At 36.7% G+C, this 72,089-nt stretch overlaps 2 protein-coding genes and 2 long non-coding RNA genes across 6 annotated transcripts; 2 read left to right on the top strand and 2 right to left on the bottom strand.

Moving 5' to 3' along the window:
- The first annotated feature begins 14,401 nt into the window (after positions 1-14,401).
- Positions 14,402-16,169, top strand: RLP29 (receptor like protein 29). 2 transcript variants are annotated; one of them, XM_088948847.1, is made up of 2 exons: positions 14,408-15,537; positions 15,677-16,169. In XM_088948847.1, the coding sequence occupies exons 1-2, from the start codon at positions 14,550-14,552 to the stop codon at positions 15,718-15,720; spliced, it is 1,032 nt and encodes a 343-aa protein (XP_088804973.1). In that variant the 5' UTR covers positions 14,408-14,549; the 3' UTR covers positions 15,721-16,169. The 2 variants fall into 2 exon arrangements, with proteins under 2 accessions (XP_088804972.1, XP_088804973.1); XM_088948846.1 differs by having other exon boundaries at positions 14,402-16,169.
- A 13,310-nt stretch (positions 16,170-29,479) lies between these two features.
- LOC148847823 (uncharacterized) lies at positions 29,480-30,837 on the bottom strand. Its single transcript, XR_016101041.1, has 2 exons — positions 30,674-30,837; positions 29,480-30,589 (listed from the first exon to the last, which is right to left on the bottom strand). It is a non-coding gene; the product is annotated as an uncharacterized LOC148847823 (long non-coding RNA).
- LOC148847822 (uncharacterized) lies at positions 29,728-31,151 on the top strand. The gene is made up of 2 exons (XR_016101040.1): positions 29,728-29,957; positions 30,041-31,151. It is a non-coding gene; the product is annotated as an uncharacterized LOC148847822 (long non-coding RNA).
- A 50-nt stretch (positions 31,152-31,201) lies between these two features.
- LOC148847821 (MACPF domain-containing protein CAD1-like) lies at positions 31,202-65,487 on the bottom strand. Of its 2 annotated transcripts, XM_088951200.1 has the most exons (8): positions 65,003-65,291; positions 64,628-64,890; positions 61,107-61,345; positions 58,580-58,766; positions 58,378-58,455; positions 52,384-52,567; positions 35,291-35,454; positions 31,202-32,104 (listed from the first exon to the last, which is right to left on the bottom strand). In XM_088951200.1, exons 2-8 carry the CDS (start codon positions 64,658-64,660, stop codon positions 31,460-31,462), a joined length of 1,530 nt encoding a protein of 509 aa, XP_088807326.1. In that variant the 5' UTR covers positions 64,661-64,890; positions 65,003-65,291; the 3' UTR covers positions 31,202-31,459. The 2 variants fall into 2 exon arrangements, with proteins under 2 accessions (XP_088807326.1, XP_088807324.1); XM_088951198.1 differs by having other exon boundaries at positions 64,628-65,487.
- Between the last annotated feature and the right edge of the window lie 6,602 nt (positions 65,488-72,089).

The raw sequence follows: 72,089 nt of genomic DNA, 5'->3' as shown, positions 1-72,089 counted from the left end.
GAAATACCTTCCGATGATATATCCGAAAGAATGATATCATTATTGGCAGATGTTTTCAATACACGAGAGATGCGGTCCGGTCTCGTTCAAAAAAAAAGAACAAAAAAGTTTGTTTATGACAAAGCCAGGCCTTGGACTGTTGATTCTATCAATTTGTCTCCCCACCATTATTGAAAGAGTACCCTAGCTATTTCTAAAACCCAAAGTTATCCTTATATTATTCTATGTGACCCTTCTGTCCTTTTGGGTTAGGCTTTTTTGGATTAATTACAGCATCCTTGAACTCTCTTACAATTACTTAAACACCTACTTAAGTTATCCTGAAGTTTCGAAATTCGATTTCCATTTGGTATTATCATTAAATTAGACCGAAAGACTTTTTTACCCTTAATTATTCTCTTCCTCCTCCCTTCTTATTCTTCTCTTTTCTCTTGCTTTCTCTTCTTCCTCATTCTTTCCTCTTATTCTTCTTCTCCTTTAAATGGCATTTTCTTTACCAAAAAAATGTACAATCTAACCACCATGTCCTTGTTTAATGAAATAATATTTTGAAATTTTGAAGAATGGTTATAAGGCAGTGGTATTTGGCATCATTAGACAGTAGTTTCCTTGGTTTATTAAATCGCTCATAAGGCAACTAGGCAAGTTTTCGAGCTCAATTGCTCTCTTGGGAATTCTTATAGAAGCTCCTTACGGAGGAACTGAGTTGAGAGAAGTAAATTCTTCTCAGTTGGATTGGACCCAAATTCCATCATGTATACATGTATATTGTCACGAGCACACAAACCAAAAACAAGATTGAGAGAATGAAACCTTATTCTAAAATTCGATAAAATTTTAAGAGATCTCTCATGATTGGGGGTCAGGAGCACGCAAGATGGTGATGATGAAAAGCATGGTTTTTAAAACTGGACCGGACCGGACGGTCAGACTGGAAAAACTGGTAACCGATCAGTCCCTCGGGTTCGATTATATTATAAATCGGAAATTCCTTAAAAGCATTGAAAAAGTCAGAAAATCATTGATTTAGACGATCGAACCGCTAAATCGTTTGACCCAGGCAACGGTTCACGGGTTATATTTTTTATTTTTGTAGATTTAAATAAAATAGAAAAAACAAAAAATGAAATGACTTTCATATCCCCGCCCCAAATCTTACTAATGGCTAGGGTTAGAATGACCCCCATTTTCGTTCTAACCCTTCCCTCCTCTCAGTCTTCACACCCAACCAACCACCTGCGATGGCCACTACCTATGGCATCCAGTGGCGACACACAACGACCAGCAACGACGGTGATCTTCATCTACAGTGGCCAGCGTTGATTTTGCAACAGGTCTAGCCGTGCAACAGTAATAGTTGCGGCAGTAACAGGTCCGGTGATCGAACTGCAGCGGCGGGCGGGGGTTTCTAGCCATGGTTTGTAAAATCGAATCGACAACCAAATCGGTCAGGGGTCCAGTTACTGGTTCGAATAGTTAATCAGTCGGTTCTGTGGTTTGCTGACCAAAATCAACAGTTTGGGGGAAAAACGGAACCGGTTAGGTCTCAGTTTTTTCGGTCCGACTGTCCAGTTTGATCGGGTTTTAAAAACCATGTTTCTAGCGACAGTGACAATTGCAAGCTTGCAGCAACACCTGCAACGACAATCACCTGCGACCAAGCCCAAGCCCACCATCACACCACCACCGGGCCAGTCCACTGACGGCAAGACTGATTTTTTCTATATTTATTTGCAATTTATTGTTTTATTTTTCTATTTTTTCTGTATTTATTTGCAATTTTCTCTTTTATTTTTCCATATTTTTCCTGTTTTTATTTGCACTTTTCTGTTTTATTTCTGTATTTATTTTCACTTTTCTGTTTTGTTTTTCTTTTTTCTGTATTTATTTGCACTTTTTGTTTTATTTTTTTTTTGTTTTTGTTTCTGTATTTATTTTCACTTTTCTGTTTTATTTTTCTGTTTTTTTCTATATTTTTCTCTATTTATTTGCACTTTTCTATTTTATTTTTCTGTATTTGCCTCTATTTATTTGCAATTTTCTGTTTTTTTTTCTGTATTTTTTCAGTATTTTATGTATTTATTTGTAATTTCCTGTTTTATTTTTCTGTTATTTCTGTGTTTTTTTGTGTTTTTTCTGTATTTTTTAGAATTTTTCTGTATTTTATTTTTATATTTTCTATGTGTTTTGTACTATATTATTTTTGTATTTAGATCATTTTATTTTTCTGTTTTTTTTTGTGTTTTTTCTGTATTTTTTAGAATTTTTCTGTATTTTATTTTTATATTTTCTATGTGTTTTGTACTATATTATTTTTGTATTTAGATCATTTTATTTTCTGTATTTTTCTTATCTTATTTAATTTATGTTATTTTTTTATTACTTATAAATATTTTTTATTTTTAATTTATTTATGATGTCACGGGTCGAACAGTTCGACCTAGACGGCTAAACCGCTTAAAAGGGAAATTGATCCCCTGACCGGTTTTATTTCTGGTTCGTTTTTAAAAACCTTGATGAAAAGTGGGGAGGAAGAGAAGAGAAGAAGCGGAGGGAGAGGAGAAGAGCTTATGTTTTGTGGTAAATGGAGGATCAAAGTAGCGGAAGAAGATAGGTTAGAGGTGTTTGCTTTATTATTCACTTAACAGAAGGGTACATTTGACATTTTAACATTCTATTTATATATAATATGACGACAATTGTAAAAATAAAAAATTAGAATTACTTGAAGGGGATTTTCGAACAATAGGGTAAGTTTTAGTCCATTCCTAAAGCTTAGGGGTAGTTTGGTCTCTTCTCAGTAAACGGTAAGTTCAGTGGTAATAAGTGAGGGCAAAGTTGGGTTTTTGAAAAATTAAAATCGCCACGTGATGTGAATGTAAGCAGAATAAGATGGCCAACTAACGACAGGGTAGTGTGGGTAGTGTGTGTGTCATGTCATACTCCCAGGTTTTAAAACTTAAGAGGTAGTTTAACTAACTGTTGGTTCAAGAGTATTTTAAGTAATTAATCCTAGCTTTTTTTTTTCTCTCTCTCTAAATCTTAACTCTCACATGTTTCTTTGAACTCTCTTTTCAATAATTTTCAAGAATTCTTTGGGAATGATATGAACCTCAATGCCTTGAGAATTGTTTGTGACTTTGTGATTTAGAATGGATATTTTCATTATTTTGATATTTGTTGTTGTTGCTTGTTAGCCCATATAATCTTGAATAGGCAAAATAGGCAATTTACTTTCACCATCAATGCTATTAGTATGTTAGGGGGCAAAGTGTTAGAACCTGGAAGATAATGTATGGGGTGAGTGGTCATTGTCAAAAAAACATAGTTGAAAGTCGGAATGGCAATGGGATTCGTCCAGGGCAGGGCACTCCCTCCCATCCCCACCCCGTACCGTAGCCAAAATGTACTACCCTATCCCTACCCCATCCCCAGTGGCGGAGTGGGCCACCCTCTCCCGTTGGGCACAATCTCCAATTTTTTTTTATCCCAAGATAACTAGGCAATCACCTAAACATACATCAAGTTTCAGGAGTATTTTAGAAATAGGATTATGAAAATTTATGAATATTTTAGAAATGAGATAATGAGATTCTGGGATTTTAGGAATTGGGAGTAAATTCAAGGGTATTTTTTAAATCAACATTTAAACTAAGGGCATTTTAATAATTTTCCACTAAGTTTAGAGTGGGTTCAGAGAATTATATGCAAAACCTGTGTTTGTTTTGGGGCAAAAGTATTTTTGGAGAAGTATGGATTTGTCCAATGCAGATATCTGATTTACGTTGCAGAACTATAAACATTCAAAAGGACCACAACCCACACTCTATACACCAATGCCTGTCTGTGGATTGGCATCAATTTTTTGAGCCTACAAATTCTGACCCTGAACTAATTGGTCATTTTCCTAAATATTTTTCCTATCCCCATTTAAAATCAAGAACAACCCACCCCATCTGGGGCCTCAGTTTTATGAGAAAAATTGTCATCCCTAGCTCATAGGGCTAAGTGTTTCCGCCCCCGAGTACAACCCTATTACCCTATCTGAATGTCTCATAGTTTTCTTGGTGATTTTTGTTATATTTATGTCTAACTGCTCAACTTTCATGCAATATATAAGATAATTTTACTTAAAACAAAAACACTTGCTCAACATACCAACAATTTACTTGAATTGTTATTTAGGTTAAATTATCAAAAATGAAGTTCCAAGTTGTCTGATTGATAATTATATAGGAGAAGATACCAAACACTTTCTCCCTATGGGATGTTCAGGAGGAATCAGTGTTTCATAATCCATAGTGCCTGCATTTTCTCTCATTAATTCTTTCAAAATCCGGTCCCATTTGTTGGTCTATTAATTATCAAAAATGAACCTCCCTTCCCTTGAAAAAAGTTTAAGATATGGGCCATATGGCGAAATCTTGTCCATTTGTAGTTTGTTGGTACGTGGGGAAGAAAAGGAACAAGAGAATCCCTGAAATGGAAAAGGTGGGGAAGAAAAGAAACAAGGAAATCTTCCCCCCTTTGTAGTTTGTTGGTAAATGGGAAAGAAAAGAAACAAGGGAATCTCTGTAATGTGAAACTTCAACAGCTTAATTACTTTTGATATTTTTTAGTCACTTTTTCCATGTATACAACATCGAAGTTTTGGGTTAGATTCCCTATGAGTAGTTGTGAAGGGAATGCTCAACATACAAGTTACAACCAGCAAAGATATTGGCTGTAGAATTTGCCACATTTTTCTCATTTTCTTATTTATTGTTATTTGAGTTATATCAATTGATATCATTTATCCTATTCTATTTTCTATATTACAATACTTTGGTTTTGGAACCAGAAAGAGAAAATTATAAACAACATTTAGATCAACAAGGCTACTTATTACATTCAAAATTCCCCTTAGGTTATGTTTGGTTTGAATGAAAAGGTAGCAAAAGTTATATAAGGTTTGTAAAACTTTCCCTACCTTTTCCTTTCTCTCCCTACTTTTTTCTTCAAAACAAAGACAACCTTTAAAGTAAATTGCTAAATGGCCAAACTCAAAATTACTGTAAGACTCGAAGGCTCCAGTTCAAGATGTTCATCTTTGTGAGGAAGTTAATAAGTTAAAAAAAAAAATCCAAAAGCTTTCGGTGTATTACAATTAAGGGTGAACATTCGGTTTATTTGGTTAATTAAAACCTAGCTAAATAAATAAAAAATTTGGAAACCATACGTATAATTAGAAAAATTGAATTGAAACAAATTTAAGGTAAAACCAAGTTTTATTTTTATATATACATGAAACTTGGTTAATTCTTTTTTTTTTTTGGTTAACCAAAGTTTTAAATATGAAAAATGAAATGAAACCAAAACATGTCAAAGAACGAAATAACCAAACTGAAAAAAAAAAACAAAATTATGGGTTCAATTTTAACCAAATAATGCTCACCCCAAATTACAACAACAATCATGTGGCTATTCTCATCAAGAATATTTAATAAAGTAAAGTACATTGGTTGAAATATCCGTCTTATATTTGATAAAAGAATTAATTTCTTATGAAGAATCTTTATCATTCATAATGAGCTTCATAGTAATGAAAGCAATGTTTTTCTTGTTGAAAGTTCTAATTGCATATTTTCATTCATATTTATTAGGATCCATATTAACAGCTATTTTTACAAAATACAAAATGGTTATTGAATAAGGAATTTACTTATATGAAACACAAGAAACATGTTTCGATAATCAAAAGACCAAATGAGAAAATATCAATTGGCATTGGAGGTTTGCAACATTAATTTCCTAGTAATAAAAGGCTGGTAATAGAGAAGTGTAGTAAAAACATGGTAATAATGTGGGAGAAAAATCAAGGATATGGAACAAGAGTTTTAGGGCCCGTTCATTATTTGGATTTTAAGAGGGGGAAATGTGGGTAAATGGGATATTGGTTCCCATTGACTAAGATATCCATATTCTTTTTTCAGATTTATGTAGGGTTCATGAAAATTTTATTTTCTCCATCCCCATCCTTTCAAGGATCCTCATGCCCCGTGATTTTTTATAATGTCAGTCGTTTTATTTTTGTTTTTCATTTCATTTAAAAATTTAAAAACAAAATAGTTAAAAAAACTTACAGTCCTATTAAAAAAAGATAAAAACATGTTTAAACATAGTTAACCATATTTTTAAAATATTAATATACAAATATGCATACATATATAGATACATGCATACATAGTTACATATATATTAGTGGGGATCCCCATGGGGTAGGGATCGGGAGCCCTATGGGGCGGGGAGTGTTCTCCCCATCCCTATCCCTATGGGGATTGGGGAAATGAGAAAAATTGTCATCCCTATAAGTGTTAATAACTTTTCCACATGGGAGAAAAGTTGCCAACACTTGGATGGGACAAAATTGCCCCTTTCAATAATAGCCTTTTATGGTTAAAAAGGTCATTGTCTTATTCACCTGAGAAATAAAAGAAAATGGGTAAGTGTATTTACTCAAGTAAGTATTTCCTAGGAAACACTTACCCAGGTAAATACATTTACTTGGGTAAGTAACTACCCGAAAAGTGAACGGGGCCTTAGAGGTATTGTGGTTGACGATTCTTTTAGGAGGATCCAGAGTGAACGTTTGCGGGTCAATAAAGCTTTATGATGACAATGAAGATGCAATCAACATTTTACATAACCCTATTCATCGTGATATTACAAAATACATTGAAATGTATCAATGCTACATTAGAGAGGTCAGTTCTAGGAAAATTTGTCTTCCTTTTGTTAGATTAGGATTATAAGATACCAACCAGTTGATGTGTCCACAAAAGGTGTAGTCAAACCAAAACTTGTGAATACTTGAGACAAGCTGAACTTAAAAGAATTTATGCTTAGTTTGAGAGGTAGTATTTAAGTACTATAGTATTTATACATGAAAAGCTATTATTGTCTTTATGCCCATAAGTGTATCTTTCCCGTTTTATTGGTTATATGACTTATCAGTATAGTTACTGCTATACTTACGTTTTCTTCTCTTGTTCTTGTACTCTAATTTGACAAACATTTGCCTATGAGGTCACAACAAATTTTCAAACAATGAAAGTTACTAATTAGGACATCCAAATAGTATTTGTTTATGTGTATCTATGTATGAGAGAGAGAGAGAGAGAGAGAGCATGGATGCACCTGGAATGCTAACTCTGGTAACATTAGAAAAATGGCATCTAGATACCATGAATGATGTCATCTCATAGACAGTTGTGGTAGTATATTTTATGAAGATTAAAATGCTTTCTTTACAAAGCAAACTAAGTTTTCATGATGACACAGATAGATGCATCCCAAAATGTAATATGGATTGTGGCTTCTCAGATTGCAAGGTGCTTTGCTCCAAGACAAGGGATTTCAATGGGTGAGAAATTGTTCCATTGCAAAACTGCTCTCTTTCCCTTGTTTTCCTTTTCCTTACTTATTCTCCCTTTCACCTTTCCATTTTATTTGAAATTGACAATCATTTGTTTAGGCATCCTATGAAGAACCTTGTTCATAGACACCACCAAGGTCTTTTACCTGTCACTTCTCCCCCACTTTTTGCAGCTCAACAATGATGGTGTCACTGTTGGTGTCATTAACACATCACTGAGCAGCATTTTGGAAATCTTGACCAAAATGAATCATACTCCAGAATTGGCAATCTTGAGTCAACAAAGTTGCTAGAATAACTGATATATAATTCACCAATTTCTGTTTTTTTGGAAGTGTGAATATATGATTTCTTTGCCCACTGTTATTTACATTAACTGTTCATGATTTTTAATGTACTTATACATGCCACAAGTCACTGAAAAGAATGAATAACAATAAAAACTACTCTTCTCACATCTGCCTTCTTGTTATATTTGGGATAAGTTGGTTTCCAGTCAAGTGAGAGTATTCAGTAAACAGCATATTCAACTCCATATTGGCTCATCACCTTTATATCAAAGCTCTTGTTTACCTCACTCCCATAAGGGATAGGACTCACAATCTTGTAAGTCAGTAGGTAATTTCGAATAGATATATTTCACAGGGAAGGGTAAAGAAAGGCAGGCCAGGGAGGGAGCAACGTTTTCTCTCTGCACAGTTGGGCCATTAATTGATTACAGGTTCTGCCAATGTGTTAATTGGAATTGGATTCTCTGGCACATTTGTCTGGGTAAATCATAGTCAACAGGGAATCCTGTCTCCAAATTGAATAGAAAGTTCTACAAAAAAAAATGTCTACAACCATTTTGTTTCCACAGGTTGTTAAGCTGAAACATCCAATCTTGGCCTGCTTGCTCTCTCCATTCTTTACACTGAACTTGTTTCTCTTGCTGGGAGTTCAGTTATAAAATATAATTTAGTGGCTTAATCCTATATATATCAGAGTCAACCTGAATGAACAATCAAAACCATTAGATGGCCAAGATTACTTCAGGAACAATATAATGGAAAGGATTAAGAAGGAACATTCATTGGTGTCATGGAACTGCTGATGAACACATGGAACAATCATAACACTTTATTTGGGACATTTAAAAGTAGTGAAGATCACTAACAACCCTCCTGTTGTCAAGCTCGGGATTGGCAGTGCAAGACAAGCTAACATTGCAGGAATTATGAACATCAAGCAAATAGGGTATCAAAATTCTTTTAACTTATCAGGTGTTCATGATTGTCCAAATGGTAGACTCTTAGGCTATGTTTGGTTTGAAGGAAAAGACAGGGAAAGGAAGGGAAAGATAGGGAAACCTATACAAGGTTTGTAAAGGTTTCCCTACCTTTTCCTTCAAGCCAAACACAACCTTAAGGAATCATTCAGCCTAAAAGTTTAAGCTGTTAGGTGAGGTTTTTGAATAGGTTTTTACTCTCTAATACATCCCATCACACAAAAGCCCATTGGGGTTGAAGTGTGGATAAGCTCAGGTCCACCCATATCTTGTGTTTGAATTTAATTAATTACAATGGGGTAATGAGGATCGAACACCAAACCATTTGGTCAAAAAGGCTATGATACCATCTTAAAGAACCATTGGACATAAAAGTTTAAGCTGTTAGGTGAGATCACTGAATAGGTTTTGTTATCTAACAGATACATTCTCAGGTTGTCCATTCAAAAATTAATTTAATGTTGGGAAATATAAGAGTACTGGTTCCAATTACTAATGCTACATTTGGTGGTACATGGGTACACAGTGCATGTGCATGATGATAAATGCGGCATCTTTGTTCATAGAGATTATGTCCAGGTCCAGCATTTTGGTGTTAAGTGTGGGTCCCTCTATTCCTAGCATCCTGATTCTGGGGACCATTGTATGTCTTGCTGTAAATCAGCTTGTCTGGATCAGCAGATTGTGTTGTGCGGGTCAGGACTCAGGAGTCAGGAGTTTGAAGTCTCTCTTCCTACAGAACTAAAGCTACTGGTGTAGTGCTGTAGTATAGCTTTGGTCTGGGGTTGGAAATCTGAGCGCTGTGGGTGGCATATGTGTTCGCCAGTAGACCGTAAGGACGGTTCGTTATAAATTTTTGAGATATTTTTATAATTTTCTTTTTATGTTTGCCTAGCTTTTGATGCAACTCAAATATGAAGAAAATGGAAGAAATTTTGCTCAGAGAAATAGAAAAAAAAAAAGAAGAAATTGGATGGAACTTTGCTAATATTAAGTTAGATTACAAAGAGGACCCCCAATTACGGATACCCAAAACGGTCAACAACAAAGAGAGATCCGATTTCCTATCACAAAAATGATCCTCACACCCACCTCACATCTCTGTACTTGAATGTTTATATTCATGGAGAAATGGTCTGAATGCACGGCTACAATGGCTATGAGGTGGGTATGAGAACCAATTTTGTGAGGAATACCTCGAATAGGAGCACAGAGGGATTACTTTCAACCTTCAAGTGCCCATTTCGTATACACCTGGTGGATGGTCCTTGCCACTGACAGTTTACAGATAGCTCATAGAAGTTTGCTGGGCGTTTGGGAAACCCAGCTGCAAAAAGAAATTATTTCTTCTTTTTAATTTTCGAGACACATGCTAATAGAGCTAATGTGAGGCTCTATCAAATAAAAAACCGAAATAATTTTCTTTTTGTTTTCCCTGTTTTTTACGGTTAAACTAGATGTTTAACTTGATTAGGGGGATGCAAACGGATCGGGTTGGATTTGAAGCAGTGTATATTTGAATCCAATCCAATATATTATACATTTAATAGGATCTCATAAATACTAATTTGAATTAAGATCCAATCAAGATGTTGGATAACCGAATCTGATTTTATTCAAATTTATTTAAAAAATAATAATAAATTATTAAAAGGAAAAAGAAGATATAACAGTTTAAATAAAAAAAACAAAAAATACAAGTATTTTTAATTATTTTTATCATATATATACATGTTTTTTTATAAAAAACAAATGATATAAAAAATTTACAAAAATGCAATATAAATAACATATTTATATAGTGGTGATCTGAATCCCATTCAATTCTAGACCCAATTATCCAATCCAAAAATCTGAAATAGAGATATCTGAATCCGATCAAATAGGATCGGATCAGATCATGATTTGATCCATTTGCACTCCTATTGACGACCATTTTCTGGTAACACACCCCTATTGACTACCTAAACTTCATTGTGTGCCTGATGCCCCCTAATAATCATAAGTTAGCAAATAAATATAAAATACTTACCATAGCATTTTCTTAGGTTGTGTGTTTGGATCAAAGAAAATAAGAGGGAAATAGAAAGAGAGGAAAAAATTTCTTAAGGCTGTGTTTGGTTGCAATGCAAATTTATTTGCACTAATGCAAACTTATGGTAACACAAATGATTTGGGTGTAAATTCCAATTTATTTTTATATCAAAATTTACCTTATTTTGTTTGTAAAAATGAAGTAAAATAAGACCAGAAGCAAAATAGAGTAAAACCCAAAACAAAATTAAATCAAAATTTGCATTATTTTCGGTTTGGTTCATCGGTTCAGTTTGATTTTTTTGGTTTTTCATGATCACCCCTATTTTGTATTTCTAGACCTGTATTTGCATCATACGTATTATCATACTCTTCCCAAATTAAGACTAAGGTTGTATTTGGTTGCGAATTTTATGCTTTTTGTAAGAATTTATCCTAGACTTTATGTTTTTCTCTTATTTTCGATCAACTAAGAAATTGGATTGAAAAATATGCTATACAGCAAGGTTTTAAAAACTGACCCGGAAATGGAACCGTTCTGGGCACCATTTTCCGGTTTGGCGGTTCAACTGTCTGGGTTGAACGGTTTGACCCATGATGTCATAAATAAATAAAAAACAAAAAATATTTATATATAATAAAAAATACCATAAAAATTTAAATAAAATACAGGAAAAACAACATATGAAAAAAATAAAAATATCTAAATATAAAAATAATAAAATACAAAAAAAATCCAAAAAATACAGAAAATTTTCCATGGACATTACTAGATTTCAAATTTCAAGATTAAAGTTCAAACTATGGTATGCATATGATTCATAGTTAGAGATCTCCACCTGTTCTAAATTATCAAAACATTGATGTAACTCACATGTAAAGTAGGAAATTTCTCAACCCAAGAAACGAAAACTACAAAAAACACCAAACCCCTTGCATTCACCAAAATAAACAAAATATAGAGGTGAAACAAGAAAATGATCACGTATCAAAGATGTTGATTCCAAGTTGGGCATAGATTGGAGAGAAAAATCCATCCACAAAATGCAATTGCTATTGGAAATAGAATGACACTGGTAATGGTGGTGTGATAGTGGGTTTGCCACCAATGGGCTTGGGCAGTCGGGCTTGGTCGTAGGCAAGTTGCCGCTGCAAGCCTGCAAGTGCTGCTCCGACTTGCAGGCAGTGGGCTTGGTCACCAATGCCCAATGCCAAGTGTCGAGTGCTGCTCCAAACTTGCCAGACAGCCGTTACAAGCTCACCATCCTCTGTTGCAAGTGTCGGTGAGTCTTTTCGTCATCGAACGCCACTGCAAGTGTTGGTGAGGGTGAGTCTTTTTGCTATCAAATGCCACTGCAAGTGTTGATGAGTCTTTTCGCTGTTGCAAGCTCGCCGGTCATAGTCGATCGGTGTGTGTCGCCGTCCGACGTCGGAGGTGATTGTTGCCGCAAGTGGTAGGTCAGTAGGGTGTGATGGTTGAAAGGAGGGAACTCGGGAAGGGTTAGAAGTTAACCCTAAAGCTAAAGGAAGGGGATTTGAACTTGGTTGGGATATCAATTCCAAGGTCAATTTTGGCCTTGGTAGTTTCACGGGAGTTTGGCTTCGGTCAAGGCAAAACTTATTCGAGCAGCTTTTATAGCCTTGCATTGAGAATATCACCTTATGTGCTTTATTTAATAGGGAGATCTTCTCAATGCAAGGGTGTAAATCAGCTCCATGATTTTGGAATCAGAATTTAATTTGTCAATGTTACTAAAAATCCAAGAAAAGCATATCCAAATGACACTTAAAAGGAAAGTAAAACAGAGATAAAAAGAAGCAAATACAAAGAACACACAAATTTACATGGTTCACCTTATAGCCTACGTCCATAGGTGAAGGAGGTGCAAAAATCCACTATATAGTCAACAATGGAGAAGAAATATAGAGTTCTACTCTCACAACCTCACTCATAGAAAACCCTAAATCCCAAATACACCTCGATGTCTAACTCCTCTCTCCCAAAACAAACCACTATGAAATTTTGCCTTCTGATTTTTCTCAAATTATTTCAAAGTGGATTCATCAAACAGGTCGCCACCAAGAATTCAAGGCACAAATATAACAGTCAAGATCAATTCGAAGGTCAGTTTTGGTCTTGATAGTTTTACTAATAATTCCAAGGTCTAAACAATAATTGTATACAGTTTTTTTCCTATTAAAGCATTGACCTTGATTAACAATTTATCATAAACATTCCACACTCAAATCCATATATCTATTCAATTTCAAAATAATAATAATAATAATAATAATAATAATAATAATAATAATAATAATCATCATCATCATCATCATCTATAAACAACCTAAACAATATCATATAATCAGTAGGATCAGTTCCAAGAATTTAAAACTGGACCTTACCTAGGAACCCATTGAAATTGACCTTCAACATCAATTCCAAGTAGAATTGACCTATTTGTTCACCCCTATTACATGAAATTTAGCCTTTTTTATGTATCAGAAACTTAGGATCTGTTTGGTTCATAGTCGGAATCGGAATTAAAATCCTTCGAAATCAAAATCAGAATTGGAATGACTTATTCCCATAGTCTGTTTGGTTCAAAGAAGAATGGAAATGAGAATTAGAATCAACAGAAATGAGATTTCATTCCCAAGGGAGGGGTAGAGGATGACCATTCCCTCAAATAAAAGAATGGCATTCCAACAGAAATGGGAATGGGATTCCAATTCTACCCAATCCAAACAGTTGGAATTGGAATAACCCATTTCGATTCCGATTCCAGACCCCTATTCCTATAAACCAAATGGGGACTTATTCACCCCCCTATTCCTCCTACTCACATCACCTCCAAACACGCCTTTGAGCAATGAACCAACTTTTGAAAACTTGAGAGCATGGTTTTGGAATTGTTATTGACTTGATCAACGACCTGTTAACCGGTGATCAAATGCATTTAACTCAGGCAACAATAGTTTTGACTATTTTTTATTTTAATTATTTTTTATTTTATTTTTTAAATTGTAATAGGCCATCTATTCAGATGGGACGATCCAAATGTGACTTGGAAACCCGTGATGTGTTAACTAGTCCATTAATCAACCGTTAAGTGACATTTGAAAAGTCAAAAATGTCCTAAGAATGCCATCTAATTCTCTTTATCAACCATCCAAACATTGTCAATAAAATAATTAATTCCAAATTCTAGATTCTTCTAAACTGTCACCAACTTTTTTAAATAGATGAGGCTAGGATTTGTGACTGTTCAATTTTTTATCTATGTTTGGATGGTTGATAAAGAGAATTAGATGGCATTCGAAGGACATTTTTGACTTTTCAAATGTCACTTAACGGCTGTCACATTTTGAAAGTTCCGGTGCGTCACATTTTTTAAGTTCGGGTACTGAATTAGTACAGGATTCGGAAATTTTCCCTTACACTGTGTTTGGTTTGAAGGAAAAGGTAGGGAAAGGACACTGTGTTTGGTTTGAAGGAAAAGGTAGGGAAAGGAATCCCCCCTTCTCTCTCTGGTTTTTCAAATCTTCTTGACCCCTACCTGGACTTCGAAATCCCAATGTCATGACCCCACCGATCAGTTCGGTCACATCTGCAACTCTCTCTCTCTCTCTCCCCGGGCTTCGAATTACCACTCAATGTATGTCATGACCCGGACCCCACCGATCAGTTCAATCACATCTGTAACTCTCTCTCTCTCTCTCTGAGACTCCTCCCAAGCTCAAAGCCGACTCATTCGTCAAGTCCATACTCCATACTACCCAACCAGCAAACAGCAACTGAAACAGAAAAACGGGCCTCCAAACTTCTGCACAATGTGTAGCTCATTCCCAATCTCCACCGCACTGTTTTTTCTGTTTATCGCTTTCTCATTACCTGGTGTTCTTTCTCTTACCACCCATGAACAATGGAAGAAACAGCAGTCCGCCAACGATGTCCACCCCAACGACATGGACCCAGCTGAAGCAGAAACGTTGTTCAAGATCATGGAGACCATGTCGTCTGATAGAAACTGGAGGGTCTCCAACCCAAACCCATGTGAACCAGGCTCTTCATGGCCTGGAATAGAGTGCAAATTAGGCCAGGACAACCGTCTCTATGTCTCCAGGCTTGATTTTGGCACGCCTCCTAATCCGACCTGCAAGGCTACAGCTACCTTTCCTTCTGAAATTTTTCATCTTCTCTACCTTCAATCTGTGTTCTTCTTCCAATGCTTCACTCACACCAAAACAAACATCTCCATACCCCCACGTAGAATCTCCACTTCTCTGCAGCAGCTCAGTCTGAGATCGAACCCTGCACTGGTCGGGCCGATACCACCTCAAATATCTTCCTTGAACTCCCTGCAGATCCTCACATTGTCTCAAAACCACCTCACTGGGAAGATTCCAAAAGAGATCCTTTCTTTGACCTCACTGGTGCACCTTGATTTGAGCTACAATTTCCTTTCAGGAACTATTCCAGACCAGTTGGGAAGTCTCAAGAACCTTGAAGGTCTTGATTTAAGCTACAATTCATTTACGGGTCAGATTCCAGACACAATAGGGCAATTGGGTCTTCTTCAGAAGCTTGATTTGAGTTCGAATTTACTCACTGGTGGCATCCCTGACAGCATAGGAAACCTCAGTTTCTTGGCTTTTATGGCTCTGAGCAACAACAGATTGAAAGGAAAATTTCCTAAAGGCTTGGCAAAGTTGCAGAACCTACAGTACTTCATCATGGATGACAACCCAATGTTCGTTTCCCTGCCGGTTGAGCTTGGGAGTTTGGTAAAGCTGCAAGAGCTCAGGCTTTCAAATTCAGGTTATACAGGAGCCATTCCTCAGAGTTTCTCTCAGCTTCTGAACCTCAGCACTTTAGCTATGCAGAACAATAGATTAACAGGTGAAATTCCAGTTGGTTTAAGTGGTCTATCTCACATATATCATTTGAATCTGAGCAGAAACTTGTTGGCTGGCGTTGTTCCTTTCAACTCTCAATTCCTGAAGCGGTTGGGAAGAAATTTGGATCTCAGTGGGAATCCAGGGCTCTGCTTGGATAAGTCTGTAGTTTGCAATGGAGTAAAGATCGGAGTAAGTGTTTGTAGAAGCAACGGAAATGGTTCTCTTGTCCAACCATTGAGGGATGAAGCTCCATGCCAGCTCTCCAAATCAATCAGTCTGTTGGGTGTTTTATGTCTCTGGGCATTGTATGGGATATTATTTTAGTGTGGATTTTATTCCTTTTTCTTCATCATATCTTCTTTTCCCACTGATTCTTTTGATGGGTTTGATGGGTTTTCTGAAGGTTGAGGTCTGTCATTGAAGAGAGGACCAACTGATTTTTCTGCTAATTTCTGTAACCAGGGCTGTTTCTTTTCTTGGCTGCATTTGGGTACTGTATTTCAACATTGGTTTCTGCTAAATCCAGTAACTGTTTCTATCTTTGTTAGGTTGAAGGATTTAGAAACACCGTCTAAATTGAGTTCAAAGTCACAGCACTACATATTTTTATCCGGTTTGTCTCAAATTCTAAATTCATAAGCTGTTGGAGAGTCTTCTTGGATTCTATATGGAAGTAAGATTTGGGTGTCACCCATCAATCAAAGTTCAATTTATACTTTTATATGGAAAAACTAAAAGCTTGGTTGGAGGATGAGGACCCATGATCAGTTTGGACCCCATAACTTGCCATCTGTCCTAGGTTAGGATGATCTGGCTCTTTGTTCAATGGGGTCCCACCCTTATCTGGACAATGAATAGGAAGTTCAGTTTGAACTATTTGGATTATCGGTCATCACATGCTGGTTAAAGAGAAACAGGTTTCCCACTTATTCAGTTTAGGGAAGAAAACTAAAATGAGGTATTTTAGCTACCAATATAGAATTTGGTGAAGAAAATTGAATACCCAATTGACAAGTGGAAAAGGGTAATGGCTTGGAAGAAAAGGGAAACAATCAATTAAATAAACAAGAGGAGTAGTTGGGACTCGGGACTGGTCACACTGCAATCCGTGAACCCAGCAAGATCTGACTACCAGAACACTTATAAATGGAGGAGCTACAATATTAATAGTGTGAGTCTGTGGTACTGGTACACTTTTTTATTCCTAACCTATCCTTGTCAAGTAGGAGTACAACTTGGTTCGGGTCGAGTTATTGCTTTAATTTTCAATGAGTCCGAACCCTAACCCTAACCCGAGCCTAATTTAATTGAAATTCTTCAAATCAAGCAACTCAATTAGACCAACCTAGGGTGGCTCGTTGATATGTTAATTGATTCGCTCTAGCATTGACGTGCAACCACAGATTTAAGAAGGGGGAGAAGTTAAAAGCAACCCAATTTGCAGCTCTATTTCAATGGATTTTTAATTTGTTTTATTTATTTCAAAAGTTGTGCTTTAGTTTTAGGGAAAATTGCAGGCCACTACCCTGTATTGTGGAGGTAGTGACGCTGAACCCCATGAACTTTCATTTTGTGACAAAGACCTACCATGAATTTTTAAATTCAAGCACTTTTTCCCCTGCCATTAGTATTCTATAAATTAACTTTAAAATGTATTCCCATGTGACTGTCATGTACATGTTTAAACATTTCTAAAATCACAAACTGCCATTAAATCATCTTATGAGACTTTTTTTGTAGAAAATTGATGAAATACAAAAAAAAAACAAAAATTAATGAAAAGGGTAGGAAATTATAAAAAATGCAAGAATCACAAAAAAAATAAAGAAAAGGAGGAAAATAAGACAAAATACAGAAAAAAACAGAAAATATAACAAAGAAAAAGTGGAAAAAATGAAAATTGAAGAAAAAACAAAAAATAAAATATAGCAGAATGAAATTGAGAAAATACAAAAAAAAATGTTGACAAAAAAGAAGAGTAAAGTATAGAAAGACAGGGGAATATAAAAGAATGTAGAACATTGAATGGCATTTTCATAATTTTATCTGAATCTCAAACCCATTAAGAGGGTGGAGCAAAGTGCTGAAATCTGAAAATTCAAGGTGGTCTTTATCCCAAATGAAAGCTCATAGGGGGTTAAGTTTCACTATCCCCAAAATAAAGGGCAACAGTCTGCAATTTCAACTTTCAACTTTCACAGATAAGGCAACAGTCTGCCTTATCTGTGAGCCGGGATGATCAGCAAGGGCACTAAGCAATAGTCCACTTTTAAACGGTCCAAAGGTGGAGCGTCTGTTGGGTTTAAACCAGGGCTATTATGTCATTTAAGTGTCGAGCAGGTATTTCTATTTTCTAACCGGAGTAGGAACAGAACTTTTGTGAAAGAAACAGCACAGAAGAGCCAAGACCCAGAGAGAGAGAGAGAAGTCCTTCATGGGTCTCACTCGGTTACCAAAGAACCAGAAACGTTTCAGATCCTCACGTGGGCGTACCAGTACTTTGTGCAAGGACAAAGGTTACTTTCTTTTGTAAGACACCCACCTCGGGACCCATTTTCTCAGTTCTTACCAGAACTCTCCTTTCTCCCATGAATTTACTTATTTACCTAAACATAATGATCTCTCTATCAAGTTGCAGTTTCGAGTTTTCTGATTTTTACTTTGATAAGCATGGGTTGCTTAGCCTTGAGAGTACCTGTATCTGTCCTATGCGTGTGGTTTTTTTGACCACTTTGGAGATTCTCAGGAACAGATCCTCTGAAAATTTTGCTAGGATTTTACTTTGAATAGCTTCTAATGCCTGATTTTGGGGTGAGGTTTAGGTTGTGCTTGGTACCGTCAGAGAGAGAGAGATTTTTTCTACCTGAAGCTTTTTTGGGTTGATTAATACAAATTGTTGTTTCTATCGTTAAATGTCAATCATGTGTCCCATGGGAGCGGATACTTTGAACCAATGATAATATTTCACTGATCCAAAACATTTTAGGTAGAAATAACAATTCTAAAGCTTTGCTCAATTTGATCATGGCTGATACGTATCGTTCCAATAGAGTCCGATACGCGGAACATGCAGAAATCATTTATCTCGTTTCTTTCTGTATGTATCACACCGATATGGGCTTGAAATTTGATTTTTTTCGGGTTCCCTTCATTCATTAATCTCTTTAATTACTTTTATATTTAATTCTAACTTTTCTTTCATTAATTAGTTAATTACTCCTACTTTAAATTTAAATTTGAATTTTAAAGTTTAATTTGAATTCTCTTTTTAATTCCACTAATTAATGATACTCTCTCATTAATTCTGCTAATTAATGATCCTATCTCATTAATTTCGTTTTGTTAGTATAAAAAGCTACAAACTTTAAACAATGGCAAAATTCAAACCTTAGTCACTAGGTTTTAACAACCATAAGTCACCACTAGGCCACACCCATTTGTTTGTTATGGTCATATGCATTATTATTTTTAAGTAAATTTTCTATTTTTCAATGAATATTTATTAATAAATGCTAGAATTAATCATTAAAATTTATATACTAATAAATATTAATATAAATTGATGTACACACATAATATTTATATTGGTTATTTGATGTATACACATTCATATCAACAGTTATTAATTGTAATTTTTTACAATTAAATGATTATAAATATGGATTTTTGCATTTAAATAACTTATTTACAATCATTTAAAACTTATAATTATTGTTAGTAATATATTTTCTAGGATATATTTGAATTTTCTAACATATTTATACGTATCTTAATTTTTCAACTATATCTATGCATATCTAAAACATATTCTAATGTCTCTTAGAATTGTTTTTTAATACACTTTACATTTTCGATACTTTGAACATTGATCAATTTTGATGTAATGGTAAAATTTATAGCTGACAAGTATGGGAACATTAGTTTTTTTTTTTCTTTTTTATTTTTTTTCATGTGAGATCATAAGTTTGAGTCTATTAACATGTCAAAGGTTAATTGTTTTCTATTTTGGCCAGATGAATGCCAGGTCAGATGAGATGGGAACTCTATATCGTGTTCTCAGCGGTGTGTAGAGAATTTTTTGTGAATAATCTGTAAGGGCAGATTTGATGAGCCAGACATGTGATACAAATCTAACTCCGTCATACCAACCGGATCAAGTCATTAATAGGATTGAAGGAAGTAGGAGTGAAAAGGGAAGTCCTATTTCCACACAATAAGGATGTTTTTTTATTAATGACACACCCACATTAAAAAAAAAAAAAAAGATGTTTTACCCCGAAGCAGAGGAAAAACAGATAAACTGGAAAAAAGCCATTACTTTTGGATTCCATCAGGTATTTTGTGGCGGGTAAATCCAGAAATTAGCAGAAGTGTGATTCTTTTTCCACATTGAATTTCTTTTCTATTTAAATTCATTGTAAAACACCTAAAACAAAGAGGATATGTTTTACAATATCCATACTGATTGTACATTTTTTAAGCTGGATAAAACAATGCAGAACATGATTCAATTAGTTCTTAAAAATAAAATTGAAATAAAAAATAGAACTTATAAATTAAGCAAATAATTTTCACAACATTAACTGTTTCTTCTTTATCTCCTCTTCCTCCTTTTCTTCTTGGCTCGTTTTTCGGTAAGTTATTTAATTAGGTAAATGAATCTGGGTAAATTTTTCTTAGGAAATACTTACCTAGGTAAGTGCATTTAACCATGTTCTTTTATTTCTCATATAAATATAGCAATGCCCATTTTAGCCATAAGTCTAATATTAAAAGAGTCATTTTTGTTCCATTCAAGTATTGTCAACTTTTACACCCTCTGGTGGGTGGAAAAGTTATTTACCCATGTAGGAGATGGGTAATAAACTTTCCTTGGTCCTCACATAAACCTAAAAAAAGAACATGGGTAAATGCACAGATGCGTAATAAACTTTCCTTGGTCCTAATATACTTTTTAAAATAAAATTACTGTTCATCTCCTTCCTCTCCGATGTCAATGGGAATGGCACCTGGCAGAGCCAAAGAACGGGAATTGCTTTCTATGGACGGTGTCGCCCACAAATGACAAATCCACCCTATGCGGCCTGGCAGAGCCAGGTGCCAGGCCGTTCTTCTTCTTTGGCTCAGTTTAAAAATCCACCGTATGGTCCATGACTCAGTTTAAAATTAAATCCCCATTAATTCAATTTTGGGTAATCCAAAACTCGACCAAACCAAATTCAAAAGCCAAGCTCCGAGTCCCAAACCAGCACATTTCTAGAACGGGAATTGTCATTTGGCTCTGCCAGGTGCCAGGCCGTTCTTGTTCTTTGACAAATCTACCATTCGCCCACAAATAATCTTTGGCTCTACCAGGTCCTTCTTCTTCCTCTTCTTTCTTCTTATGTTTTTTCTTCTTCTCTGCATCTTAATTTGGAGCAGAGCTGCTATGAGTTCATCTATAAACCATCTGACCTCCATTCCTTGAAGAAAAGTCCATCCAATCGAAGGAATCTCGACAACCACGAGAACCAAATGCTCTTCACCACTCACCAGATATCGATGGCTAGGAATTCGGAATAGCACCGAGCGACTGCTGGTTACTCGAGCGAATTTGGAAGCTTCTCACAGACTTATGGATCCGGGCAATTTTCTCTGCCTGAAAAACCATCTTGAAATAACTAAATTGGAAAAGGTCGACCAATGAGTTGTTTCTTCTTCCGCAGTCTCCTTCATCACAACGATTCTTCCCCGTTCAAGAAGAACAGTTTTCGTAATCGTATCACGAAATAGATATACGAACTGCATAGGATCATTTGCTCGAATGGGATAATCTTCGAAAGTTCTAAAGGAAGGGTTCCGGCGATATTGGGCGTGGAGGTGGATCCAAAAGGAGGGCTAAGGGTTCAGAAGCGGCGATTAGGGGTGAATTCGAGCCGAGCCGAGTCGAATAGTATCAGGTTCGAGACTATTCTACAAGTTTCGAGCTCGGTTCGAGCCAAAACCTTGAGCTTGAGCTCGGGTCGAGTCAAGAATTCATAAGCTCGAGCTCGGCTCGGCTCGACTCTTTTATATTTTATAAAAATAAAAATTATATATAAATTTTTTATTTTATATTTAAAAATTTAATAATTATAATATTTTTATTATATATATTCGAGCCAGCTCGCAAGTTTAATTGGGCTTGAGCTCGGCTCGTTGCCACCCTTGGCAGCGATGAAGCTCTTTCATGGCCATCGAAAGGAGGAGGAAAGAGAAAGGTAGAGACACTAGGTGGGGAGATTTGTTCAGTGGTCTAAAGGATGAAGGAGATGAATAATGTTTCTACTCTTTTTTTATTTTTATTTTTTAAGTTATCATATTCTAGAAATTATGTTAAAAATATTATTTTTATTAATAATAAGACTCAAAAATTACCTTTATCAACTATAATCCTTTTATAAAAAAGACTAAAATTTTTCATATTAATAATATGCGTTATCCATGATGCTGAAAAGGTATGATAATGGATTCTGCCCATCTTTCAAAAGAAAGATGTCTTTTTCAAAGAAACAGATAAAACAGTTTCGAAATCCTCTGGAAATGATGTTGAGGCCACTATTAGGCACATGAAAGAATTTGACAATCTCTCTAATTCGTTAATTTTCTCTTTTTCAGAATTTTCCTAATTTTTATAAATAGTTAATAACGATGTTACGCATGAATGTATGTATATACGTATATTTGTATATAAATATCTTGTATGTTTCTCATATTAGATAAAAATTAGGGTTAAAAGACAAATCCCATTTAAAAGCCATTACTTGGCATAATGGTAAAATCTCGGGCTATTAAATGAGAATACAGGTAAAAAAGAAAAAAGGTAAATGAGATATTGAATTTGATTCATTCTATTTGATGACTATACCTTCAAAATGTTTCAATGGTAGTTACTATATATGTCACGGGCCAAAGGGCCAGGTTTGGCATAGACTGGCCTCACCTCAAAAGCCGATTAAATTAAAGATTAACCCGACCTGACCCGATAAAGGTAGGTCAAGGTAGGTTTATCATTTAACCCGATCCACTAACATATCCAATGAATTGTGGATTGATTTCCAACTATATCAAATTCTATTTCCCTGCTTTCATATTCTCTCCGCTAGTGGAAAAGAGATTCAATAATGTTAATAATATAATACAAAGTAGCATAAACTAAAGTTGTATGTGGTATAATTGCTATTTCTATTTGAAACGTTTTGTACTTGATCAATACAAGTCAGCATACAATGTTATTTAGGGCTATTTACAATTAAAACAAGAATAACTTAAAAATGCAGGTATGGGACTGGTCATTGATGCTTATAGTTGAAATGTCAGTTTGACTTTTCTTGCTTTATGAGGTGAACTGTAACTCTCGTATGTGATGTGATAATACATGCCTTGCTAATTTCTATTGATCAATTCGATAGGTTTTAAGTAGAAACAATAATGGAACCAATCACTACCTAAATCGTATCACATAAGGCTTCGTTTGGAAATGATATAAATAAGTGTGAATGTAAATATGTAGAGTGTAAAGCGGTTCGTATAAATTGTAGAGCTGGGTTAGTTTAGCACTGTTAAATTTACCATATTATTATCAAACAGACTTTTAGCTGTAATGGATGCAAAAAACTCATTTGAATGCAAATTTACTTCTTTTTTATTGATGTACTTTTACATCTTATTATCAATGTAAATATGCATGGAAAATGTGTTTTCTGTCATTTGTCAATGCATAAATGTAATGTTGTCAAATACAGGCAAAAGTAAACCAGGGTGCAAATTTTGTGTGTAAAAAATAATGTGCATGAAATGGTTTAGAATTGCAACCTCTCCTAGTGGAACTAGAAAGAATTTCAAACAACATGCTATATGGCTCAATGTATTTTGTTAAATTAAAAGAAGGCAACAAGGGAATGCCATTGGACTGGTTATCTCTAGGATCCATCAACCCTTTACAAAAATTGTTATGGAATAATAACATATTCAGGGACCTCAACAAACAGCATGAGATTTTAGGTTGAATGGTTGTTTGAGATGGTATTAGAGCTTGTTTCATCAAGTATTCAAGTTTTTAATCTTCATTGTCCCATTATAATTAATTAAAGTTTAGCACAATGTATGGGCGGGCCTATGCTTGTCCACTCCTTAAGCCTGATGATCTTTTTGCATGAGTGGGCATGTTAGAAAACAAAAACCTATTCAAGGACCTCACCTAATAGCTTAAACTTCTAAGTTGAACGGTTCTTTGAGAGAAATACTTTAAATCCATGATAAAGTCCTATACCATTAGTAAGATCAGTGTTAATAAGTAAGCATAACAAGTATTTTTTTTGGTTACTTGGAAAATAAATAAGAAAGGAAAAGGGTGTGGGAAGTACATAGAGAATTTCATAAAATGCTTTAGGCCACATTTGGTTCTAGGGGAGATTTTGGTAGGATGGAAAAGGATGGTCAGAGAAAGGAAAAATGGGTAAAAAATTTTGACATTCTATTGTTTAGTTAGAAAGGGGAAAATGGTGGGAAAACTAATAATAATAATAATAATAATAATAATAATAATAATTAGTACAATTTTTTTATTGTTTTATATTTAATTATTAATTATGAATTATGAATTAGTATGTTTACTTTATTAGTTTAATAATAATTTATAATTTAATAATTTATTTTTTATTAATAATTTTAATATTTTATTATTAATTGGAAAATTATATGTAATTGAATAATATTTTTTAGAAATTATTTATTTATCAATTTAATTACATTGTTTTATTAAATTATTAAATAATTAACTATTTACTAATGGGTATGGATCTAATATTAACTCTTACAGATACTGCAAAAAAGGTGTTTTTTCTATTGAACAAATTCCCCCTCCCTTCTCACTTGTTTCCCACCAAAATGGTGATTTGTCACATCTCAACAATTGAGATTTGAAAATCCCCACCTTCTTCCCATCCCATCTCATGAGTCATGACATCCCATAAACCAAACATGGGAAGGAAAGAATATTTTAAAAATATTCCATTTTTTTTCATTCCCATCCCATAAATCAAACGGAGCCTTAAGGACCTCCCAATAATTTAGTTTTCCTTTCTCACCATTTTTTGATAAAATTGTATGCAATGCAATATAATGGTACAAGAAATAAAATTTCTCAATTTGCAGGATTTCAGTGCATTCAAATAATTGTATGTCATTGAGGCACCATGTCACCCATCCATGTGATGTTTGGTCAGTTTTCTCATGATTATTTGTTCAAATAAAAACAAGATTCAAACCCAACTTCCGTTCCAGATGGGTCGCTAGATATATTTCGGAAACCAACACCCAAGAGACGACACAGCTATGGACAACAAACCAAATTTGGGTCGCTAGATAACCAAACCATAAGTGAGGCCCATCCCAAACAAGGATTCCATACAGTCCACCTCTGTTTTGGATCTCCAGAGCCCAAATAATGCAGGTTTATTTTTAGGCCCACCTTCTACTTTAAGGTCCCCATAGGTCAAGCGAGGCGTAAGACCAACCTTCATCAACTTACCAGAACACCAAGAGGAGCTGGTAGAATAACTTGTTTTCAACTAAAAATGAATGAAACGAAAGTTGAGCTGTCAATGGATCGGGTCTGGTTCGGGACACGGTGTACCAGTCCTGATGAATTATTAATAGGGATAATTGGGTCTGGCCCGTTTTGTTTTTAAGCTGATTTGGCTCAATTAAACCATAAAATTTATCCTTCTAGATATAAAATATAACAAAAGTTACAAGAAAACCAAGAAACCTTAACATATTATTAACTATATAATCAATTCAAAACAGTAACAACCAGTCCCAACTCAATTATTAATTTGGACAAAAACCACAGAACTAGAATCACATAAAAGGTTTGGTCGGTTCAATTCTCTTGGATAGACCGACCCATTGACAGCTCTATACAAAAGCAACAAAATAATAAATCAGGGTGCATAAACTTATCACTCACTAGCATTCCTCATTTTATCTTGGGTAATTACCCCCCTGAACTTTTATTTGCCGCATATAGACCCCTCTGAACTTTCAGATCTCACTAAGATTTCCTCTATTAGCATTTTGTCAGTTAATTTTAAAAAAGATTTTCATGGGATTATTTTTTAAATCCCCAAACAACCCTTTTCCAGCATTTTTTAGCATCTTTTTGTTGATTTTCATTTATTACTGTTTTAGTTGATATTAATTGCATATTGTGCTTATTGCAATATGATAGAGTGGGGCAAGTTTTACTTCATTGTTCATTGTTTTTCATGATAGGTTTAGCATCAGTTTCAATAACTGTGTTTGACAGGTTTAGAGAGAGAGGGCCATTCTTAAACCTTGCAAGAGAGCATTGGCTTCCGCTACCTGTGCTGGGCAATGGTCTAAAGGAACTGCTCTGGCGAATGGGCCACTGCGCCACCAACGTTAATTTTGACTGACTCGACCAGACGGCGTTTTTTTGCCATCTGCTCAAATCCCTTCCATGATTATGTGCGCCTTGGGGAGGTTGATGGGTTCTTTGGGTTTTGCAGTCCATTTCCTAGTTTTGGTGAGCATGATCAGCCATGGTGGATCGAGGGCCAAAGGACTTTGTGCTCAAAGATAAGTTCATTCCTTGCTTTTCAAATCTGCCCAAGAATTGTAAGAGCAAGGCTGTAGGACGGGTGGTGCCTAACTGCCCATTAACATCATTCAGCTTCCACCAAAATTCAATCCAATCCTTTAAGGATGGGTGAAAGTTTATTTTTCTGGGTATCATTTGCCTGAATAAATGATACCCATATTTTAGATGGATAAATTAATTTTTCCATTTAGGAGAAGTTGACAATATTTGGATGGGACAAAAATATCATTTTTAATAATAAAATTTTTATAACTAAAATGATCATTACCTTATTTACATGAATAAATGCACTTATCCGAAAAAATGCATTTACTCGAATAAATGACTCACCGAAAAACAAACGGGGCATTAAAGTAAAATGTGGGTGGACTCCACTATAAGAGATTGTGCAGAATCGAACCAAACAACTTGAGTACTGGGGCGTTCAAAGAACAGGTGGTGAATGGTTTCTTTGCATCCTGACAAAGAAGGCACGTAATGTTTATGTTTGGCAGGTTTGCATTGAATAGATTAGACAGCTTTCAAGAGTACTTTGTACAGTTCTACCTGCATGTGATAAGAGCTTCCCTTTATTCCTCACCTTCTCTGTAATTACCAGTCACCAATAAAGTTTTTCTTAGTAAATAATGGGTTGCCTAGATACTTATCATTCAGTTTCAGCTGGGTGACGCCAAAGATACTTGCAATCCGAAGCCTAGCCCTCCTGTGTACATTGGGGCTGAAAAAAATAGCTGATTTTTTATTGTTTGGATGTTGAGCAGACCAATTACAGAAATTCAAAGATTTCCTTGAGTTTAACAGCTTCATGGTGAGAGCTTCTTCCTAAGAGTAACAGGTCATCTGCAAACAACCGAATCTGAATCCATTGAGCTGTCTTGCTTCCACGCTATGAATGAGATTACGGGACAAGGCTTCTAGGCAGGTAATGAAGAGGTAAGGGCTTAGAGGGCAGCCCTGTTTAAGACCTCTTGTGGGAGAAAAGACTTGTCCAGTAACACCATTGACTTTGATTGCCATTTCTGGTGTGGAGAGACAATTGTAATTTGTAAATAAGACTTCTGAAATTATTTGATAGGAATGGTAAAAGGGCAGGTTCGGAATGGAATCATATTTCCCGTTTCTGATCCCGATTCTGAAATTAACCTTCATCTTTATCAGGGATAAAATGTGTCCTCCATTACTAATACCGATGGGAATTCCTATTAATCCTCATTCCCATCCCTGTTTTGCCAAAATAATCCCCATCCCCGATCTGATAAGATCGGAAAAGTTGGGTCCCTATCGAGAATGAAAAAATTGCCATCCCTACCATTTAAGAATCCCAAAGCATCTAACATATTCATTAAGAAGTTCCATTCGATCGGATCATAGGCTTTAGAGGTCCATCTTTAACATAAAGAAGCCACTCCTGCCCTTAACTTTCCTCATTGTGTGGATCACTTCGTGGATTACGATTGCATTATCGGTTATTGATTTACCAGGTGTGAAGGCACCTTGCATGGGGATGATTTTATGTAGAAGTGGTCGAAGTCGGTTGGTGATGATTTTGGAGCTGTACAATCATCATGATTTTACATATATCTCATCATGATTAACATAAATTCGGGAGCTATAAAATCCCTAATTAAGGATTAGAGTCATCATAACTAGTTATTGTAATCATCGAAATGATGCACATCCCATCTCTAATATGCAGAAAAGTTATAAAAATTTTAAATGGTAAGAAGGCATATTTTAAAGATGATTAAATTAACATAACATTCTCTCATTTGGTGAAAAATAATTACAGGCGTTATTCTTTTGGATTTTGAGAGGGAGAAAGTGTTATTTTTTTAGATTTATGTGGGGACAAAGAAAAGTTTATTTATTTTTGTATCACTTTTAATAATTTCCTAGATAATTTCCTAGATAAGGTACTAATTTCCTAGATAAGTAAATAACTTTCTAGCCTGGGGGAAAATTGTCAACACTTGAATGGGACAAAAATATCCCTTTTAATAATTGAATTTTATGGTTAAAATGGTCATTGCCTTATTTACTTAGAAAATAAAAGAACATGGGTAAATACATTTACCTGGATAAGTGTTCCAGTAAGTGTATTTACCCGAAAAAATAACTTACTGAAAAATGAATTGAGCCTAAAAGTGGTGTTTCAAAACATTTTGAAAAGAATTGAGTGTGCACTCTGACATGAAAAGAAACCACCCATAAAGTGAGAACTGAGAAATACCTATAACCATCAATGATCTGTTGACCAATGCTCCAAAAATCATCTATCGCGTACCAATGTTCTCTATATATAGACACTAGCTTGTTTTGTATCATTTCTCTTAGAATAAGGTACACTACCTTGTACTCACTCTTGTTGTCCTTTGAAAACATAATCGTCTAGCAAAGTTAAGATTCAAATATCTCGTCATTTCAAGTTTTTCTATCTTGTATGTGAGTATATAATTCTTGGTTGCTTATAGATATCACCTAACCATTTTTGTTGTTTGCCAATAATCTATGCTTGAACCACTCTAGTATCTACATAGGTATCTGTTTGTGTACAAACCTAGGCATCTTAGGCTGCATTTGGCATTTTTTATTTTAAGGATTTATCTCTTTTTTTTCTGTTAAAATGCCCCTATCAACACTGAGTTCTTAATGTAAAAGGGAAATAAGTCCTTAAAATAAGCAATGCCAAATACAATCTTAATCAAAAAAATTTCCAAAAATTAACACCTTATTCATCCTTCTTATACTAATATAGATATAGATTTAGATTTAAGATTGCAAAAGTTATATTTAGAAATTCTCCCATTGCTCAATACAATCTGTTCCCCAGTCTGCCAATTCAACTGCTCATTGTTTAGCAAACTTTAGCATAGGATGCAGACTTGGTCGTTATGCCCTTCTTTCTTACACCATTGTATCAATCAATGCTTTTAAAACTGACCCAGAGGCCAAAATGTTTTTGCCTTCGGGCCATGGATCATCGGTTCAATCATTTGGGTCAAATGAGTCAAACCGTGCCATGTCAGAAAATACATACATACATATAACTATAAACACATATTTTACCAATAATTAATGTACAATTACATTCTACATGTAATATACGCATTACTTTATATTTAATTTATATTTTAAAATTCAGTTTTTAATTTTTTTTATTTATAAAAATGTTAAAATTGCAATTTGAACCCAAAAAAAGATTTTTTTGACAAAAATAGCGAGGCAAAGTACCTATAGTCCCTTGGGATGCATAGATTTCAAAAAATAACCCAAAATAAAAAATCACCCAATTGGATATCCGAGTACAAAGTTATGGCCTCAACAAATTTGCACATACATAGAATGTGTAACTCATGACCTGATGACCAGGTCAAATGAGTCAATGTTTCAATTGCCAATGTCAGATACGGTTTTTGACTAAGTCCATGAATTTCGACCAAATCCCAGGTTTTAGCCAAACTGGACCTGACCTGAAATCATGGTTAGGGATGATGATTCAGATGGTTTGAAGGGCTGAAGAAGCTTCAGCCCCGTTAGTGTGCATCGCCGTCAGTTGAAGTTAAGCAAAACGAGCGTTCACAACCATCCGCCCTCCTCTCTTCTCCTGTCGCAGACGAGACATCTCTCCTTCTTCTCTCTCCCCATTCACCCGGTGGCGACTTCACAGCCATCACTGGTGGCGGGATCAACCTCAGGTATTGTTTTCTTTGCATCTTTTCTTCTTTGTTGCATCTCATCTTCTTCCATGAAAACCAACTTTAATTCCGATTTCCTCCAGAGCATGGCAACTGTCTAATCCAGCTAAAGTCAGAGGAGTCAGCAGCTGGCCAACGGGGATCCAAAGGGAGAGGTATTGCAGCCGAGACCAACATTTCTTCTTCTTGGGACTATCATTCATGAACCCATCACCGGTGTACCTGCATTTCTTCTTCTTGGCTCTATCATTCATGAACCCAGTAGCAGAGCAATTGGATGTGTTGGCTTCCTCCGCAGATTCATTGAGATCGAAAGCATGTCGAGGGGCGGGCTTATCGCTAGGAATCTCGGACTGCTGTAGGCTGTCGCATATACAATCTATGTGCAACCGCTGGACCCTGTCCCAAATTGGCACCAGAGCTCGCAGTGAGGATGCAGCATCGAGGATTTTGCAGCAGGAGATGTTCACATCAACCAGCGTTTTCCGGAGCATTCCAGCCAAGTTCCTCATTCCCATCTCTATGATGTTATTACAGCCTTGAACCTCGAATTTGGCCAATTTTGGGCAGCCACGGGAGATGGCCAGCAAACCAGAGTCGATGAGATCGCCAGTGTTCTTGGTGGACAAAGACTCCAGCCCACAAAAACGATTAGGGTTAGTTTTCATAGAAGAAGAGATGCAACAAAAAAGAAGAGATGCAAAAATAAACAATACCTGAGGTTGATCCCATGATGGTTGTTTGTCACCGGCGGTGAACAGTGATGGTTGTGAAGTCGCCGCCACGCAGAGAGAGAGAGAGAGAGAGAGAGAGAGAGAGAAAGAAGAGAGATATCTCGTCTGCGACAGGAGAGGAGAGGAGCTAAACGCTCGTTTTGCTTAACTTCAACTAATGGCAATGCGGGGCTGAAGCATGCATTCACACAATTCGAAGGACGCGTAGCACGTCCTCCAAATGCGCAAACGGTGCACTGACTATGGGTGCCTGGACTGAAACCGAACTCGCCCAGCTTATGCAAATGCTTGCTTACCCAGAATGAAGATCAAACGGTATCATATGTGGAATCATGGAACCAAGGAGTTATTTATGCCTACAACGGCTGCTTCCGGACATGTTTTTGTTCTGGGTGCATAATCAAAATATTGTCTCTTTCTGGGGTGGCAACAGGAATTATAATTACAACAAATGAGCCCATTATCTTATCTCTATTCGTTGCTTGCAGTCAAATTTAACCACACTGAGAATTTACAAGAAATTATTCCGAAATAACAATATTTATCAGAACAAATTAACAGTTCATCCATAGAACAAAAAATTAGCACCAACTCGAAAGAACAGAGCCTCGGATAATTTATAATCAGACACTAAGAAAACTGGAAGTATTTACAGAAGAACGAAAGAACAAGTGTGTTGACTGTGCAAAAAAAAAAATTTTAAAAAAAAAAAATTGACTGATAGTGCTGTCAGGGACTCGGGGAATACGGTACTACAACAACGTATCTTCAGTAGTTCAGTAGGGAGTACTTTACACGTAGCACAATCTTTCCCTTCTCCACCCCAAGCTTGGCACCCGTCACTAACCAGTGACCAGGCACGTCTTGTGGCCCTTTTGACATCTCTGTTAAGTCCACTATCTTTGCCAGCTTCCCAGTCTGACCTGAACTATCAGCCTTTTTATCATCTGAACTACTCTCACTAGAGGACGATGAAGATGGACTGTCGACCTTCTGTGCAAGAGTATTTGAAGGGCTATGATCCCATACTGATCTTCTTATTGTACAGCCTGGTACTTTGGAGAAGAGAAGTTTCAGGTATAGGACACTTTTGGCACCAAAATCCCAGACACCCAGCTGAGCCCCTGTTACAATGTGAACGCCTGAGAGGTCCCCAATACAAGTCTCAGTGTGCTCTATGGGTGCTGTGCTTACATGGGAGAAGTTTTTCCACTTGATTGGTTCAAACCACCGGCTATCTTGTTCCTCAGGACCTTGCCACTTTGGTGCCCCAATGGCCATATGTGAATCCCAATGCGGCTGTAGGATCTTTGGAAGAGATGCCAGGTGCTGCAAATGGATAGTGAGTCTGTTTTGCTTGCTTCCTTCAAGGCAAAGTCCGAGTCCAGTGACAGGTTTACGACCAACTGTTATCTGCATAAGATGCCAGGATTGTCAAAATTAGTGGTCCAATATAAATTACATAAGCCACAGTATATGTTTCTTTTTGAGAGAAGATAACAGAAACTTCGTTAAACAGAAAAGAGGTATGTTTCTTGATTATGGGTATATCAAGTATCAAACTAGGCAAACAATAAGGCCCCGTTCATTTACAAATTTCTCACTTACCCAGGTAAGTTTCACCATTTCATTTTGCTCAGTGCCATATACATTTTTAAACTCTATGGTGCTTAAATCATTTCTTACCACTTCTACCCAAGTCATTTTCAGTGTTCCCCTAGCTCTTCTAGCCCCTTCAATTTGTAACAGATCACTTCTAGTAGGTGTTGTATATGGTCTTCTATAAACGTGACCAAACCATCCGTCTACTTTCTCTCATTTTATCACTTGTTGGAGCTACTCCTAGGTTTATTCATATGACTTCATTTGCTCTTTTGAGTCACTCAGCACCCTTTCTCAATGTTTGACATGATTTGGTCATCATCAGATGGCACCAGATTGCATGCCTCTACTCTTTGAGACCTTCCCCTCCTACCAAAAAGGGAAGATTTATCTACTGCAGTCTGACAGTAGATTTCATGTTGGTCAATTTGGGTAGAGAGCAGTGCCAGGCTTTTCTTAGATAGAAGAAACGGAGCCAAGAATTCATCATTGACGTCATAATAATTAGGTGCCAAAGCCTCACCAGATAGTCGTATTGACTTTTTGTGGATGATGTGGTCAGAGGGTGGTCTCACATGGCGTCTTCTATTAGGACTAGATATCATTCCAGTAACTTGTCCCCACCCCACCCCAACTCCTGCTAAGAGGTACAAATCATAACTCTGATAGGTGCTCTTCAGGAAAACCAGGGAGATTGGGTGTTGGAGACGTTTATAGAGATCATTCGGATGAGATTGTGTTGTTTATTCAGGCAGAATTGGTCAGGGTAATTCCATCAGATCATAACTGTTCTCTCTATAAGGTTTCCTGTCGACTCTTTAGCTTTCCCAAGGTGGTGGAGTGGGATTTTCCTATGGTGATAGGATAGTTGAGAGGGGGCAATGACGGTACCTGGTTGCTTCCTCATCACATTAAGGACATCAAGTCTATCATTTCCAGTGCACAAATCTTATTCCACAAGAGCAGAAGGTCAAAACAAACCTCTAACCGATTCATTGGAGAGGAATAGAGTTGAAGGCAAGTTGCATTGAAGCTTGCCTTTCCAGAGTAGGCATCTTGGTTTGGGGCTTCTGTTGCATCTTTTCTTCTCCCCATCCCCCCCCCAAAAAAAACAAAAAAAAAAAAAAAAATTCCTGTTCTTATCCTTTCTTTCCAATGAAGTTTCATCTTACCAGTGAAAAAGAAAGATTAAACACGGGGTATTTCATAAAATTGTCATATGTCTATGGAAAATGTTCATATAAAGGTTTAGATATGATTTCTCTGCTAGATAGGAATTTTCTGTAGGAAGAGATAGAACTTGTATTATTTTGTAGAGGTCAATTTAGGTCAGTGATGTCAGTCATGCAACATAACAAGGAAAATTTCCAGAAACAGAGGGGATGATGAAGGAAAGTGAAGGGGATGACACAAATGTGAGTAAAAATGCTGAAAGGAAACCTGCAGTTGAACACCAGGAGTGTGTTGAGGAAGGGGTAGGAGTTTCCGAGACAGAAAAAGATGATAAGGGTGAGGAAGAATCAGAATCAGGAAACAAAGAAGAAAAGGGGGGAGGGACAAGTGAAGGGAGAAGTGTGTGAGATTCATCGTCCAAATGTCTACAAAAGGAAAAGGAATTACAGAACATTGCCATTAGAATAAGATGATAAGGCTGGAGATGATGGAGATGAAGAAACTGAATCAGATGACAAGGAGGTTGTCATGGATAAAATTTATGATATTGGAAGATCAATAGATTTGAAGAAAATGGTGAACACTGAGGTCTGTGATAGGAAACAGTAACTTTCATTAATATTGGATAAAAGTGGAATGATACAAAGGTCCAATCCCTTAAACTAGGGATTCCGACCCCCAGCAGGTTTACTATTACAACTCAGCCCAGAATAAATCTTCTCTGTTTGTCCATTGTTTGGAAGGTGAGCAATATTTTGGATCCACATTGTATTAGGGGGAGGAATTTGCAAGGAAAACCTTCAAAAAATTGGAGGAAAAGTATACTCTGGAAAAAGAGCAGGAAAAAAAAAAAAGAAGTGCTTAGTGAGTGGAAGTTCCTAACCTCGGGGTTAAGGGTGTTCAAGATAGTTTGAAAGTTCTTAGTTTAGCAGGGAACAATGAGAATGAGGGAAAGGAGGAGGTTGGACTTTCAAAAGAAATATGGTTTCAGAAAGAACCAATGAGAATCCTTTGGATTCACAGGCTTTTTTGGATGGCCCTACTGCTGTGACTGAGGCAGTTCAGAACTAAGAAAAATCATCATACTGTTCAGGTCTCAAAAGTTTTTGCCAGGTTGCCAGGTTGAAAGGGGAACAAGAGAAGTAAAGGAGGCCTTGCACAACCCAATGAAAGTTCTAGGCTTTGAGTGTTGGTAGAAGATGTCAAGTCAGAGGGTTTGTGCTTTTCGTTTCTTTTGGTATTAAGGGGGTGATGAAAATTGTAAACTTGGTATGGTGAGTTGGGGTCGGGAGGGCAACTTTTTGTTGTTTTTCTTGCTTGTTTGGGTCTGTTTTGTGGGGGGTTCTGTATCAGTTGAGGTAGTGGTATTGATTGCTGGAGATTAGGCTGTGGCTGGTATAGGTTTTTTCTTATCTCAAGTGGCTTCTGATCACCTTTCTTGTACTTTCTTTTTATTTTACTACCAAAAAAAAAACATTTTCCAGAAGTGAATGTATCATGTAGTGCAGGAGTCCAACATGTGCCCAACATAAGTACTTCATCCATAAAGCAGTTTGTGTACAACATAGGCAGATCTTTGGCCTATTGCTTTCACTTGTGAGCTCTATTTTCTTTAATGTATTCTGAAACTCAAGGACTTTCCCCAAGTGTCAAACACAAAGGTGTCATGAGATTCATCAAGGTCATCACAAAACAGAAATGGTGCTTTATGCACAGGCAGTTAACTTTATAACTGAGATTTTTCTCTAACTTTGCAGGACAACCAAAAATTACTTCTTTAAGCTTTATTTTTGTAACAGAATTTGATCAATACAATGGAGATACCTGATCTGTGCTGATATAAAGCTTGGGGCCCATCAGGCTGAACTGCAGGGATGGACACACAGGCTCCTTTCGCTGATATCCTGGAACATTACTTATTTCAGGGGCCCAGACTCGTGCAATTTGAAATTCCAAGAAATGTTGTAGCTCCTCTATAGGTGGCTTATCTGAGAAAAAGAATATTAAATTACAATTGTAAAATAGAAGCAAGAATCTTGCATGTAAACTTGCAATACAAATATATCTTGAATCAGAAATCCCTTGGTTTCTCATGGTCATTTTGTGCACAAAACGTAAAGAATACATATGTTTCTCAGTAAACCTAGAGTAGCTTACTCATTGCAGAGATTAAAAAGATTTAGAATAGCTTACTCATTGCAGAGATTAAAAAGATTGTCTTATCTAACACATTTGTGGCCAACGAAGGCTCAACATTTTTAGTTGGGGTAATTTTTTTACTGTTTTGGAAAACAAAATGGAAAGTGCCCCAAAATAGAGTTTCAGAAAGAATGATGGAACTAAATGGTAAAAGATAAAAAATCATAGCAGAGCAAGTACAAAGCTGCAGTTTTTGTTCCACTGACTATACTTGTAGGTATTAAATTTTCTGTTCTGTCCACTTCACATGCAAAACCAATGATTGTTCTAGTTGATGACGGTTTCATGCCTGGTTCTGACCTATGTCTGCAATGTAGAGTGGAGCCAGAGCTTGGAGTATAGTTGAACCATTGGTCCTACATTAAAAAAGATCCAAAAGTTTCAAAATGTTGTCACCTCGTTAGAATGTGAATGTGTATGTAGTTCGAGACTTTGAGCCTAACAGCATTCCAAGTGTTAACATTCAAAAATTACTTTTGTGGTATGTTGGGAATTTGGAGAGAAGGATGGCTATTTTTTTTACAAGGAAAAGAACTTTAGAAGGATATGTGCAGTATATTAGCCTCGCTTGTTCTTGATTAGATTCTGGTTCTCTCATATTTCAAAGACATGGACAGTAACTTTATCCAGAGGAATCAACACTTGTCAGTTTTTCTTTTCTTTTTTTGGGGGGTATTTTATTTTGGTAGAGTGCTCTCTCGACACTACTTTCTCTTTGTAAAGGAAGATGGAACAGATAGCAATGGTTCAAGTAATCCACTAGACCCAGATCCAGATCCAGATGCCAGTGAAGGTGCTAGGACTCTCAGTTTAGGCAACCCAAGGCACCATGCTGATTTTCCTTAAGTAGAAGATTACTCTCCCATTCTAATCTATCAATCAAGCTCTCAATTAGGAATCTCAAAATAGCAAGTTCTAATTAGAGCAGATTGTTATAGAAAAAAAAAATCAGAGCAGATAATTCTTTTATTCTTTTGTACTTTCCTATTATTGTACACAGCTATGTACCCAAACCCCTCAATGTGTGTGTTCATCTTTATGGTCTCTTTGTATGAACTCTCTTTTTTCTTTTCTCCCTGTTTATGATAGAGGGGAGGGGGTTGCATGTATAACAGTTTTAAATTGTTGGTTTATTAGTATACTAGCGGTGTCCCGTGCAATGCACTGAAATACCTGATATCCAATATGATGACAGAAGGGATTAAAAAGAAATGTAAACATTATATCATTGTCCTAGAAAAAAGTATTTTACCTAATAAAAAAAGTTAAATAGGTAATTGATTAATCTAAGATAATTAATTAATTTACTTTTAATACAAATAGAATCTATATATTTACCAACAAAATAGGGCAGTCTTTATTAATATCAAAGTTTTTTTTTTTTTATTGGAAACGGTAACTTGATTACTGAAAATTAAGGTACATTTTTTTTTTTGAATTACAGAACTGCCCAGAACAAACTTTCCCTCACTGTCTCTTGTTTGGCTAAGGTACCAGCCAGACCATTAGCTGATCTTCTTTTCCACATGAAGCCTGCATCAAGTTCCCTTGTTATATTGAGAATTTCCCATATGGGCTGTTGATACCTCCATGCTCCCAACTTGCCTGATTGCAGCCAGTCCATTAACAGTTTAGAATCTCCTTCTATCTCCACTTGGTGTAATCCCAATTGCTTGGCATATTTTACACCTTGAAGCAGAGCTATCACTTCTGCTCGCAATGAGTCTCCCACCCATATTGGCCCAGAAAACATAACAACAATTCTCCCATCTCCATCTCTGAATACTCCCCCTATCTATCAAAGTTTTTTTTATCTCCAATCACTACTTATCTAAATTAAACCAATATCTAAATTAACTTAACTGCGTATAGGTACAATTAATCCAAGTGTTTTTTTTTTTTTACTTCAAATATAAACTACATTAACATAGCAGGGGCCCTGTGCAATGCACAGACTTTGTTAAACAAAATCCAAGTGGAGGACCATTGTGACATTTTTAATTGGGTAAAGCCAAACTAATTCGAACCCAAGAATTATTTTTGAGTTATGTATTGTTAGATAAATTTGTATTAATTTTTCCATTATGTTTACAAATTTTATTATGGTTAGATAAACGGTTGTTATTTTTTATTATTATAAATTGAATTTAAATGAATGTTATTTTTTATAAATTTTTGTTTTGATTCTTACTAATTTTTATTAGATTTTATTCATTTTCATTTATTTTAAATGAAATTTAAATATAGGTGCAATATACAAATAATAATTTTAGATTAAAAGGCTAATTAAAAATATCTAATGAAATATTATGCATATATATTTACTAAAACTTAAACTTGTTTTAGTATTATTTATTAATACTTATTTTAATTTTCCTAATTTATCTTAGTATTATTGTGATTAACTTTATGTGTTGGTATTATATACTACTAATTATTAATTCTTTACTACTATTACATATTTAATTTTTTATTAATTTAATATATGGACATGGAAGAATTTAGGAATGTCAATGGGGCAGATTTAGGGCCAAGACCGTACTCCCCAACCCCAGTCAGGTGGGTGATACAGAACCACCACCTCTTACAAGAAATTAGAAGAAAGAAGACAAGAAGAGAAGGAAGAAAGGAAGTTCAAAAGAGGATATGAAAGATTTCTTTTTCTCAAAACATAATTTCTTACGACCCTAACATGATGTGTATTTATAAGAAACCTAGAACTGAAAATTACAATTAAGTCCCTACTAAATATAAAAATTACAAATAGCCCCCTTACTAAGAAGAAATTTTACAATTAAACCAAAATTGTGCATTAATCAAAGTAACTCTAAGCTAATGTCGTCTATGCCTAAAATAAGTATGAATTCTATGTGGTACTTCAATCTCAAAGTGATCTAAATCGGTGGGGATAGCAATTTTCTCCATCCCTAGAGATGAATATAAGAAAACTCATCATTGAAGGGGACTCGGAGGTGGTGGTAGGGTGGCTGAATAAAGAAAATAGCAGGTTATGGATGTACAGTAATGAGAGGAAAAAATTTAGGTGGCTGGTTCAAGAGATGGAAATTAATATCAGCTAGGTGAAAAGATCAGCTAACTCTTTTGCTGATGGGTTAGCTAAGCAAGGAGTTGAGAGGGAGTTAATGTTTTGGGCACAAGTGTAATTTTTTCCTTTTTCTGTTCTTGGGAGCTCAAGCTCCAGTTGGAAGATAAGAAAGTTTATCTTCCTCCTTGTAATTATTTTTGTGATTAATTAATGAAATGTGGTTATTGATCAAAAAAAAATTCTCCATCCCTACCCAGTACTCATTCTACCCAACCCAATGGGAATGGAGATGGTAATTGCCTTGGCAAGGGTGGGTAAGGGGACAATGAGTGAAGTTCTCAGTACTTCTCACTAGGCCCTGACCCCGATTATATACATTAAATATTATTTACATTAAATATATATTATATATTTGAAATGTTATTTATATTTTAGAAGTTCCCTTTATTTTAAGTAAATCCATTTTTCCAAAAAAAACTTTCAATTAAAAAATTTCAGGGATTCGGATCCCCAATGGGGAACCTGTCTCCATCAGGGATCAAGGATGGAGCTAGGCAGGAGAAGAGTCGAAACCAATCCGAGTTTGACTAACTTTGAGAACCACAAGGCAAAGAACTTGAGAAAAATGAGAGGTTCTAGTAACAGGCAGCTGGTTCTCAAGGAAGGACTGGTCGGGGATGGTCCATGTTGCAGATTTAAGAGAGTTTACAAAAAGAAAGGACCTAAGGCTAATTCTAGACTTCAGAAATGTCTGATAAAGAGCAATGATGCAAACTGTTTAGAAGTAAACGCAGGTAGGAAGACTCAAGGCATCAGGTGAAGTAATCAAAATGAGAAAGCATTCACAAGGGAGAGGGAGGAAAGGAACAGGACGAAGTCTTCTAAAAGAAACATGGAGGAAGAGAGCGAGGAAGAGATGGAGGTAATGAGGGAGAAACCTATTGACAATGGGGGGAAGGATGAGAGAAAAGGAAGTGCCCAAGAAGTGATTGGAGAGGAAAGCAGAGGGGGAGAGGGAGATAGGCAAGAATAAATCGGATAACAAGGCTACACACAGACTTATGGGATTGACTACCTAGAGACTTTTGCCCCTGTTGCGAAGATGACCTCTATGAGGGTCCTGCTATCTTTGGCAGCTCATTCAGACTGGCCCCTCTTTCAGCTAGATGTGAAAAATGCCTTCTTGAATGGAGAATTACATGAGGAGGTTTATGTCTCTCCCTCTAGGGATGAATGGAACAGACATGGAGGATAAGGTGTGCATGCTGAAAAAGTCTCTCTATGGGCTCAAGCAGTCACCTAGAGCCTGGTTTAAAAGGTTTAGGGCTGCTCTTGCTAAATTTGGTTACACACAGACTCAGTCTGACCATACTCTCTTTGTGAAGAGGAGAGGTTCACTGTTGGTATATTGTATAGTCTATGTGGATGACATTGTAGTGACTGGCACTAATGTAACAGGGATTGATAACCTTAATTCCTTCCTTCACGCAAAGTTTGAGATCAAAGACCACAGGGAATTGAGGTATTTCCTAGGTATTGAAGTGGCTCGGTCTAAGGATGGAACATTTATTTCTCAATGCAAGTATGTGCTAGACTTGCTCACTGAAACAGGTAAAATGGGTGCAAGACCAGTGGCTACACCTATTGATATGAGTCACAAGATTTCTGCCTCTAATGGAGAACTATTGGAGGATAAGGGAGTGCTTCAAAGGTTACTAGGGAAACTAGTATATCTTTGTATGACTCGTCCTGACATTGCATATGTTGTAGTTGCATTAGTCAATTCATGCATGCTCCCAGAGATACACATATGGCAGCAGCAAAGAGGATTTTATGTTACTTGAAGAGCACTCCGAGAAAGGGTATTCTTTTTGCTAAGCATGGTCATATGAAACTGGAGGCCTATACAGATGCTGCTATCTTCTCTGATTTCTTCCTTCTTTTAATCAGTTTTCCTATTATTTTTTGGACTGTTTTTCTTCTGTTAGCATTGAGAAGGGAAGAGACAATATTGATAAACTAGTAGATAGACAGGTGGCAGTTGGGAAATCTCTTGGTCTTTTCTTTTTGGGGGGAGAAGCAGTGGTGAGGAAGGCAATCGAACAATTTGAACAAAATAGAAGGCAAGAAAAGAACAAGAGAAGTGCAATTGGAGAAGGGGGTGAGAATTGGGAGGAAGGTGAAGGAAAGGAGTCAGATTTCGTTGACGAAGAGTGAAGGAAGATGCGGGTTTCGATGCAGGTGAGAGCATGAAGCTTGGAGGTCCGTGATTGCTCTATGTTGGTTCCTGGGCTCAGCTGGCTTGTTCCAATTGCTTTTATCGGTTGCTGGTTTCTGCTGTTTTCTTTTGGGCTGGTTGGGGTTTTAGTTGTTTGGGGGCCTTTTGTTTGGGATTTGGTTGACTGTTATTCTTTAGCTCTAATGGAGGTGTTTTCTCAACACCATCCTAGGTTGTAATTGTTTTTTCTTTTTAGTAAATTTTTCTTTTTACTTATCAAAAAAAAAAAAAAGCTCAATTGGGGAAGAAGAGAAAGGAGAGGCCTGCTGATGTGGCCCAAATTGTTTTAGTGTCTATGCATACATGCATGCAAGCATACATACAGTTGCAGAACACACCTATAATAATTCAGGAAAATAAAATAAAATAGAAAAGAAAGGAAAGGATGAAAGAAAAGTTTCAGCAGAAGCTTTGGAAGAAGATAAGAGAATGAAGAGAAGAGAAGAGGAAGAATTTGATCGCTCTCTCCAGCCCCGTCTTTTATTCTTTTTAATTGTAATCTGAGTACAATTCCATGATACCCTTAATAGGACAGCCAGTACTAAAGTGATAACAAAAAAAGAACAGAAAAAGGCCCATAACTAAGGCCCACTACTTAAAGCATAAACATGAACATGACTTGAAATAAAAAGAAATAGACTAAGGCCTATTCAGACCAATCTCTCTCAGAGAGAGATTTTTAAGATACTAGGGCTGTTCATGAGTCTAACCAAATCAGCCCAATCCAACCCAATCGGGTCAGTTTCCCAAGGCTATCGGTCAGTTTGGTAGTGGTTTTCAAATTTGAAAACCGAAACTGACCCAACTATGGTTACTTTAGTATAGGTTTAGGGGTGTACACATGTGCTTCGTGGTTAGTGGACGGGTCAACTCTATACTCTACACCTATCAAAAACTATATGTTTATTACTCAACTCTTACAATTTACACAATACCTTTTTGCATTACTTTTGAATTTGGAAAGTCATACACTAAAAGAAAAGGGAAACTTGGTTCTTTTTTTTTTTTTTTGATGAATAAGAATAAGTTTATTGATTCAGAAGCAAATTAGAGTGAGTTCATACATCATCCCAACGAGAGGCGCGAGCTGCAGCCCCTCCTTGAAACTTACAAGTAAACTGGGAAAGAAAAACAAGAATCACAACTGAGCCCAAAATAATTCTTCCCTGTTTACCCCTTGCTTAGCTAACACATCTGACAAGGTATTTGCTGATCTCCCCACCCACTGTACAGTGACCAACATATTCCTTGTCAACCAACTAAATTTCTTCATTTCATTCTTGTATCGCCACATAGCCTCTTCAGAATTTTTCAACCAGCCCACCACCACTTTGGAATCCCCCTCGATTATTAGGTGTTGTACCCCCAGCTGGTTTGCAAATTGGACCCCTTGTACAGCAGCTAAAAGTTCTGCCCTGATGGAATTCCCAATTCCCAAAGGACCTGAGTAGAGCAACAAAATCTCTCCCTTCTCATTTCTCAAAGCACCCCCCACTCCGGATAATCCTAGATTACCCATGCTGCTTCTGTCAAAGTTCAACTTAATTGAGCCTTCGGGTGGAGGAGACCAGCTTGTAATTGATTTGGCCTTTAAAGATGAACACCTTGCTACTGCTGACCAATTTCTCCAAATATCATTAAAGGAGAATTGATGAAAGATTTCCAAGGTCTTCAGCCAATGTATTGCCCTATTTAACACAGTCTTTCAAATCTTGGTTGTTCCTTTCCTTATCTTAAAAAATTCTGAGATTCCTTTCTTCCCAAAGAGTCCAAGTCAAGGCAGCACGGGCACATCTCCACATAATTCTCCCTATTTTGTAGGCCAATAAAAGGTAGAATGGTTGAAGAGCATGTGAACTTCTGCTAGTAAACTCCAACTACCCCCAAACAACGAAAGTAGCCAAGCCCAAAGGTCTGTAGAAAAGGGACAAGATACTAATAGATGGTAACAATCCTCACCGTGAGCTCTACAGAGGATACACCAATTAGGAGAAATACAGAGAAAAGGTCTTCTCTTTTGTAGGTTGTCTAAAGTGTTTACTTTCCCATGGAAAACTTCCCAACAAAAAGCCATAATTTTTGGGGGAACTGGCTTACACCAAATTTCTTTTGACGGAAAGGGTTGGTGAGTAAGTTGAGAGATGGACTTGAAAAAAGAAGCACAAGTGAAGGTTCCATTGGATCTAGGAGTCCAAACCCTCTTATCTGGCTTGGAGGGATCCAAACAAACCTGATTAAGACACCCAAGCAACAAAGAAAGAGACTCAATTTCAGCATCCCTAAGTCCTCTACGAAACCCAAAATCCCAAGTAGGATCTAAGGGTGTTCCCAAAGGTGAGACAAATTTTGAGACCACCTCTTTTTTGTACAAAGAAATAGAAAAAAAATGAAGGGAACAAATCCTTAAACGGTGAGTCTCCTACCCAAATATCCTCCCAAAAGAGGATAGAGTTGCCAGAACAAACTTCGTACCTGATAAAATTGAGGAATTGAGGAAGGGTGTTGTGAATAGCCTTCCAAGGTGCTGCTAGGTTAGCTTGCCTCGATACACCAGCATCCCATCCATTCTCTGACCTCCCATGAATGCTTCCCACCACCTCATGCCACAATCTCTCTCTTTCCAAAGGCCATCTCCACAACCATTTCCCTAACAGAGCTTGATTCTTTCTAATTACCCTCCCAATTCCCAAACCCCCCTCTTCTTTACTTCTGCAGACAATTTCCCAATTAACCAAGTAATCCTTTCTCTCTTGTCCCGGCTCTCATAAGAAGTCTCTCATCAACTTCTCCAGCTTCCTAGCTTCCTTAATTGGTATCCTAAAGATAGACAAATAATAGGTAGGTAAGTTAGCCAAGGTAGCTCTTATTAGGGTAATTCTTCCTCCTAAAGAGATATAGTTCCTCTTCCATGAGACTAATCTCTTCTCGAACTTTTCTAACACCGGGGTCCAAAATCTACTCTCCCTAGGATTTGCCCCTAAAGGAAGCCCTAAATATGACATAGGCCAAGCAAAGGTGGAACACTCAAGACACTCTGCAATAGCCTCGACCTCCCCTACCTCCAAATTTATACCTGCTACACAACTCTTTTCCAAATTTATTCTCAAATTAGAGACACTTTCAAAACCTTTTATTAGCTCCTTTAGGTTTGCTACCTTTTCACTAAGACCTTCTTCACAAAAAATCATTAGGTCGTCTGCAAACTGAAGGTGGGTGACCGGGATTTGGTGTCTCCCTATTCTCCAACCCCTAATGGCATCTTCGCTGTCAGGGAGGACTGTTTTGATCCTCAATGAGAGCACTTTAGCCAGAATTTTATAGATGCTTATCACCAGACTAATAGGCCTATAATCTTTTGGGTGGTTGGCATCATTCTTCTTAGGTATAAAGGCCAAAAAGGTGGCATTAATTCCAGGGCTTATAGTGTGATTGTCTGCAAATTCCTTAAAGACTTCAGCTAGATCCTCTTTCAACACCTCCCAACAGTCTTGATAAAAACCCATTGTAAAGCCATCTGGACCCGGAGCCTTGGATCTATCCATTAGAAAGACAACTTTCTTAATCTCTTCTTCCTCGAAATCCCTTTCCAGCCACCTTGCCACTCCTTCATTAATTCTTGGCCAATCCACCCTTTCCATGACTGTTCTCTCACTCAAAGGCCTTCTATAAATCGATTTAAAGTGATCCACAAATTTTCTAGCTATGTCATCCTGGTTGGTAATCACCTCCTCTCCTATCTCTAGCTTGGTCACAAAATTCTTTCTTCGTCTCCCATTTGCCAAATCATGGAAGAATCTAGTGTTCCCATCGCCTTCCTTAATTTGTGTCTAGATTTTTGTCTCCAACTGGTTTCTTCCCTCAATAACACTTCTTCCAACTCCTTTTTTAATAGTCTCCTTAACACTCTGTCCTCCTCGGTCAGCCCATTGTGAGATTCCTTTACATCCAAATTCCCTGTTTGAGAGATTAGGCCCAATTTTTGCTCCTCAATTCTACCAAACTGATCTCTATTCCACTCTTTTATTTTGGCTCTCGACCTTTTTAATTTCTTATGGAACTTGATCCCCTTCCATCTTACCCCCTCTCCTCCTCACCCCACCACTCCTTCACTTTTTTCACAAAATCTGGATGGGTAAGCCACATATTTTCAAATCTAAAAGGTTTGGGTCCTATAGGAAAAGACTCGGTTCCTATTTGGATAGGACAGTGATCGGAGGTGACCCTGGGTAATGCCCTAGCAACCAAGTTTTCCAAACTATTCTCCCAGGCAAGGTTAAAAAGGAATCTATCCAACTTCGAGCACAAAGGGGTTTCCTGAAGGTTGGACCAAGTGTAACTGGCTTGCAACAGAGGTATTTCCTTTAGTTCACAATCTTCAATAAAACCATTAAATCTCCTCAATCTTGTTGAGATTACCTGTTGGAGATTACTGGTTTCATCAGAGAATCTAATGACGTTAAAATCCCCGCCCACACACCAAGGACCATCCCATAGCCCCTTGATTGCATATAGTTCCTCCCACATCTCATTCCTCTCTCTATAGGAATTAGGGCCATAAACATTGGTTAAGACCCATGCACACCCATTTTCTACATTCTTGCACTTAATAGAAACTGAGAATCTGCCTATCAATTCTTCCACTACTTCCACCACATCCTCCCTCCACAGTGTTACAATCCCCCCCGAGGCTCCCCAAGAAGGAGACGAGCTCCAACCTAAACCTCTAGACCTCCAAAAACTCCTAACCCATCTCCCATCTAATACTATCAGTTTAGATTCTTGTAACAGCACAATATCAGGTTTTTCCCTTCGGAGTAGGTCTTTGATCGCCCTTCTCTTCCTTGCACTCCCTAACCCTCTTACATTCCAGCTAATAATTTTCATCGATACAAAATAGCAAAGGAACCCAATAAGAGGCCATATTCTCCTCATTTTAGGCCCTTCCTCCTATCCCCTCTACCACTGAATTCTAAATCCCCCTCAATGTCTGAAATTAGCCTTCCAGTTCAGATCTTTTTTTCTTATTTGTTCCTCTTTTCCCCCCCTTCCCAATTTCTCCATCCTTTCCAACCAATGTTTGAGAAAGAATTTTACCCTTCTCACACTTATTTTGGCTACAGCATCTTTCTACGAGTCCTTCCTTTTTTATTTTGTTCCTCCATCATTGTACAGATCAACTCCCAAATTCTATCCGCCTCCTCCTTACTACTTCCTTCCAACACCCTCTCTCCTCCTTTGACTATCACCCAATCATCAAGCCCAAAAGGTTGAGCTTAAGGAGAGTGGGCATGACAAACAGACTAACCCGATCAAACTAAGAAGCCAACCCAAACCAACCCTTCATGGTTGGGTTGATTTTCCCTTATGGCCAATCGGTTTCAATTTGCTTGTTCACCAACCCAAGAGGCCAGTTCAGTCGGTCGAAATGCTTGCAACCAAACTAACCCAACCCATGTACATCCCTATAAGATACTAATACTTTTGCATGCCTTCCTTTTCTATCAATAAAAGAGAGCTATTGACAAAGAGAGAAAGGACAAAATAAAAATCACTGGTACAGGAGCCAAGTTTTCATATTTAGGGTATTGTGGTAATTTTATCATTTATGGGGTATGGTGTAAGAGCTTGCTCTGTCTAGTGAGATATGGTAGTTTGTATGAGTTGAAGCATGAGTGGCAAAGTACATCAATAAAGTTTACAAGGTAATCAATCAGGAAAAGAGAAGGTCTAGAGACTAGAGTCCAAGGTTTTAAAATGCTGAAGACAGAGATGAAACTTAGGCCTCAAGAAATTCTGAAAAAGTACACCTTAAAATTTAAGAATAATGAAAATAAACTATAATGATTAAGGAATAAAAACATTTTGATCAAATTTTAATGTAATTTTCTAGACTGTTTGGTAGACAGTTATCTGACTACGACTGGTTGAAGGTTTTGAGTCCTACCAAAATACTAAACATACAACCTGATAGACGCAAGATGGTCCAAGGGTTTGAGCAATATCAGCAGCCCACAAATCCAATGGTTCAAAAGTGAAGAGAAATCTTCAATTTACTTCGATGCAAAAGGACTCATCCTTTCAACAAAAGAGAAAAGGGGTGGTAAACATTCAAGTAAAACAATGCAAAGACGGTTAGGAAACAACAAAAGAGAAGACACCAATATTTTTCCAAAGGAACTAGAGGTATTTCATGACTATAAAGTTGTAACACAAAGGTGGAGAAAGATAAGACTATCACTTGAATGATGACAGGTCAGCATTCATTTTTTTTCTTTTGATAATAAAGAACCATTCATTAAAAAGAGAGAGAATACAAGAAAGGAAGGTGAACCAAGCAGAGAAACGCTAATGAGAGACATCTCTAATCCTCCCCCTCGAACATCTCCTCCTGCCCAACATCTGCCTTGTTCCAGACCTCTCCCCCTTCCCCAATTGACATGTTTTTCGGATTCTCAGACTCTCTTTCCTCCTCTCAACTCTTTGATTGCTCTTCTAGCAAAAGCCTCATCACCCAAAAAGAACAAACCAAGAGTTTTGCCAACTTCAACATTTTTCTCAACAATTTTCTCAAGAGTCAGACAACCTACCTTTCCATTTTTTTTCTTCCAAAGATCTTTCCCACTATTCTTCTCTTGAGATGGATTCACCATTTAAGCATCCGAACTAATGGAGTCCAGTGCCTCTACCCAACCTGGGTTCTCTGACACCAACACTCTTATCCTCTTCCTTTTTTCTCTTATACGCTCTCTTATAGTTTTTTGTAGGACCTGTCCCAACCAATCCAAGATTCAGACGTAAAAATATTTAGTAACGTGAACAATATGTGTGTTGTTTGATGCTTCTTAGGAACTGCCAAATCGACAACAATCTCAGATTTTTTTCCTCTATCTTCCTTCTGTGACTCAGGTCAACATCTAATGTGCCAATCACAACTTCCTCAATCAAGGAATTAACAACAAGAGAAATCTTGTCCAAAGAGCAGCACCTAGCATCTCCCTCTCTGGCTATATCTAGACCTAGAAATTAGGTTGGATGGGTTGGGTTTGGGTTGGGTCAAGACACTTCGGGTTGATTTTGGGTTGAATTGAATTTTAGGTTGGGTTAGCAAATGCTAGACCCTAACCCTAAATGTTCATGTTAGGGTTGACCCAAGGGTCAATACGGATCAACCCTAAAAATAATTGGAATTTCAAAAAATAAAGGAAAAATACATAAAATTCAAAATTAAAGGAATTAACTTATTAACCTTAAAATTTCAAAGATAAAAAACTTTAAATTTCAAAGAGTAAAGACAAATAGTAAAGATTAATGAGTGAAAACTTCTAACAATACATAAATAGTCCCAATTAGACCTTACAATCAAGTTAGTGGGTTGACCCATGACCCAACCCAATTTTTTTCCAGGTTGGGTTAGATCAAGGCCATTCTCAAATTTGGATAGTTAGATATGAGACCCTAACCCTGTTTATTTGGGTTGGGTTGGGTCAGGTTCACAGGTTGGGTCAACTTTTTGTTAGGTCTAGTTGTATCCATTTCAAAAACATTAGGTAAATGTCTTGTACTTTCTCAAGATCGTCATCCCCATCCCCAAGACCAAGCTCCACCCCAACAACCTCCTCTAGGCCACATTGAGCCAAAAAAGCAATCTCAAGACAATGAAATATCATTCTAGAAAAATAGCACTCTAAACACTTTCCTGATCCTAATCCCCAGAAGAGCAATCATCCGAATAATCTTTCTGACCACTTTTGTTGTCCACATGTTCCTCCTCAATGGTTGCACCATTCCTCTTTCCATCTCTATTGTAGTTGGTAATCACCCAAACTCACTTTTCTTCCTTTCCCTTTTGCACCTTAGAAGATTTAGCTCAAACTGACTCCCTAAGCTTGTTAATCTTGAATCGCTTGGAAATACCAAATCTCCTCTTATCCACCAGTAGCTTAGTCAGACAATTAACACATCTATTCTTAGGCTTCATTAAAAGCTCCCTACTTGAGCCTCCAACTGACCCTACATTCCTAAGGAAGAAGAAGGAAAATAAAATTCAAAAAATATTGGGGCTGAACCCTTATTTTTGTTATAGGAAAAGAAGAAAATAAATAGTATTGGTTGTAGTAGTAGTAGAAGAAGAAGTAGAAGAAGAATATATGGAAGAGAAAAATGTACTGATTAGATAAAATTTTTAGTTCTTCCTTATTGGTTCAGGTTTTTAAGTCTTCGAGGGTTCAATACAGCATTTAGCAATGTTTGTGTTGATTAAACCCTAATAAATAAGAAAATAATAAAAAGAAATTAGTATATAAACACACAAAATGATTATTTTAGTTTAATAATGTCTATTTTATAATTATAATCTCATAAAAGAATGAATAAAAAAGTTTTTATAGTAGGAAGTAGAAAACTGTTAGGCGATTAGGCGAGGCGAGCCTCAAAGGGTGCCTCGTTGCCTAGGCATCACCTTGACAACTATGCATTCTAATGGGCCTCCCTCTCTCCACGCCTCTTTGATTCCCAACTTGCCATCCTCTTTAGAGAAAACTTTGTTCAAAATACCCAAACTACCCTCATCTTCAACCTAGGAACCATCCTGTTCAAATGGACCCCTCAATTTCTCAACAGACTCAGCAGCCTCCTAAGGACTTTTCCTATTCTCTTCCTTCCACAACTCCAAATTATCAACCCACCTCATTGAATAAGATCCTTCAACAACAAGTCTTAGATCATAGTTCTCTCCAGCAAAGTGAAGTGATAAGGACGAAGGCACCGAATGTATTTCAAAAAATTTCCACCAAAATGCGCATAGCGTCTTCCATGAACTCATTCTTGAATTAACATATCTAAACCTGCCACAAGCTTCTCCCAAAGCTTTAAACGTCTGAAAACACCAGGTGTACAAAAGGAATCCCAAAAATATTAGTCCAAAGCAAACTTGATGGACCCAAACCTCTAACCACACCAACCAAAGGATTCCATCACCCAAGCCTTAATTCAAGAGAATGAGAAACTCACATTGTTGTCAAATCAAAGTTTCAATGCTTCACCCTCATTGTCAAAGATAAACAAGAAGAGACCAGCATTCAACTTATTGACCTGAAACGAACTACTTGGATGCCAAACATCAACTGCCCAATCATCAACTATCCTATCCCTAGCGGCCTCCTCGTCTGAATCAGAATTAACAAACAACCAACCAAGCTCCTCCCCAGTAACCTCAAACACCCAAAGACACCATCAGTCAAATTCACAAACACCTCCCTCATCGTAGATCCTAACACTCCAAAAAACTTTCATGGGCCTTCAAAACCTCCACCCTCGAAGGTGGTACAAAAATAAAAACCACACATCTGCTGTTAGATGTTTGTCAGATAGTAAACTTCAAGTTCAAACATCTGCTGGTAGGTGTTGGAAAAACTTCACTTGTTCATCTGATTGTTAAAGGTTCTTCTATTGCTTGCCCTCAAACAATTGGATGTTCAGTTAGTGTAAAGGTGAAGACTGACTGACTTCACGTTGCTAAGGCAATTTGGAGCTGTACCTGTAACCTAGAAATTGTGATTATTTTTTTTCCTGCTTCTCTGTCCAGCACTTCACTTATGGAAGTTCAGGTAATTCATCTAATAGCATTAAAGGTAATACAAAGGGGTTCTTTGTTGAACTTTGGATGTATCAGCATCCATGCTCTTTTTTTTATAGGGAAAATCTATGATGCGGGAAAGATATGGTATGGAAAAAATTTTGACCAATCAAAACCCACCCATGAATTTTGATAAATAACACCTTATCCGCTACCATGTTTATGATTCCAGTTTATTGGTCAGTTGTTTTTCGGATGTCATATCATTTCCATATCATGGTCGAACCCTTTTTTATAAGAAAAGAGATCATCTATCATGAACTACCTCGTCCATTCCATGTTTCCCAAAGATTTAAGGTGCTGAGATGCCTAAGAGATGCATAAAAGGAATACTGTGCAGGTAGGAATGTGACAAAGCACCCCTAGTTTGCACTAGTTACTGCTACCCACCCCTTACTTTACCATCCTTTCTTTGTTAGAAGTTCCCCCTTGGGGATTCAAACACTAAAAGAGCTGATCTCGCCCTACTCCCTGCCTTGCTAGTGCACCAGCCATACTATTAGCTAATCTTGGCCTCCATCTGTGCTTGACTCCCAACTGCCTTCTTTTTATCAGAAATTGACTCGCAACTGCCTTGCCATCTTTTTAATGACCTGAACTTCATATCTTTAATGCCATGACCCTGTACTGTCATTTAAGAGCCATCCTACAGGAACATGGGAGTCACCTTCAACCATCAGATTTCTAAATTTAATGAGATAAGCATTTCGGGATGGCAGATACTCTAGCTAAATAAGGGGCTATTAGGCATCAAATGTTTTGGGCAAAGCTGTAAATTTTTGTTGTTTGGGGTGGAGAATAATCCCACCCATTGTAATCTTAAATTTGGTTTTAATAAAATATTTTCTTATTGATCGGAAAAAAATCAAAGAGATCATCCAGCATGTGGAAGAAATGAAATATAACAATGAAATGTTTTTACTTTTCTTTCTACCAGTGAAGTACCTCGTTTTCCTTATCAGAAACCATGTTTCCAAACCTAGAAATTGTTAATTTCTTGATAGATGACAGAAATATGACAGTTAGAGAAGTCAAAAGCACCAGTGTTTTATCAACCCTGATCACTAATTGCTTATGTCTAATATACAGAATTGCATGTTCGGGGTCATCTCAACATTGTTAGCCATGCTCCCAACAGTGTGACTCTAGGTGCAGTATATTGTATGAAACATTGGTACTTCATGAAACTCTAGGACTTGATGAATTACCATCCAATGGAAGTCTCTTTTTCCTCTCAAACCATATGGCCTATAGAATGGACAACCAGCATATCTTTTCTTCCTTAGACATTCCCAGAATCTGCCATTCTCCCGAAGGTGCTTTCATGGTACTTGGAAAGCACCAGTATTAGTTTAATGTCCTGATAAAATGGTCCCAAAGAGCTGCACTAAAGCATCACTGTAAAAACAAATGACTTGAAGTCGTTATGTATGTGTGTGTGTGTGATAGCATGCGGTTGGCTGAGTTGACACAGAGTTGACACAGACAAGAACATCAAATTAGTAGTCTGCTGGTTGGCTGGGTTGACACTTTGTTGCTTTTTTTATCAGTTTCTTTTTAAGTTTTATTCCAATTAGTAGTCTGCTGGTACAGAGTTGACACAGACAAGAACATCAAATAATTGTTTGCTCACTAGTAGCATGCCAAAGCTCTGCAACATATTCATATTTCATAATATTTCCATTTACGGACACTTATTCTCGGGCAAACAAATTTAAGTACAGAGACAAGAATTCAAAGAATGTTAAACCAGATCTTACACTCCAAGTACAAGTCAATAGCACGGGCCAGATGTTTTATCCCAGGCATTTCTCCCAGCAGTGAAACAAGGGGAGAAAACGTCATGCTGATGACATCTGGTGCCAAATTAACAGTTTCTAACCATTTGGCATGGCTCTGTACAAGATCGTCCCCTCCTCTTCTCCTAAAAATGACAGTAACATCCTGAAACAAAAAGATATGTTCTGAGCATAAGAAATATCTTCAGATTTCATCCCAACATAATAATTGTATCTAGGAAAACAATGCACCAGAGTTAGTTATCAGAAGGGGATTACCAAAAAAATATATATATGCCCAATACTTAAGCTCAAAGTACATGCTCATGGCTAGCAATGAAGGCACAGTCAAAGCATGGGGAACAATGTATTTTGTCTAAGCCCAAAAACATGATCATTTTGGAATACTCAATGAGTATAGTACATCCGGAGTAATATTGACCACAACTGCAATGCCACCCATACAAGTTAATCAAGCCTATCTTTTAATGTGTTGCCTTGAACATCATGGATCTGTGGTGAAGGACCCAGTTGTTAGTGTTTACTAAAAACAGGCAATACATTGGGCCCCATATGATGCACCAGATCCACGGTGTTCAAACACCTTTTTTATCTGTAGCAGTGAAAGTTTTATTTAATTTGATACAAAAGAATGTAGTAAGTACAATATTCCAAGGATCCCTTATGCATAGGCTGCCCATACCCCTATCCCATTCATTCTGTTTTAAAGTTACTCAAATTATATTCTTTTGCCCAAAAACAATGCTCTGATTACAAATTTATAATTGAGGCCAATACTTTTCTGCCCTATTAACCCATTGTTTGGCTAGAGCATCAGCCAGCCCATTTGCCAATGTATGGACCCATTGGAAATTTGCCACCTCATTAGCTAGCTGCCCAATTTCTCTCATGACAAGTCGATACTCCCAACGTCATTTTTTTTTTGAGAAAGGGTAACACTTTCATTCAGCAAAAAGAGATGTACATGAGAGGATGCACACAGAAGTACAAGGCTTTACAACAAAAAACAAACCTTTCACACATCTGGAAATCTATCAGCATTATACCAAAAAAAAAACAATGTCCTCTCTAGGGATCCATCTGAAACTGCAGCTTCGAAAGGAGGTGAGTTCGTTTATTTCAATAAGAAAATGGCCAAGTCACCAAAGGCTATTGTCTGAATTGGTGGCCTAGCCAATCATGTTCCTGGAATCTCCCTCAACAAATTCATTATTTTTCACCCCTCTCCACCCCTACTTCCCCTAGTAAATTTTCCAAATTGAGTGCTTTGACCACCCGTAATGTTTGTAGCACCGCTTTCAATTTGGCTCTCAAAGAATCACAGTAGCATATTTGCCCTGAATATGATGCTATTATGGAAACTTATTCAGTTATTCCTTAACACCCCACCAATACCTGATGGCCTCTGGTTCTCCATGGAATAACCATTAACTCTTCTTTTGTGACTAGTCTTGGAAAATTCTCGAGTTTCTTTCCTCCCATATTGTTCATATTAGAGGCTTAGAGCTTCCCTTGTACTATACAAAATCTTCCCTCTACTAGTTGGCAAAGAGATGAAAGAGGAGATGTATAGATACATCACCTCAATGGGCTCCAACCTGCAACCAAAGAGGGAGACAAACCATACCCATAAGGATGGAATGAGTAGTTTCCTAATTTGCATTACACAAAACATTTGTAACAATTGAGGCACCAATTTGTTCTTCTTTTTTGCAGATAACCACAGGTGTTTATCTTCTCATGGTACACCTTCCAACAGAAAGCCCAAACTTTATGAGGCAACAATCCACTCCACATTTCTTTTACCGAAAAAAAGTTGTACCAACAGAGGCCGAAGAAATGGCAAGAAAGAAGGGAGCATAGTGCACAGATGAATATACCAAAAGGGTTGAATATCCATATTCTGCAATCCAATTTTGACATGTCAAAGAAAACTCCTATTAAGTTATCCAACATATTTAAGGGCATTAACACTTCAAAATCCCTTAGTCCTCTCCAAAAACCAAAAATAGTGTCCTGGTTGGATAGAACAGCAAACTAGTTTTCAGTCAAGCCATATAGGATGACAGCAAAAAGAGGGTTGTGAAACACTCTTTCAATGGTCAAGCCATATAGGATCACCCACCCAAAAATCTTCCCAAAACTTTATTCTATTCCTTAAGCCTACGTCAAGACAGATAAAGGTGATAAAAAGTGAGAGGAAACTGTGAATAGCTTTCCAGGGAAACACCAAGTTTTCTCTAATAGACACCCCAGAATCCCATCTATTTAATAGATGCTGCCACCATCAAGGTTCGAAATTTCGATATGTATCAGGCCGTATCGACCGATACGTATCGTATCGGGGGCTTCCCAATACAACCCTACAGGGGGTGTTTCAGAGTTTAATCTGGTTCAGAGGGTAGACAGACCTTAAACTGACCCCTCTGAACCAGGTTTACAAAAACTACAAAAATAAGGGAAATGAGCTTTGATATAGTCCGATAGACCCCTACCGGCGTATCGTCCGTATCGATATTTTGAACCTTGGCCACCATCTTTTTTATTGATAATTAACAGGAATTTCATTAATATGAAAAACTATATGTACAAATTTACATTCTGTTTTTACAGAGGCCTAGACCTCTCCCCAATCATGTATATTACAACTTAGACCAGAACAAATGATCCCTCATAACCCCTTCTTTGGCTAAATTATCAGTCAGTCTCATAGAGTTAGCTGATCTTTAAACCCACTGCACTATAATTGCCATGCTTCTTCACAGTTCATCAACCATCCTGTTACCACCTTTGAATCCCCTTCCATTATTAATTCCTGTATATTCAGTTCTTTAGTTCTCCTGACACCTTCCACTACAGCCATCACTGCTGGATGCAGGCCACCACCTTATGCCATAATTTATCAGAATCCAATGGAAGGTGTGTCAACCATTTACTTAGCATAGCACAATTTCTAAGCCTCAAACTCTGAACCCGCAAATACCCTTGATCTTTTCTTCTAGCACAAGATCTAAGAACTGTAAACCATTCCCTGATAATGGAGTTAGTAGTAGCATCATTGAGAAATTTTAAACTCAGTAAATATATCTTATTAAGGTCAATTTATACACCATCTTGCAAGGTGTTTTTCTTGTCTTTTGAAAACTCTAGCATTTCTTTCTTCCAGGATACACCAAAAATTTGGCATGTACTAAGAATCTCCACATAATCCTACATCTAGTACATAGGGGTATTGTATATCACGATTCCTATTAAGTAGAATATTGAATACAAACAGCTCAACAAAAGTGGTTCCATATTGAAAAAGCATAACTACAATAGATGAAGAAATTATTCAGTCCCCCCCCCTCCGCCATAAGATTGAAAGCAGCCTGCAGAAATGAGGACATCAGACTTCACTTTCATAAACCTCTATTTCCTTTAGTATTTTCAATTATTAAAATGACTCAAATTATTGATCTTATGCCTCATAAATTACCAGGCTACACAAAATCATGTCCAAGATCATCATCATCATCATCATCCAAGCCTTATCTCAGCTATATGGGATCAGCCATATGAATCCTGTTTTGCCATTCCGTTCTGTTTAATACCATATCCATTGTAAATTATGGGCCCATAAATCATCTCTTACTATTTCAACCCATGTCCTTCTTGGTATACCCCCAGCCCTTCTATCCACTTCAACTTGCAACAAGACCTATTCATGGGCCGGGCTTTGGACTCAAGCCATGAACATTTTACACTGCTTCTTTTCTTTCATTATCTTATTAAACAGCTTTGTTATTCATAATAAGCTTATCTCTCCCATACCTTTCCACACTTCTATTGGAATCTAATCGAGCCTTAACATGTTTCCCTTCTTCATCTTATTTGGTATCTCTTTCACTTCAATAGTTCTAATTTTACAAAAGTACATGTTATTTTTAACACTATTAGCATTACTAATCTCTCCTCCATTAGCATCCTCTACATGTTGTTCATTTAATAATTTCTCAAAATAGTTTTTCCACCTTTGCTTGATTTCCCCATCCTTTACGAAGACTCTTGATCTCCCCCTTTAATGCACCTAACATGCTTTAAATCTCTATCTCTCCTTTCTCTCATTTTTTTAGTTTATCAATTTCTTTTTCTCCCTATTTATTGCCTAACTTATGATAAAACTCATCATATGATTTATCAAAAAAAGTAAAACTCATCATATGTCCTAAATTTAATTTCACTTCCTTTCTTATGATTTTATATTTTTCCTGGTTTCTTGAATTTTAAGCATCTTTATTCTACACCTAAGTTTCTTTTAACATGCTCTTTATGTAGTTGGCCATTTCAAGACATATCATTAGTCTCTCCATCTAAATTCCATTTTCCTTCTACTATCAACCTATCTCTAAATTAAGCTAGTTTTTCTCCTTTTAGATTTTTTCACCTAATTCTTGGACACCTATTTCTCTTCCATTTCCAAATGCACACATCCACCACAACTAATTTATGTTGTGTGGTTAAGCTTTCCCTTGGAATAACTTTGCAATCCTTGTACATCATTTGTCCTACTCTCATAGCAACGAAAAAATCTCAAGCTTTTCAACCTTGCCCCATTGGGAAGTTGGCTGTGGAGAATTTCATCAGAATCAAACAAACTCTGGAGGAAGGTGATTGGGGAGAAATATGGCTTAAGGAATAATGGATGGGATGCTGGTATTCCCTCTGGCACCTATGGTTGTGGGGTGTGGAAAGGAATTTGTAACGCTTACAGGCAGTTCAGCAGTGGTGTTAAATTTAAAGTGGGAGATGGAAGAAAAACTAGGTTCTGGTTAGACTAGTGGACTGGTGACAACACCCTAAGAGAGCTGTTCCCAGCCCTGTACAATGTGGCTGTAGATAAGGAAGCCTTAGTGGCCGATTCTCTGTGTCTCCAGGAAGGGAGGCTATGCTGGGTTCCTCCCTTCAGGAGAAGTTTCAATGACTGGAAAATTCAGCAGATGGCAGCTTTTCTTAACCTGTTACAAGACCAGCAGATAAGTTTTCAAGAGCAAGATTCAACAGTTTGGAAATGGTCAAAATCCGGAGAATTCACAGTCAAATCCTTCTACAATTTTCTGGTGGGAAGGTCTGAAGCCCCCTATCCCAGCAAGGCCATTTGGAGGAACTTGGATCCTCCAAGAATCAAGTTTTTTTGTTTGAGTGGCCGCTCTGGAGAGGTGTTTGTCCAAAGAAATGCTGCGGAATAAAGGTCTTATTCTGCCAGATTGGAGGTGATGTTTTTGCAATATGCAAATGGAAGCTTCTGGCAATCTCTTCCTTCATTGCAAATTTAGTTCTGCAGTATGGGCACACTTCTTCAAATCCCTGAATCTAAGCTGGTGCATGCCAGCCTCAGTTAGAGCTCTGCTAGAGGAGTGGCATATTCAGGGACTGTCGACAAAAGGAAAGTTATGCTGGGCTTCCATCCCTCCAGCAGTTATGTGGGCTGTGTGGTCAGAAAAGAACAACAGGATTTTTGAGAAAAAATCTACTACTGAAGCTGAGGTCATTAACTTGGAAATAGAGGTTTTGAGAAGTTGGATGTCTATACATAATGATTTTAGAGACAGTATATCCGATTATAACTTTTTGAGGATGGCCTTGTTTTGAGGTCCTTCATTTTGTACAGCTTCTCTTTGTACACAGGACCTTATATTAATACAATCATACTTTACCTTCTTTCAAAAAAAAAAGGAGAAAATCTATTTGACTTATGTTTGATCCACTTTTAAAATCATGTCCTAGGTATGAATACATAATTTGTGGAACCTATCAAAAAAATACATAATTTATTGAAGTTCTTATCTAATATCAATACCATGTCATGCTAATTATTTTGATGATTCTTAATAAAAGTTCAATTACTTATCAAAAAAATCAAATACCATGCCAAGACAATCCTCTCAAATACAGAAGGGAATAATGATTATTTACCTCTTTACCACTTATAGATGGAACAGTAGAAAGGTGAGGATGTATTTCTCGGCTGTTAAAATAGGATGGATCTGCCACCTGAACATTTGGAGATATTCAAAAGCTAGTATCATCAGTTGTAACTATTTATTGTTGCATATGATACAAATAGTATCTGAATGGAACAGAAGTAACAAAAAGTGAACTACAACATAAAACTAGCCTTGTATTTTGCCAGAAGAGCACTATGCTGGTTTTCCAAGTCAAATCTCTGATTACTGATTTCTTTGAGGTATTGCTTAATTTCCATTGCTGACAAAGGAGATGATTGGTGCTGCTTGACATAAACTACATCTCTACCACCAATTGTTGCAGAAGTAATGACATGGGTACCAAAATTTTCAATAAAGCTGAAACAGAATACCATTGGAAATGCTAATTAGAAAATGGAGTGGAGCTTTTGTAATGATTTTTTTTTTTTGATAAATAACATCAATTCCATTAAAATAATGAATAGATACAAGAAGATCCCCTTAGAGGCGCGAGGAGCAGCCTCTCCAAACAACAAATACACAAACTACAACAGAGAAAACATGAATGTTGAAATTAAAACAATAGTTACAATTATGCCCAGAACAATGTTTCCCTATTTATCCCTTGTTTTGCCAAGACATCAGCAAAAGCATTAGCTGATCTCCCAACCCATTGTACTGTTATAGACATATTTCTTGTCAGCCATTTGAATTTCTTTAACTCATTTTTGTAGCCCCAAGTGACATCCTCCGGATTATTTAACCAGTCCACCACTGTCTTAGAGTCTCCTTCAATCAGAAGCTGCTCCACACCCACTTCTTTTGCAAGAAGTATTCCTTGTATTGCAGCTAGCAGTTCTGCCCGGATAGAGTTCCCAACTCCTAAAGGGCCAGAGTAGATTAAGACAACCTCTCCAGCCTCATTCTTCAGTACACCTCCCATCCCAGAGGGACCCGGGTTACCCCGGCTACTCCCATCAAAATTCAGTTTCAAAGAACCAAGAGGAGGGGGGACCCAGCTAGTCACTACCCTTCCCTTGTAGGAGGAACAGCTTGCTACCAACTTCCAATCCTTCCAACAATCAGCAAAAGTAAAATAGTTAAATAATTCTAGAGTCTTTAACCAATGTAAAGACCTGGACAAAATGCAGTCCTTTAAGGTTTGACTGCTTCATCCTTTTTCTTGGAAGATTCTGGCATTCCTTTCTTCCCATACTGTCCATAACAATGCTGCTCGTGAGCATCTCCACATTTTCCTTCCTCTTTTATGGGGCCAAGAGAAGAAAGAAGGGTTAAAGATTGTGCTTACTTCTGCTGGCATATCTCAACTAGACCCAAACAAAGGTAGAAGCCAAGCCCAGAGCTCTGCAGTGACACTACAAGATAAAAAAAGATGATTACAATCCTCACCATGAGATCTGCAAAGAATGCACCAGTTTGGTGAAATACAAAGGACGGGTCTTCTCTTTTGTAGGTTGTCCATTGTGTTTATTTTACCATGCCACACTTCCCAACACAAAGTCATAACCTTGGGGGGGACTGGCCTACACCAGACTTCTTTGAAAGGGAAACTCTGATGAGAGGGAGATTGGAAGAGGAACTTGAAAAAGGAACCACAAGAAAAAGACCCTTTGGGGTGAATGGCCCAAATCCTTTTATCAGGTTTCAAGGGATTCAACCAAACCTTATCAAGGAGACACAGAAGAGTAGACAAACACTCAATCTTCTCATCCCTTAATCCTCTACGGAAACCAAAATCCCAAGACAAAGTTGGTAAGGATAAATTCGACAAAAGGAATTTTGAGATCACCTCATTTTTATACAAGGAAACAGAGTACAATTGACTGAATATCCTTCTTATTGTGACCTATCAGGCTCCAACCAAACATATCATAACTACCATGTCCTAGGGCAAAGGTGCTAAGTGCATAAATCCATTAGGGTATGGCATCAATAACCAATAAGATGCAACATAAAATATCCCATAGTAACAAATTGACCCAAAAGGAAGATAATTGCTAGTCTTTTACTTCCTTTCGATCTTCAAGTAACTAAAGATAGCTTCATTCCAGCTATATGTAGTCAGTTATACAAATCCTGTTTTACCATTCCACTCTATCAAGGACCATATTTTCATCAAATACCTTAAAGAATGCCCTGCAAAGAATGAGATCTAAACACAGTTCACGATTCATATCCATAATGGTTTGACAGAACATTTATTCCAGCTGTCAACTTGAAATAACCCTCCTTACTTGGACTTGGGACCAGAAACGCAAGAAAAGATCAACACTATGGGTATTGGATCCATGCCACCCAATCAGGGTTAATGAGCTCTACTGTTGTATATTCACCATAGATATGTCTTTGTTGTTTCCCATGATAGCTAAATTAATCAAGAATTCAAGATAAAGAGCCATTACCCAATAATGGTTCCGGCCATCTAGGGTCTTTAGGTGGACTGGATGCAGACCTAACCTTTGGCATTTTTTACACAGGGTGGCTGCTCTCAGACCCAAATATATGTTCTCATGCTTGTCAGCCCAAGATTTTACCACTGGACCAGAAATGGCCCCTTATATCCTTCAAGATCCAAAACATAGATAATCCACCTTTTTGTATGGCATTAGGAGACTAGTAATGCTCAATTGAAAACACACTACCATGACATTAAGGTTGATCATGCAAGTATAACAATACATAGGTTGAATTATTCACCTCGCCAGCGATGCAGGATCCCATGTCTGTGGAACAGAACGCTTGATATCGTCATGTAAAATTAAATCTGTCTTTGCCAATTTAACTGTAAACAGAGGAATAAAATGTCCAACCATGGCAAGAGATTTTGTATTTGTTGCATCGATTTGCCAAGAACCAGTGAAATTGAACATGGAGTTAAAGCATCCAAGAGGAATATGGCCAGATATACCCGACTTCTTATTGAAATGCTCAGCCATCTGGAATATCATACACCAAAGGTATTGCATTTTACATTGTTTCACCAGAAAGAATATAATACCATTTACTACTTCTATCACTAATTGATGCAAATAAATCTAAAGCCAGTTTGTACATGCATGGATTAACACATTCTGTTCGTAGATTTGGAAATACAGTTATTCTAAAGCATATAACATGAAAAGAATTAAACCTCACTCAAAAATATAGAAATGTAGGCCTTTGGGCTTTTGGGAAAAAAATGTAGAAACATAGTAGGCTTTCTTTCTTTTGAAGAAGAATAAGAAGAAACATAACAGGTAAATCAAAATTTTAAAATTTAAATCTTTCATCTAACACATTTGAGATATAAGCAAACTACCTTACCTGTGAACCACAGATGTGACATGTGAAGGTCAGTTCTACAAACTACCAAGCAAGTTTTTGTTAATGCAAATGGGACAGATAAATAAAATTAAAGTTTTGGAATAAGTCAGTGTGTAATTTGAATGAAAGTACAAGCAAAAGGGATACTCACAACTCTCTTAATAAACAGAGCATCTGAACGAACAATAGTTTTGGAACCTAATTTGGCTTGTCAAGGCATTTTTCCCTATATCAGTTATAGTTTATATGCTACTACTGAGATATGTAAAGAAATCTTTCTTTAAAAATGTTATGATAAATTGCATTTAGGTTTTCTTCTGTGCGGTTATACTTTGTTAGATGTAAGTTCTTCTTGGCATATTCATCTTCATTAACTTGATGGCATTATCTTAGCTGACAGTCTGCTTGAATGAAGAAATGTAGGTTCTGGCAAGAAGGGCACACCATTTGAGACTGGAGTTTAGAGATACTAATCATCAGCAAGTATCTGATAGGGATTTGCTCATAAAAGTATCAACAAATAGTAACAACATTGATTTTGATTAACCTTCTCCCTTCAGGATTTACAACATTGATGTCAGATGTCCACATGAAATGGCCAACCTTACCCATTTATTGTTATATATTGAACATCAATCAATCTTAATGGTGCTCACTGACTAACATGAAACTGGACTGACTGTTGAGTGCTTCACATACTGTTGCATACAGTTCTTTAATCAACATGCACATCTCATTTTTATATCCTTTTTCTAAGAAAGTAAAACAGAAAAGACTATTATTTAGATAGGAGTGTAGATGTAAATTGATATATAAAAAAGAGAAAGAAACTTTCTTTTTCTTTTAAAGGAACATAATAGTGATAAACTAAGAAAACCACTTCATGTCTTCAAATGAAAAGTGTTGGTGCGGTGGCAAGGCGACCGAAGGCGACAGGAAAGTCAAAGAACATGGGGAAGAGGGGGGGAAAAGAGGAGAGAAGGGAGGGTCTTCTTCTAAGAAGCCCTAGGTCAAGGTTATATGATATTGTCTGATGTAGGGGAGAGTTATTCTCCTTTTTATAGAGAGGACCCCAAATCCATAAGGAGAAAGGTCTAAAAGGAGGCCTTTCCTATTAGGAAAGGGGATCTTTATGTCATCTATTGAGGGAGTACCATTGGGATTTCATCACGTGCCTAGCGAAATCCTTCAAAGACAAAGTTTCCTTTCTCTTAAAGATTCTCACGTGGCATGTATAGGCTACGTCCTCTTACGGGTTTCCTAGTGGCCACATGTTAAAGGGCAAGATCTAGCTGGCGATGTTATCGTCAGGCAACACCCATTGTTTGTCGTGGGTCCCAAGAGATGTTTTAGTCTTGGATGGTCTTTCGTGCTTATCGCAGATCCCAAGTAGCTTTTAAGCTCATTGTAATTTCTGTAATGGATATTAAGCTCATCGCAAAGTCTACGATGGTTATTAAGCTCATCGCAAGTCTGCAATGGTTATTAAGCTCATCGCAAGTCTGCGATGGTTGTTAAGCTCATTGCAAGTCTGCGATGATTATTAAGCTTATCGTAAGTCTGCGATGGTTATAAAGCTTATTGCAAGTCTGCGATGGTTATTAAGCATTTAAGCCCATCACAGGTTCTGGGAGATTCCGCATGTTGTTAGATTTGTGCTCATAACTTTATTTTATATCTGCAATGTAATTGGGGTGATAAAAAACTACATGTACTTACAAAAGGCATTCAATTCAGCAATGTCTTTTAGTATATAATCCAGTTAGATAAGGATAAGCCTAGTCTGCAGCATAAGTTCATCAAAAGATGGGGGGAGTGGGGGGGGAGGGGGGGAGAACCCCCTTAAAAAGTTCAATAGATCACCCATTATGATCTAGATCCCATTACTTGTATCAATCAATCCATGTGGCAACTAAATGTTGAATCATGTCATACAAAGAAATGGGTCTGACCCACTCAGGACACCGACACACCACACTTGACCAACAACTGCATTCAATAACTGAGAAGGTCTCAAGGATAATATAAAGTAGACAACTGAAAAAAGAAAAGAAAGGAAAAGAAAAGCATTAGTGAATTGATAAAAAAAAATGACATTACAATGTCTCTAAGGAACCATGCCTTAACAAGCCAAAGAATACCAACACATTTCTAACAACCTATGCATCTTTATTTTTATTATAAAAATACAAAGTTTTGTAGCTTGCAGCTAATTGTTTTATTGGCCCCACACCCAACTAATGAAAATTCCTATATTAATAAATAAATTAAATGATAAAACTAATTTGTATCCGATGTCTCAATGTGTCATTAACCTAAACAATCCCAGCCCAGACATCCCAAAAAATATCGAACTTAATCACCAACTCATATCATATCAAATTAACATTCTAATTCTTCAGGTTGGAGATTTAAAAATTAAAAAAAAAAAAAAGCAACAAATTGCAACCTATTATCCAATAAGTTACCAAAAAGGGCAGGTAGCACAAAAGCTAAAGAATGAGGACACTCAAACACCTCCACATTGTGAAACAAACCAACATAAATCAGGGAAATGTGTAAGATGTCATATTTCATTTGAATCGAAACAATATTAGGACCAACTAAACGGAGAAAAATCAAAGAAATGAACAAAAAGATGAGAAAATGAAAATCCAATTAACTCTTTTAGAACATCGGAACCCAATAAAAAAATCCATACGCAATTTGTAATTTAGGAAGTAAAACACATTCAAATCAGAGAGAATGGAAAGAAAATAGAACCAGAAAACCAAAAATAGAATATGGGAATTCACAAAGCTCCTATAGCCACCAAAATCACAGAGAAGAAACAAACCCAATTGATAATTTAATTACCATGCAGACCCAAGTCAGAAAAAACGAGAACCCAACAACGAAATCCATCGGAAGATTACCTCGTGGAAGCTACAGGCCGCTCTAGTCTCCATCTTTCCCTTCCCACTGAAAAGCTCGATATCAAAGGAAACATTGGGAAGAACCAAATCGTCAGTGATTAGGAGATCCCTGGTGTTGTTCTCATCGAGATGAACTAGGCGAGAGCCAGGAGCTCCCTTGCAGTAGAGAAGTCGAACATCCGAGGTAACATCGAAGCCTCTACCAAGAGCCTGAATTGCGTTGCAGAGGGTCGTCGCAAGAGCAGCTGAGCTCGACGTCGTCGCTGGGTTTTCCATACGATGTTGAAGGTGAGGAATGTATTTTTCATCGCCGAGGAAGAAAACCAAGAAAAGAAAAAAAACTAATAACAAGAAGAAGAGGTGTTGTTCCTGTACTTCATCTCTCTTGTTTTTTGTTCGTTAGATGTTCTTCGAAAGGAGGCTCTTTGACTGTAATAAAAACTCTGAAAACGCGTTTTTTTCTACTAAGGATTCTGAGTTGACTGGTCTTTCACAAGTTTTCGCCACTTACTCCTCTCTTCCCGACTCCACCTCACCACGCTCGCAAACATGCTGTCTCGGTTTCTTTCTGGGTTGTTCACTGGTTCCCTCTCTCTCTCTCTCTCTCTCTCTCTCTCTCTCTCTCTTTCTCAACTTCCGACAGATGAGCGTGAGCTTCTAGAGTGTCAACGGGTAACCTTGACCCGACATGTCCAAATTAGACATTTCGGTCAAGAAGGTTCTGGCACTCTGCATTACTGTGTTACGCCATATCTGATGGTTTTAGTTGGGTCCATTCGTGGGCCGTCCTGATTGCTTAAAAGAAATGTGCAGATGGCAAGCAATGGAGCAATAGACCAGACTCGTATCTGGATGACGCCAAGACATAATGGGTCTTGAAGTTAATTTGACAGAGTAGGGCGCAAAACGAAAAATCAGTATCAATCTGCTCTTATGCCCCATTTGGGAGGCCTCATACATTAATACATAGATGCTATGATGAAGCTATTGGAGACATGTACCAGCAGCATAGCAGGGAACCCATAAATGGCTGTACAATGATCAAATTTGACTCTCCAATGTCTCTCTCTCTCATTTGGGGCTAAATCCATGTGGACGATTTGTGATATAAAATTCATTGTTGCACAATGACCAACTAGCTCATCAAGTTGGACAATTTGTTCTGTGAGTCAATTTTCATATATTTTTATATTACTTACAAGGTACGAGTAGTCAAATATCTTACATTTGCATAAGTCAATAAAGAAATTAAATGACTAACAATATTATATAGAAAACTGAAAATGGGATTATTACAGAGGTAAACAGTAATTGAGATGGTCACTCAGCATCCCTCTGAATAAGGTACGGAGTCTAATCCATATAACTGCAGGCTCTCCATAATAAGGTCATAAGGTCAATGAAGTTCCCACCCCTTAATCTCATATAATGTGTAACATGTAATTGCAAAGAGAGGTGAAAACAATGGGTGTTATTGATTTAATCAACTCTTTATACAATTCAATCCTGATGTAGGCACACTGTATCATTAATGGTGTTATCAGAGTTTTTATTAGGATCCATTTGGTTTGCAGTTGAAATTGGAATCGAAATTCTTTGTAACCGGAATTGAAATGGTCTATTCTTATAGTCTTTTTGATTCAGACAACAAAAATGGAAATGAAAATTGAAATTAGCAATAATGAGATTTGATTCCCAAGAGAGGGGCAGGGAATGGCTATTCCCTCTAGTGGAGGAATGCCATTCCAGCAGGAATGGGAATTGAATTCCAATTTTATCCAATCAAACAGTTAGAATTCCATTTCCAATTCTGGACCTTTATTCTTACGAATCAAACGGGGCCTTTTTTTTTTTCTTCTTTCTTTTTATTCAAGACAAATCAAGATTCAAGAGTGTAAGTATTATCACGTTTATATCTATCGAAAAAAAAATCGTGTGACAAGGTCAATTGCTAGAGCAGTTGTCATCTTAAAACTATGAACTCATATTTCTCTCATGTTGGGCTTGTCATACTCGATAATCATACTCTACTTTGACATCGCTTTAATTTTCTTGAGACCTTAAATTATGTACAGTCAATGGGTTGGACTTATTGAAACAGGTAGACAAGCACACAAGGATATTGCAAGAAGATTCTCATTGAAGTGGTAATATGAAAACCTGACATTTTGAAGGGAGCACAATACTCAAAATCTACAAAACTCTAAGCTAATAATTCATATAGTATGTATAAATAAATGTTTATGCTTGATTTAGCATTAAAACCGAGAAAATTTGTTGATAAACTGTTTATTCACAACTAGACATTACAAGCTTTTCCCAAAGGTTGACACACACATAAATCAAGACTAGTCTTTATCAATACCGATGTGTACGAATTGGTATGATGGGATAAATGATGGCATGGTGATGATATGGCACTATTTATCAAAATGCCTCTCACAAAACTCCCACAGAACCAAACAGATTATAAAAGCATTGGATTTTTGCATTGGATTTATAAAGATTATAAAAGCATAATATTTTATTGCAGTTTCAAATAGATAGGGAAGTTCAGATTGGCTCCCCACATTACGCATGGTTTGGAATGTGACGTGGGGTGCATGAACCATGGTGTTTTAAGTGTCAATGTTTGTACTTGATTTTTACATTGGATTTATGGAGATTATAAAAGCATAATATTTCATTGCAGTTTCAAATAGATAGGGAAGTTCAGATTGGCTCTCCACCATTGTTTTCAAAGTTAGACCGGACCGGACGGTTAGACCAAAAAAATCAGGAATCGGTCATTTGATCCGTTCCGTTTTCCTCTAAAACCACTTTTTCCCGTAAAACCATTGATTTTGGTCAGCAAACCGCTGAACCGGTCGGTTAATCGTTCGAACCGTTCAAACGATTTTGACCGTTTTTTATTTTTTTTATCAAAACGGGTTAATCATTCGGATCAAATGATCAGACCGTTCAAACCAATAACCGGCCCTTACCGATTCGATCACCGGTTTGTTTTTACAAACCATGCTCCCCACATTACGCATGGTTTGAAATGTGACGTGGGGTGCATGAACCGTGGTGTTTTAAGTTTTAATGTTTGTACTTGATTTTTGCATTGGATTTATGGAGATTATAAAAGTATAATATTTTATTGCAGTTTCAAATAGATAGGGAAGTTCAGATTGGCTCCCCACATAACGCATGGTTTGAATTGTGATGTGGGGTGCATGTAGGATACATGTGGACTACACTCTATGGGGAGCCAATGTGAGTTCATACATAGGCACTACTAGATGTCACTAAGCATTGCATAGGACATCCAAAGTGGAAATGCCACACAAGGGAAATTTGAAGTCCCCCCAACACAAATATTTGTACTTAATTTTATCCAATCAAATAATATTTTTGACGCAAAGACAAAACACATGCATGACATCTAGCTGTAATTCAAAAGGAAATACAACAAAAAAACATAACATCATGGTCCAAACACCACCTCAAAAATTTCTTATTGTGTCATCATTATCGTCTAAGCCTTTTTCCTAACTATATGGGATCCGCTTTAAGAATCTTGTTATGTCATTCCATTCCATTCAGTTCTACAAATTTACATCCTCATATAACACTTACGCTCATTAGGCTGTATTTGTTTAAAGTGTAAATGAGAATTGGGGTAAACTTTACACCCCGATTTTACAAGCATTTGGTAGAGGTGTTAATATACCTCGTCAATCGGTGTAAAAGTCCATTATTGTTAGTATATTCATCAAAAATCAATGGAAAGTTTTCATAATGTTACCTTCCTCTGTCCAATGGTTACCTCACTTCTCCTTTGTCCAACGTTGCGTGTCTTCGTTTGAACCAAGAAGAGAGTGAACCAGTGTGACAGTGGCATCCCCCACCTCCGGCCAGATCCTTTTTCCGCTTCATCTCCGGCCCCTCTCTCTCTCTCCCTTTCTCTTTTCTTCTCCTTCTTCTATTCCTTCTTCTCCTACCTACGACCAGCCATGTTCACTGTCCTATCCAAAGAACACAGAACTCCTAGCAGTGATACTCTCCCTGTCCCAGCATTTTCACGCAACTCCGAAACAATAGCAATAGTGAAAATCCTGCAATCTTCTCCAGCTCCGGTGTATCAGTGAGTGGTGAGACTAGGATTCAACACTATCAATGAGCGGTGAGCGGTGAGCAATGAGCAGTGAGTGCGCGAATGGTGTATCAGTGCAAATCCTACAATCCCCCTCACCGATAAACAGACTAGAATTCGACTTTATTAGTGAGTAGTGAGCGGTGAGCGGTGAGCGGCGAGCGGCATATCAGCGCAAATCCCGCAATCCCCCTCACTGATAAACAGACTAGGATTGGACATTATCAGTGAGCGTTGAGACCCAACTCTATAAGATTCATTGCGTAAGATTACCGCCAATGTGGAGGATTACTGCCGGTATGTACACATTAAAGCAGCGGCATTGTGGGGGATTAATGCCGATGTACACATTGAAGCACTACCTAAGCATTGCTTACATAGCGGTAAGATTCACTGCATAAGCATTGCTTGTTCACCTTTTTCCGTCAAGACCCATTTTGTTCACCTTTAATCAAATAGCTTTTCAATTTACACCTTAGACAACCAAATATGATCGGTGTAAATTTTCAAAATCAACCGGGCCAATTTCCATCTATCACTAAACCGGTTCACCTTTTTCCATCATATAAAATTTGAATTCACACCTCAAACAAATGCAGCCTTAATAATAATTATCATGATTAGAATAATGCCTAGTGTAATTCATATTAATCGAATGTTATCACTTGAAACTATTCATGATTCACCGGATCTACAAAATCCATTGCCATTGGACTTCTTAATTGGAGTTTCTTTTACCGAAAAATAAAATAAAATTACTTCATAAGTTCTCTTAAAAGACTTTACACAAATCTATGTTAAATACAATGTCAATGATGATAATCTAAAATTGAGCTTACAATAAGATTCTTCTCATATTATGCTAAGGCTCAGTTTGGAAAGAGTACAAGTATAATTATATACAGTGCAAATACATACAAAATAGTACAAAATATAAGATTTTGCACTCTATATATTTGTATTTGCACTCCTTCAAAACTGAGCCTAATGCTCAATTTTATAAGAGTGCAATAACAAGGTTTAGAAATACTATCTACAAGGTTTTGCATTGAATGTTATTTGCACTCTTCCTAGCCACATATATGTTAAATATTGGGATAAATTTCATTCTTCTACCCATGTTAGAATTAAAAAGCATTAGAGGGCAATTGAAAAAGATAAAAAATAAGTATAAAAGACTCATTTGTTAAACAATCACATACAAAAAAAGAATTATCTTAATATAGTTTATTTGACATTAGACATCTCGGCTGAATATTCTTATGATGGAATCAATTTGTAAATGTATGAATGGCAATGATGATGATCCATAATTGAGCTTATTGCAGAATTATTTTCTCTTTTGATTATGTATGTCAAAGTGTGGGAAATTTGAATTCTTCCTACCTATACTACATTTAAAAATCATAGAAGGGAAATAAGAAAAAAAAAGTTTATTAATCATCTTAAAGGGTTTTATACTTTTATAAATGTTTGGATTTTGTTTACAAAGCAAAAAAAAAAAAAACAATTGCTACATCAATAAAAACAATAAAATCTTACATATAGTTGAAAAACCCCTTAAGCATGATACAATAAAATCTTACCTATAATTCTACTTTAGGGGTTTTCACCACTAGAACTATTTATGTGCAATATAGTAATATTGCGCATCTCCATATCCTCTATTCAATGAAGGGCTCACTATTTATGAAATTCCTTTTACAAAGTTATTTTTGTTAATTTTCCATCTAAATACTTTAAACGGAATGCAGAATGAAGTAATTAGGTATATTGATTTTTCTACAGGATAGTTTGTCTTTGCCAAACCTAATCTAAAGTATTTAATTAATCCCCCCCCCCTTACATAAATGATTGTATTACAATATTGCCTTCTAACCACACAAAATAATATTGTCAAGTTACCATCCCTTTTCCCTTAAATGCCATCATTTTACTTAGGTGTTGCCAATTTAATATAATTAGTTTCCTCCTAAATTTTGCATTAAAATATATTCTCTAAATATATTTAGAACCACAAATTCATTTTATTCTTACCAATATTTTTCTTTAGGCAATGATTTGATTTTAGGCATGTTACCATTTTTACAGAGGCACACCTAGTCAAGAGACAAAGGTGCGTTCTAAGAGAATAATAAGGGTGAATTACTTAAACCTCCCCCAAGTTTTGATCAATGCAAGTAATCCCTTTTAACTTAATGCACTTTAACAAGTACTTGATGTTCTTAATTACCTTAATTTACATGATTTGTTAAATTGACTTCTTTAGCTTAATTTATTTAATGTACTTAATCAATTACTTGATATACTTAATTAACTTAACAAATCCCATGTACAAGTCCATACTAGTAATCATTGCAGCAATGTTCTTCCAGAAAAAAGGTTTTCTAAACACAATGGCATTTTTTTTATTTTTATTTTTTATCTGGCAAGGTGGTGAAATGAAACACATGGATGTCAAACATTCACTATATCTCTAGTTAAAACATCAATGCCAAACACAATATAATGGCATTTCTTTATTTTGGTTTTTTATCTTTTTGTGGATAAAATAGTCATATAAAGAAATATTTAAGGCTAAAATAGGAATCTTAGTGGGTTAAAATCAGATTTTGGGTCTAGGCCATCCTAAAGAATTTGAACCAGAGTTTGAGTTGGGTTCTGTTGACGCTAACCTTCCCAAACATTTAGGCTGTGTTTGGTTTGAGGGAGGGTTTTGGTGGGATAGGAGAGGAGGGATGGGATGAAAAAGGGAAATTTGTGGAAGTTTTTATGTTCCATTATTTGGTTGCAAAAGGGAAAATAGTGGAAACATCAACCCCAATAACAACTATTAAGTACTTAATTGTTACTTAATATTTTAATTAATTATGATAGTTTTATTTTATTAATAATTATTTTATTATTCAAAATGTGTTTATTTAAATTATATTATTAAAATAATTTAATAATTTATTAATGGGTCATGTGTCTAATATTAGCTCTTTTTTTTGCATTTTAACATTTTTTCATCATTAATAAAATATAATTCTTATTCATCACAAATTCACACTTATGTTTGTCTGATATAGTGAATATATAATATAAGAGATATACCAATCTGACAATCTCTCTGCAAAATTTCTCTATTTTTCCATAACTTTTTGTATTTTATGTATTTATTTATTATATTTTTATTACTTATTTATGGCATCATAATTTGATTCATTTAACCCAAATGGTTGAACCAATAATTTATCACTTAAACAAAAAAGTGATTGTATATTTGTATTTCGAGTTCATTTTAAAAATATCACAAGTTGCTTTCTTATGTTAAACAAATCC

Source organism: Nelumbo lutea, chromosome 6, assembly GCF_056320005.1.
Source record: "Nelumbo lutea isolate HS-2025 chromosome 6, American lotus-T2T, whole genome shotgun sequence".
NCBI lineage: Eukaryota > Viridiplantae > Streptophyta > Magnoliopsida > Proteales > Nelumbonaceae > Nelumbo > Nelumbo lutea.
Note: the sequence above shows the minus strand (reverse complement) of the source record. Positions and strands in the feature narration are given on the sequence as shown.

Bases quoted from the DNA above. Each gene is read 5' to 3' on its own strand.
- LOC148847821 (XM_088951198.1), bottom strand. From the start codon at position 64,903: ATGGAAAACCCAGCGACGACGTCGAGCTCAGCTGCTCTTGCGACGACC. The intron at 58,456-58,579 runs GCTAGTTTTATG...CCAAATGTTCAG, and splicing joins CTCTTCTGGCAAAATACAAG to GTGGCAGATCCATCCTATTT. The intron at 35,455-52,383 runs GTAAGATCTGGT...TCTTTTTCTCAG, and splicing joins TATTGACTTGTACTTGGAGT to ATAAGCCACCTATAGAGGAG.
- RLP29 (XM_088948846.1), top strand. From the start codon at position 14,550: ATGTGTAGCTCATTCCCAATCTCCACCGCACTGTTTTTTCTGTTTATC.